The 72,089-nt window shown below is 37.4% G+C and overlaps 2 protein-coding genes across 2 annotated transcripts in view; both read right to left on the bottom strand.

The window, feature by feature from the left end:
• Positions 1-397, bottom strand: part of LOC120631087 — a 4,821-nt gene extending 4,424 nt beyond the window's left edge. The window contains exon 1 of the mRNA XM_039900514.1: positions 254-397. Within this exon, the coding sequence (XP_039756448.1) occupies positions 254-383 (130 nt within the window). The 5' untranslated portion in view covers positions 384-397. The remainder of the gene's footprint in view (positions 1-253) is intronic.
• Positions 398-20,866: 20,469 nt separating this feature from the next.
• LOC120630993 (transcription factor Adf-1-like) lies at positions 20,867-24,312 on the bottom strand. The gene is made up of 3 exons (XM_039900379.1): positions 24,037-24,312; positions 22,769-22,928; positions 20,867-22,109 (listed from the first exon to the last, which is right to left on the bottom strand). Exons 1-3 carry the CDS (start codon positions 24,179-24,181, stop codon positions 21,830-21,832), a joined length of 585 nt encoding a protein of 194 aa, XP_039756313.1. The 5' UTR covers positions 24,182-24,312; the 3' UTR covers positions 20,867-21,829.
• Positions 24,313-72,089: the final 47,777 nt, after the last annotated feature.

The following is a 72,089-nucleotide window of genomic DNA, read 5'->3' on the forward strand; positions in this document are numbered from 1 at the left end:
CGTCTCGACAAACAGGCAGGAATTTTATTTGTATTTCAGACGTTCCTGTAGTTGGAATGTGGATATTACATTAATCACGTAGGTATTCAAGTTTGGATCTACAAATATGTAAGTAGGTACCTACCTAATTGATAGATTAGGCAGCCACCTACTTATCTTAATCTATTATTATCGAACGGGTAGGTATTACGAAGACAATTATTGTGATGTTAATCGCGCGGGCGCGGGGCGGGGGGCGCGGGTGGGTACGCACCTGACGAGAGGTCGGTCTCCTTCATGACCTCTGCCCAGGCGGCGTCCTTGAGCTCCTGGTCGCGGTACTCGATGGCCGTGGTGTTCCACAGGCACGGGAAGCGGCGCACGCTCTCGATGAAGTGCTCCATGGCAGCGCGCGCGGGCTCCGGGCGCGGACTGCGGCCCGGCCCGCGCGGCGCCGCCGGCCCCGCGCGGCCCCGCGCGCCGCGGGCTCGCCACGAGCCAAGCCTGCGTTCTGCCACACTCAACTGCGACGACTCTCCCGCCGCGACGGTTCACGTTGCTCATTGCGGGGTTCGATGCCCGACTCGGTTCGATTTGAAAATTTAACTCATCTAGCTACACATCAATACGAGAATCTTACCGTGTCGATTCTTTATACAATCGCATTGCAATTCGAATATCTATTATGTTTCCGAATAAGGAGGCAATAATATTGAAAAACGCTACATAGTTACGTAATATGTTAAGTTATCCGGTTCACGTTTTGTTAGCTGTCGCAGTGACAGCGTAACGAATGACAACTACCTCCGACGCGACGTGTACGTAACTCGTAACTACTACCTAACCAGTAACACCCGCCACCTCTGTACAGCTACTTACCTCTCTCAACCGAACAAACTTTTCAATGGGATTTGATTGTAGGTACGTCATTAAACTGAAAAAGAAACCTGCAAAGTTTCAGTCAGACTGAAAGGCCAAAAGAAACATTTAAACAACGACCTCATAATAGCGTGACATGAATTTGTTGCGTTTTGATAAGTCCGATTAATTTTAGCCTATCAGCGGGACGGTACAGTGGACGAGGTGCACCGAGCTAAACTCGCAGCCAACGACTCGGCGGTACAGTGGACGAGGTGCACCGATCTACACTCGCAGCCAACGACTCGGCGGTACAGTGGACGAGGTGCACTGATCTACACTCGCAGCCAACGACGCGGCGGTACAGTTTTTTTTTTATGTACTAAAAATCATATGTATTGCTCCGGCGCAATACATATGATTTGGTGCGGTAACTGCGGTAAGTCGTCTACATACAAAAGGTATGAAAAATAAACTTTTCAAAACGTTAAGTTATGGGTAGGTAGGTAGGTAATATCGTAAGTGCGTGTTGCCATGATGACTTACGGATCCGAAGCGTGGTCGCTTACTAGGGCCTCGTAAGAAGGCTCAGAGTTACTCAGCGGGCGATGGAGAGAGCAATGTTGGGAGTATGTTACGTGCTCAAATGAGAAATTAGGAGATCTATAGAAGAACCAGAGTTACCGACATAGCATAGTCAGTCGCAAAGCTAAAGTGGAAATGGGCGGGCCACAAAGCTCGAAAAACCAATGGACGTTAGGGTTCCAGGGTGCTGGAATGGCGACTCTGCACAGATAAACAAAACGTTTGTTGTCGGATCCAACCGAGGTGGACAGACGACATCAAACAAGTCGCTGGGAGCCGCTGGAAACAAGCGGCCTAGGACCGGACCGACCGACGATTTTGGAACGCCCTACAAAAAACCATGCCATGACATAATATAAGGAATCAGATAGAGCAAGTCTAACGAACTTGCAAAAATGTTTTAAAATTTTGTATACATTGCGTATCACGGGCACCGTCGTGCCCGATTTGATTCGATAATGAAGCCACCCTCTTGTTTAATATTTAACAATTAATAAATTTATGACTTTGTTAATTAAAACATATAAACAAATTGAGATGTATTATGATGAGTGTAAATGATATAATGAAATTATGACCAGTGTAAATGTTTGTGTAAAATACAAGCAGCCATAGGCAAAATAATTATACTCGTAGTTTTATCATCTGTCAGAGCTATCTATCGGTATTGTGGAGTTCTCTTGGTCACCAATAAATTCAAAAAAAAATCTTGTATATTTTTTTATTCCATTACAATTTAGCCTTAGCAAATTAAATTAACGTATCCGGAACATGGAATAGGAGAAGGTTACCCCCTATATTATTATACATATATTATTTGGATAGTATTTCAACTCGTGAGCCAGTGCTCTGAGAGCATACTGCATCATCTCCAGCCCATGCTGGCCGTGCAGATGATGCAGTCTAAGATGATAGCGGGCTAAGCTGTTAGGGAGTATGGCAGTTAAGTATATTAAATCGGTTTCGGCTACATCGTACCGGAACGCTAAATCGCTAAGCGGCTCGTCCTTGTCGGTCGGGTGGTGGGTATATATTTTTTATATAACTAACGTATACAGAATTCATGGTTTTAGGTGCAATTAAGATAATTTTCGCAGCTAACAACGTACGTCTCCAATATCTATGAACATATTTACCGAACGATATCAAAGTGTCACCCCTCGGTAGTACGAGTTGATTTTCCAATACAACTGTAACAGCGTATTTTACGACTTTCATTTTTAAACCCAAATAACCAATTGAAAGTTTCACCCTCTTAGGGATGGATTTTCGAGAAATCCTTTATTTGTGAATTATAGGTAGGAGGTACAAGGGACGCTGTCCCTTTTCGTCTTCATCTGCAGCAGCTGAGCGTCGTTTACAGTTTGTAAGTCATGGCACCGTTTTATTAACCCACTATAACACGCGGGAGATCTTTCAGAATATACCGTATCAGACATTATTCGCCTTTGAGAATATAAAAAAAAAAACTAGGCAAGCAGATTCTCACTATGTTTTAATTTATTTATTTTGTAGAAACACATTTATCATCATCATCGTCATATCGACCCATTATCGACCCACTACAGGAGACGGGTCTCCTCCCACCATGAGTAGGGGTTAAGGCCTTAGTCCACCACGCTGGACCCTTTATATAAAACTCTCAGGCATGCAGGTTTCCCCACGATGTTTTCTTAAACCGTCGGAGCAAGGGATATTTCAATTACTTAAAACGGACATAACTTAGAAAAGTAAGAGATGTTCGAACTCGAGTTTCTACCTACTGCGCTATCACCACTTCACACATAATACTTAAATAATAGGTGATACAGATTTATAACACTTAAACCTAATTGTTATTTTTTATTTTTTATAACTGTTATAGGAAGTGATATTTAATTAATTAACTCAAAGGCACATTACGTGGTAGAACTGTGAACTAGGATCCCTCGAAAGAGAGGCCGAAGATCACCAATTTTCTAAACGCATATTTTTTATAGGTATGGATAAGCGCAAAACGACCTCTACATATTACGATAAGCGATGGATTTTTGCAGTAGAAAGGTATGTAGCCGCTGCGCCTGTAACAATGTATGAGAGAAGCTTTGAAGTCGCATTCGAATGCTTTCACATTTTTCAATAGAATTGAAATTCTAAAATACTTCGTGTAAAAGGCTTTTAAGAGAGACGTGTTAAAAATTTACCGTTTGAAGAGAATATTTCAGGAGCTCAGGGGACCGCGCTGTAAGAAGCAGATTTATTATCAGCGATTGTAAAACGACGAGAAAACGTTGCGCCGAGCTTGGAAAAGTTCGTTTACCTATTTTATTTATTTTCTATTAAATTAATTTGTAAAGGTTTTTTGAATACTTTTGAATTATATAAGAGACTTATTTATTTATTTATATTAGGACTACCAATAAAATTTATGTATTATAGTTATGGATAAAGCTAGCCTTAGGTGATAACTTAATTTTCTACAAGAATTTAAATGACAGATTTAAACTAGCTCAAACACAGCACAAGTGACAATAAAATATATTTATTTATATAAAATGTATGTCTACATAACTCATACCTAGTTCGTTTTGGTGATTATGTTCAAGAAATAATTATTAATTATTTACCACAAACTATTTCAGTTGACCTTCTAAGACTGCGGTTTACAATAACTTACTTTTGAATCAAAAAGAAAACTGAAAAAGTAAACTCAAAACCTAGGTTTTCAATAAGGTTTTTAGTTCGCATGCCCTGTGAAGTTTTGCTCTGATTATAGGTGATATTTTTTCTTTTACCATTAGGTGGTGCCCTGTTCCGTGAATAATTACTATAAAATAGAGTGAGAGTATTTCTCTTTTCCAAGTAGGTGGTTGTTGGTATTACTAATAACTAGCTGACCCGTGCAACTTCGTTTCACCAAATCGGTTATTACCGGAAAACACTAATAAAATGACATGTTCTTAAAATGAATCCTAGCTAGAACGTTTTGTCGCTCCCAAAACCCCCTGTATACTAAATTTCATGAATCGTTGGAGCCTATTCCGAGATTCCAATTATATATATACAAGAATTTCGCGTTTAAAGATATAAGATATACCGCTCACTTTGATCGAAGAATTTAGGTGTAACCTTTTAAAATCATAAACTTAAGTATTTACAACACATTCGAATGTTCACAAATGTTTTTCCTGTATTTCTAATTGTATTATTTATTTGTGTGATACATTATAATCATACAATTGTTCTCGGATATTTGATGCCAGTAATCTGTTTTTCATCTTACAAGTTTAAGCTACTATGGTTTACAAACGCACTTTGGTTTCAAAAGGAGCTCTGAAACAACTCAGCTGGGCATTGTTTGGTTTTAATATCTATCAAGGCGTATTAAGAACTAGATTTGATTATTATGAAGTACGTGCTAAGTACGTCTTTTACATAATAATTTAATGAAAACTTATACGAAGTGCCCGCGCGTTAAGCGCTGTGAAATTGATGGCCGGTAATAAAGCACGTCATTAAACTGAGCAGCAATATTATAATGTGAAATGTGCAATGTGCAGGCTGGCTCCATTACGCTCATTGGTGCTGCGGGTGAGTAATAACCGCACATATTAAATACTAATAATTTTCAATTCATACTAATATCACAGAGTAAATATACTTCGACAAAACACACATCGCCATCTAGCCCCAAAGTAAGCGTAGCTTGTGTTATCGGTACTAGAGTAGATAATAGCCTAGGCCATCCAAACTAAATGCGTTCTTTGAGACGGTGTTCTATGAAAATAATATCTCTAAAGATATGTTTGACTTATTTTTACCAAACTAGCTAGTGTGATAAAATAAGTCAAACAAATTTTTTCAGAGCTCCCTCAATTTTGGTAAAAGGGCTTGTCTAGTAGAATTTTATAAACTATGACTCATTTCAAATCCAAGATGGCCGCTGCCATAAAATGGCAGATTACATTTCTTAATGTATAAAAGATAAAAATGATTGCAGTAGGTTATCCTTAGTAGATAAACATATACATATACGACTTATAATCCTTCCTCTTGAATTACTCTATCTGTTGCTGAAAAATGCATCAAAAACTGTTGCGCAGTTTAAAAGATCTAAAAGTAAAAAAGCGAGAGCAAATTTCTTTAATATTATGTATCTAATTATGAGTAGTAACTAGTCTTAAATTATAAAGCTGAAAAGTTTGTTTGAACGCGCTAATCTCAGGAAATACTGGTTGGAATTAGAAAAATATTTTTGTATATGTTGATAGTCCATTCATCGATCAAGACTGTATTATAACATCACGCTACAGCCAATATTATAACACCATGCTACAGCCAATATTATAACATCATGCTACAGCCAATATTATAACATCATGCTACAGCCAATGTCATAACATCATGCTACAGCCAATATTATAACATCATGCTACAGCCAATATTATAACATCATGCTACAGCCAATGTCATAACATCATGCTACAGCCAATGTCATAACATCATGCTACAGCCAATATTATAACATCATGCTACAGCCAATATTATAACATCATGCTACAGCCAATATTATAACATCATGCTACAGCCAATATTATAACATCATGCTACAGCCAATATTATAACATCATGCTACAGCCAATATTATAACATCATGCTACAGCCAATATTATAACATCATGCTACAGCCAATATTATAACACCATGCTACAGCCAATGTCATAACATCATGCTACAGGCAATATTATAACATCATGCTACAGCCAATATCATAACATCATGCTACAGCCAATATTATAACATCATGCTACAGCCAATATTATAACACCATGCTACAGCCAATATTATAACATCATGCTACAGCCAATGTCATAACATCATGCTACAGGCAATATTATAACATCATGCTACAGCCAATGTCATAACATCATGCTACAGCCAATATTATAACATCATGCTACAGCCAATATTATAACATCATGCTACAGCCAATATTATAACATCATGCTACAGCCAATATTATAACATCATGCTACAGCCAATATTATAACATCATGCTACAGCCAATATATTATCATCACGCTACAGCCAATAAAACCAATGAAAACTGTTGCAAAAACAAGAAAAAGGATTTGAGATACGTAAACGGTTCAAAATAAAAAAATAATAATAGGCGGTCTCTTGTGGCAGCTCTTTCGGAGAAATACTACTGCCATGCTTATTTCTGCCGCTAAGTAACATTGTTGCAATGCTGTGTTCTAATAATAGGCACATAGGCTTAAGACTTACGCTTCAAGTTTATATTTACAGGGCGGCACGTTGTTGTTCGGTTTATAGGCAGTGGTTTTCGACTTACCATCAGGTGGGCAAGATGGCGCACCTGATGTTATGTACAGAAATGTAGTAGTTACGAGTACGTATGTTATGTATAGTAATAATTGACGGTCCAAGCAGATACTTGATCCGTCAATTATTACTATAGATAACAGCTGTGCTCATTTTGTTATAAAATAATTTACTGTGTAAACAAAGGTGACCGAGTCACGTGATCTAAGATCAAGAAGCATAACAAATTGATATACTCAAACATGGTCTCATTCGGTTCGGTCAATGAATTTGTATTTGTGATATTCTTGGAACACTCAAAATGCGCATTACACTGGCTCATAAGACGAGACATCCCTCACTGTTCCGTGCGATAGTGCGTCCCATCCCTAGCGCCCCTCCGGCCGCGCCGATATCGCGCGCCGCACTACTGCGCTTCCTGAAGGGCGCCTCCCTATAAATTATATCGATAAACGCCTTACCAACTCGCTCAACACTGCTATTCTGTACATGCGGCGTTCGTTCGTAGCTTTGTGTAGCTTGAACAAAGATATAATATGAAAATGAAGCTTAATTTGCTATACTCCGCGAAAAGCAGGAGAATCTGTATGGTGTAATTTATAATTTGTTCAATCCTTATACTCCACACCAAACAGTCGGTAATGTACCCTCTACGCACGTTTCGCTCCGAAACCGGAGCATTCTCAGGAGATGTCACCTCATAGATTCTCCTGCTTTTAGCGGAGTATAGCGAATTAAGCATAATTTTCATAATATATCATGGATTTCCGCAAAGTAACGCCTGCTTCTATCCAATATTTGAAGAAAGATTTTGACTTTGATGGTGCCGAGTTTGATTTCCGGTGATTAATAATTTCTGTATATTTTCTGGTCTGGTTTGGCGGGACGCAGGTTACCATTATAAAAAGCCTATAACAGTCCACTCGCTGGTCGACAGCCCATCAGTTTACTGGACTGAAAGCCTCTCTTAACGGTAGGGTTTACTCATAATCACTAGTACCTACTTGTAGTAGCACAGAGGACGCTGCTGCCGGTTCTCCGTTATATTTCCCTCGTAAGACATCCACAGGCGGACAAGGGCTGGTGACAACTGTATTCTGATCCCATCCAGTAGTTACAAACTTACCAGCAAATACGTGTGTCTACGTGATTACCGGTTCCGATACGATGCCGCGTAGAAACCAAGTACCTAAAGGTTTGAGTTAAATGTAACGCCATGCCCGAAACCGTAGATACCCTCTAGAAAATTACTTCTCATATTATCGATCCATGCGTGATGAATACATTTACACACCCTATAACACCTATAAAAAAGCTAGCAACTACGAATCATAAATGTAAGGACACGCGATCTGACGACTCCGAAAAACCAAACGAAAGAATTTTTATATCACAGAGTTATTACATCGTTGCGCCAGCGTTAAAAGTGAGGCTAGAATAGCCCCGTCGCCCCGTGTCACTCTCTGTAGGTACAATAATTTGCAGCGGATATGTTTAATGACTTTTTAAGCGCCGCTTGAAAAATGCCCGACTCACTTCACTTCCCAGAAAGTGTACTATATTCTGTATAAAGTACCGATAAGTGTATTTTTATTCACTTTCATATTTACTAACATTTACCATTACCCAAAACGGTGTGTATTAAACTCACAATTTAATTTCGATTTATACGATTAAGATTCGACGGCCGATTGGTGCAGTGGGCAGCGACTCTGTTTTCTGAGACCAAGGCCGTGGGTTCGATTCCCACATCTGGAAAATGTTTCTGTGATGATCAGTGTATGGGTGTTTATCTGTATTTTATAAGTAACTATGTACCTACATTAGTCATTAAAATATTCATCAGTCATCTTAGTAACACAAGCTACGCTTATTGGGGCGACATGGCGATGTGTGTATTGTCGTGGAAAAAAACTTATTTTGATTGAAATAAAATAAAATATTCAATAAGAACTATACATGTAAATAGGTAGGTACATGTAGGTACATGTACATATCCGGCTCTCTCTTACTTTTCAATAACTTCTTTTAAGAATCAATTCCGTTGCTCTGTTGCTGTGGAAGGGAAAGGGGGAGGGAAGTGAGGAGTGGAAGGTAACGGTAGTTCTGTAACATCACCACCATGTGTAGTTGAAGGCAATGACTTACATCTCACCTGATGGGAAATGATGATGCAGCCTAAGATGGCAGCGGGCTAGCCTGTTAGAGGTGTGACAGCCAACAGATAAGACTAGAGATAATTCAGAAATTCTAAATATTAAAAATGACCTGCCGGCAATCGAACCTGGCACCTGCCACTTATAAGACCACAGTGCTCACCACTGCGCCAGGGAGGTTATCAAAAAGTTAGTATTACTGTCATACATGTTCCAAATATAGGCGCTACTTTGAAACATCCATGTTAAAATTCCAATTGTAGAACCCAGCCGTGGATATAAAATAAATCGCTTTATTAATCAATAGCTTAAATTAATTTTGAAAGCGCTTATCAGTAATATATGGCCGCCATAACATCACCAAACAATATCCGCCATAAAACCGTATCGCACGAACTTATAGCTTCAATGATAATAATTCACGATAGCTTTCGAATTTCGATATTATGCTAAGCGACCCCGATTACGGAAGTTTGTTGCAATCATTGTGTTAATCGCTATCCATCCTGTCGGAGCGTGCACTCAGACGCTTTTATCTTCATCTTAAGTTTACCTGATATTGTCGTATTTCTATTTCATTAAATATTATACCTCACATAATACTGTACTAAATAGTATATTACCAAGAAATCCTTTAATAAACTTTATAATCACAAATAAGTAAAAAAAGAAATAAACTTTATTGTAGGTTGAACTATATGACGGCTGACTGGCGAAGTGGCCAGCGACCCTGCTTTCAGAGTCCATGGCCGTGGGTTCAATTCCTAAAACTGGAACATGTTTGCGCGAATGTTTTTCAGTGGCTGGGTGTTTATCTGTATATTTTAAGTATTTATGTATATTATTCTAAAAATATTCATCAGTCATCTTAGTATCCATACCACATGCTACGCTTACTTTGGAGCTAGATGGCGATGTGTGCATTGTCGTAGTTTATTTAATTTATTTATTTATAGGACGTCCAATGCTGGGCACAAGTCTTTGGTAGGGATTCTCACAAGCTACGATTTTGTTGCATTCAGCGACTCGTTTATGTCGTCTTCAGCTCCTTGTGACTTAACGTTCACCGGTTCTTCGAGTTGTGTGCACTTAGAAAAAAATTATAATAATGTAAATTTTGCAGCTCTATCGCTAGCAGTCTGTTCCAGAAAACCAACGGAGTAAACAGAAAGGCTATACTAGATGCGTGGCATGATACATATTTTATGCACAAATTTACATAAAATAATTAGGAATTTTAATATAAATGCAAAAATATGTTCGCTACTATTTTATTATATTCGCTATATTCTATTTCATGCAGCAACGTAATTATATTCTACTAGGAGTAATAAGAACTGACATAGTCTTATTATTCCAGAAATACCTGTTGCGGGTAGAACCTAGTGCTATGTTATCTCATATTTTAACAATCAACTTTGCGATCTCTGCGGCGCTGTGCGTATGTATTCATAAAAATATTCATCAGTCATCTTAGTAACCATAACACAAGCTACGCTTACTTTGGGGCTAGATGGTGATGTGTGTATTGTCATAGTATATTTATTTATTTATTCCCTTGTTATTCGCGGAGTATAGCAAATTAAGCTTCATTTGCAAAACAAATAAGCGCACTCACTCGATACATTCACATTTCTACCAGGTCACATTCCTCACAATTCAAATGGTAACCAACTGACACGGCACTTTGTCAGAGGGAGTTACTCACAGCCACTCCCTACAGAGAGGAAGGTCCGCGTCGTTTCTGTTCCGAATTGATAGGATTGTGTGAATCAATTAAACGCGCCGTAGCTCATCGGCTACCAACCCGCCGGTGACAGACGCGGGCCCTCATTGCGGCCGACGGAGACAAAGGGCGCCAATTTCTTGGGACTGTCGGTCGGCGTGAGTTGAATAAGAGGTCTTAAACGGTATCAAATACAATAAACGACCATTTAATTTTGTTTGGTTCCCAAGCCCGGGCGAGTGTGTTAATTTAACAGTTTCTACTCATGTGAGATTCTAAGTAGCAAAGAGTTTTTATTCCTTAGCCTGCACATGTATAGTTCAAAGTCCATGTTAAAGCATTTCACCAAAGTATTCTATAAAAAGGCCTCGAAGATAAATAAAGGTCTAATAATAAGCCCACAACAAAATTAGACAGGCAAGACACTAAGATCTTATCTCTCATCGAAAAAGGATATTGAGCTTAAATTCACTGACCTCTATGAGCATCCAATGCTTTTAGTACTGGAGTAAAACATATAAAAATTATGAGCAAAACTTTTCCATAAGGCTACTTATCGGGAAAATGCGATAAGAAATTTAAATACATACCTACCTACTTGTGCCTAGTATTGAAGTCACGTGTCGTCCTTTCCTATTCAAATGTCCTAGGTTTTGTAATTCTAATGTGTGCCCGTGAAAATATACAACTATATCTTGTACGACAACCTTAAATCAGCCTTAATTCAATGATTTAAAGTCTGATTTCAAACGGCAGACCGTTACCGTATAAACGTAATACTGTCAAGTCATAGCAACCTGTATCAATTTGTTTTATCTCGTAAGCCTGTACTTATTTGAAAACCAAATCATGTTCAACCTTTTAAATATACATAATATTATAGACTGTAGCTGTAACAGAGTTGTTTGTTATTCAAGCTTATTGAAATCATTCAAATGATTGAGATGAGAGATGGGAACTCCATTTGGGAACATAGAAATTATTTGAACTCTATTTTAGATAATATTATATTTTCAGACATTAATATAGTCAGGGCTTTCTTTGCTACGTTTAGAAGATTATCTCATAGTAAATATCAAACATTGGATTATAAAAGTCATCATTTGTACAGTATTTATTCGATTACAAGCAGGTATGCTACCTTACCTACCTTACCGTTCCGTATCTAAGGATAGCCTCACCGGGGTATGGAAGTAATGAAATTCTTCCCCTGTCAGGTTTTCTACCGAAATCTCCTACCAAACGCTGACTGGAATTAGCATCAGTATAAATTTATTTGTTTAAAACATTACAATAACATTGATGTTAAATTATTTATTCGCCGACGGCTTGAGGTATGCAAATATTTTACTAAATATTTGCATACCAATTACAACATTACAAATTCTAAGTATCTTAAATATACCTTTTGCTTTTAAGGATTCTCTTAAACAGTGTTGAGCTTTGTCTTTAAGATATCCAGTTTCAAGCCATTTTACCACTTCAATTACTTAAAACGCACGTAACTTAGAAAAGTTAGAGGTGCGTACTGGAGTTCGAAGTGGGCACCTCAAAAGTGAAGTCGAGCTTCTACTCACTGGGCTATCACTGCTTCTACATTTTAATGTTGATTTGCCCGAAATAGGCTGCTATTAATAACATACATACTTACCAATCATCTAGTTTCGTATTGCTTCAAAAATCCATCTTTTTCAATCTTACCTGATATTTTACTAATATTTATTATATTTATATTATTTTACCTAATATTATAAACGCGAAAGTGTGTTTATTAGTTGGTTTGTCCTTCCTTTACGCCTCCACTAGGCAACCAATCATCTTTTTTTTTGGCATGGAAATGGTTGAAAGCATCTGTCCTTTCCACTTTTTATCGCAGGAAACCAAACGGTTTCCACGGGGTTTGTAAAAAAAAATTAGGTACAATTGGCTTCCGCATTCGAACCCAGAACTGCTAGCTCACAGTGCTTACAGCTGCGCCAGAGGAGCTTCAACGACACCCTTCACCTCTTGCTGATGTCAGTTATAAGAATACATTATTCAACGTTAAACAGATGGCGGTGATGCTGGTATAATGTGAAGGCCTCACGTGTGCCACATATGCCGGTACCCAGCAGCTTGGCAGGAGGTGATAGTTCAAGGTAGAACAGCGCGGCCTTGGCGACTGATGCTATGTTAATTTAGCTGATAAAATTAGTAAAAGGCGTAAGACAATACACATATCGCCGTCTAGCTCCAAATTATGCGTAGCTCGAGTACTAAGATAACTGATGCATATTTAAAGAATTGTAAACATACATACTTATAATATACAGATGCAAATTCAAAATTCAAAATTCATTTATTTCAAGTAGGCCCAATATAAGCACTTTTGAAACGTCAAGTCTGTCCGTTTGGGATTCGCGTGATTTAAGTTTATATATTGACCGTACAGCTCTTTTCTGCAATATAAATATAGTTTCGATATCAGCTGCTTTACCCCATAACAAGATTCCATAGGACATAACACTATGAAAGTACGCAAAATAAACAAGCCTAGCTATTTCAACGTCAGTAATCTGTGTAATTTTTCTGACTGCGTAGGCAGCCGAGCTTAGTTTACCCGCTAGTGAATCTATATGGGCTTATTATCCAAGGTCACGCCCAGAAAAACTGTGTTAATACACAGACACTGAAAATTCATGTTCATCACACAAAGATTTTCCAATAGTGTGAATCCAACCTACAGCTTTGGACTCAAAAAGCTAGGACACTGCCCACTGCGCCAATCGGCCGTCTATTGGGTTTCTCAATGCTTTGTATTTAAATATATCTCTAGCAATTTTAGAAAATCATGTGGATGTGGCCACCCGTAAAGAAGAAATACACTACACTTTATACCTAATATGAACCTACCTACATTCATTCTAAAAAAGTATTATTTTAATCACATAAGTAAAGAAATCGATCTTTTGACTAAAAGAGTAGAAATAGTCTAAGTGAATTTGTAACGTTTAAAACATATTAGATAAAAAAAGTTGCCAAATTCAAACTTTTTTGATTAAATAAATAGCATGAAAGTTGAAGAACAAGAGTTTATTAGTGCCACAAACACTTTTTTTTTTACATTAAAATAATGGTTGAAAATGAATATGCGATCCGCCATTTTGTGGCCGCGGCTTATAATAATACTAGATACACATAAAAGAAACCCCATATTCATATCTTGCAACATTTAATCGTTAAGTATCTAATTACAACATGGCATATTATAAACTCAAACTCAATCTATCTGAATTTATAGCACACTTTAAATTAACTACAAAGAGATAACTTCTTTCTGTACTCCTCTGTACCTCTATTTTTACCGCCATTTTATGTGATCTTGCTGTTAAATACTGGGTTCCTGTCATTTTGAATTACTACTCCAACTTATTCCAACCAAAGCTTATGCATAATTTGACCAGTCTGAACGAAAATACCTTTGTATCTTTAACCAAATGTACATACATAGGCCAATTTACTAACACGCATAATAATTGTATGTAATCAGAACCAAAAGTGTGTACCTACAGATCAATTGGTAAACAGGAAGCGATTGAAATTTTAATCAAAACATTACACAAGAGTACCAACAAGGCAAACTGAATGAAATGAAACCATTTATAAAAACAGCCTGAGCCTTCCTCGAAGTGGCTTAAGGAACTGTGATTAAAATATCCTACATTAAATAGGTACCTACTCAGCTATGTGGTGCCTTCGAAGTACTATTTCCAGCATTAAGGTATAAATAACTGTGAGGGTATTCGTGTGTCTGGCTGCGAGCTCGTATCCCGCAACCACGCAGTGACAGTCGCAATTTGTTACCCGGGCCCGCCCGCTTTGTGTTACACGAATCAATACGAATGAAACCTATTCGCACAATTCCGGGGAAGGCAAACCGGGCGGAAATCCAGTATTATATAACTGCGAGTAGGGATGAGTGTCGTGATTATCGAGCAACCAGACCGAAAGTATCGATAACAGTGTTATCCGAATTATATAGAGTTAATTATAGAATAAATATTTATTTGTGAATTATATTGTCATCAACCTAATTTTGCCCACAGCTGGGCAAAATTAGGTTTTGCTGATAATTTCTGCGTTCTTGGTTCTACTGCGGTTATCTTTATTTCTAACTCTTTGTTAGGAAAAAGTTTTTGTTTAAATAGTCATACAGCACGGCTAGCTTGGGCAGCAGATGACCATTGTCTCACCGGGGAAAGGATAATAAATTTATCTTCTCTCACAGCTGTATCAACTCTCGGAGCACTAGCGCACAAGTGGAAATTATAGAAACTTATCGCACTAACTTATCACTATCGTATCACTTACTTATCCCCCCCCACCTTTTCTCACATTTCTTCAGAAGTCTTTTATACACATTTTATAATAATATACAATATACAATGTTAAGCCTCAAGTTTGATACATCTATTCTACTAGAGGTTCTTAGGAAGTTTTTATAATCATAACTATTGTTGTTTGTTATTGTTTTATTGTTTAATGTTCTGACTTCCGAGCACCTAGTGTCAAGTTATTAAACGCGGAACGTATGTCGTATTTTCAGATCCTTATGTTAATAAAAAAGTAACTAAAACCTTGCCTTATCTTCTGACACTTCAAATGCTTGACAAAGGTCTGTGACGGATCATGGGACAGAGTTACATAGTCTTGGCCTGCTCCACCTAAAAAAATATATATATAATGATCTCAATCACTTAGGTACGTCACGTTAGCTACTAAATAAATAGGTGAAAAAAATCCGAATCCACGATCCAACTTGGAATTAGACTAGAACACAACCAACACAATATGTTTAACACTATAACCATAACTTGCGCCATCGATATCTTGATTTCCGTAACCACTATCGAGTATCGATAACGCTGCATCCCTAGCTGCAGGTACCCCTCAGTTGCAAATAGCAGCCAATTTGCAAAAGCGTGCGATTTTCAGGCCGTTCACCCCCCAGCGGCGGGTAAGTGGAAATAGCTTTGTTATGGTTTCACAATCACTAGTGCTTTGTTGCGATGCTTTATTGTTACGATTGACTAACTGATTCTTTATTCCCTTTAAAGAAATATTAGTCACGCCTTATCATTCGTTTTATAACCGGGTGTTATAAGTTTGATCGCATTTTCTGTTTGTGTCACCGCAAAACCAACTTAAACGCTTAGATTGGTACGTACATATTACTGCCTAGCTGCCGGAAGACAAAAATTATGTCCCTCGATTATACCCTCTGACAAGGGATATAACTAACGTGTCCACTTGCTAAAGAACGGGAACGTGGAATAGGAGAAGTTTTCTATAATTTCCACTTGTGCGCTAGTGCTCCGAGAGTTGATACAGCTGTGAGAGAAGATAAATTTATTATCCTTTCCCCGGTGAGACAATGGTCATCTGCTGCCCAAGCTAGCCGTGCTGTATGACTATTTAAACAAAAACTTTTTCCTAACAAAGAGTTAGAAATAAAGATAACCGCAGTAGAACCAAGAACGCAGAAATTATCAGCAAGTTGGACCGGAAGGATTATGTATGTCGTAGGTGGAATGGCGTTGAAAGGCTAGGATTTGTGACTTCAAAGAAGTACCTAAGGGTAAAAAAAAAAAAATCTAAACTTATTTCTTTCAAGTAGGCCTAATTAATAAGCACTTATGAAACGTCAAGTCTGTTTGACTCTACCACCGGTTCGGAAGGCAGATTCCACTGAGAAGAGCCGGCAAGAAAATCTGCAGATTGGTCTTTTCCAACATCATTTTAAAGTTTAACAATCTTTAGAATTTTTCTGTTTTGTGAGAGATGAGAGCGGAGTTGCCTGCTTCCAAGCAGCCTTGTCGTTTAGGAATTCATCAATGGTGTAGTAACCACGATTAATTAAATGTGTTTTTATTTATTGTTTAAACTTAGGTAAAGGTAGATCTAATATTACCTTCGGTATCATGTTATAAAAGCATATACCCATCCCCACAAAGGATTTCTGTACTTTTCTCAGACGATATGCAGATATCACTAATTTATGTCCGTTTCTAGGTAGTCTAATGTTTTTATCGAGCGTAGCCTGAGAAGCCCTACAGTATTTTCTATATATCTATAGTATTTTCTTTTACGGCTTTAGTTGCCTGGAAGAGATCGCAACATAGCGATTTGTCGCCAAATTGTACCTTCTATCTCATTGCATTTGTATTTTTGTGAATTTTCTGTATGGTGTACAATAAAAGTGTATTCATTCAAACAAAATGGACGACATGTAAAAAGTGGCGGATGGCTGAGGACATTGGCGTGCACTTCAACGGCAACGGAGTAGGATTTTGCCATTAAAGCTATTTTACTTCTTTTTGCTTACCCTGGCATAAGTTCCTGTGCACGCCACTTGCTTAGGAAGGCTTAGGACTAGATTTGGTCCGCTGAAATTAAATGATGTATGACTTCTGGGTCACTGCAACTTCATATTATTTAGCCCCCGTCGTCTCAATGGAAGTGCCGCATGATAAACTACATTCAGCCGATTTGGTATACAGTAATTAAGAAGAAAGAAAGAGGGGGGTCAAATTATTAGTCCCCATATTTTCGGGAAACTGCGAATGTGTTTTTTTCAGCTTTATATTGAAGCGATGTTCCAATTCCAAGAATGGCTTGTGTTATCCGCCGTCCGCGGAATGCAATCACTAAAATTATTAGTTCTTGAGAGCTGGCCTGCTGGAGGGATCACAGATATACACAGTAAACGTGAATTGCGTCTTCACGTATAACAAAGTTTGGTTCGGATGATAACAATGTTAAAACAAATGTGCGTAATTCCAGCGTTACATGTTTAATATTTTTCAAATCAACCCCTGAAAATTCTTTAGCTGGTAAGTATTAAAAATATTCCAAAAACAACCCGCCAATTATGAAATGTTTTCCTTAAGACTTACAACCTTCCGCGAAATATGAAAATATTTGCAGTATTTTTCCTAAACACAACCCGGTATTATCTCCACAAATAAAAGCTGTAAAAGTGTAACAAACCGGCCGAGAGAGGAAAATGGCAGAGTTTGTGACACGCACTTAATCGCCGCAGGCGTGCGCGTGACGTCACATCAACAGCCTCGCTGTCACTGCGGATAAACAAAAGAATACCTACTGTGTCTTGTTACAGCTGAAGTTATTTTATGTTATTCCCATTTTGTTTGTGCTCTGAGGCGCGAAAGCTTTAAAGGCTTGCATGGGGACATAATATGTGACGTAGTGTGCTCGGCACACTTCATTTTAATGGGTTTACGAGACCCTCCGAATTCTAAAGGTAAAACATCTCACTGCTATGACAAGCGTAGCGAGTTTTGCATGTGTGGTGTTTGAGAAAATTTTCATTTCATAAGTACGTAATGGTTGCAAAGGTGCCCAAAATAGCAATTTACTTAGCAGGCACCATTCTGTAGAAGTAAATAAACCTCGCAAATAATATTAGTCCTGTAAATATTTCAATTTGGTTCGCCGCTCGATGGAGCGCAAATTGGGTCGCGGGGGAAGGGTGTCCAGGCAAAGAGTTGTTCGTATATTCCTGAAACCAAAATGTTGAAAGATGAGATATAAAACCTGCTTATTAGTAATAGTCTTATTGGTCCGGCAATCATGATAATAATCATATTTGGTGTTAATCGTACCAATTGAATTAAAAATAAATAAATAATAAATAAATGACCATGTCAACCCATTACGTGCCCACTAAAGGGCACAGGTCTCGTCTCATTATGAGAAGGGGTTAAGTAAGGGGGAGCTGGTAAGTCCACGACGCTGGCCAAGAGCCGATTGGTGGACTCCACATACCTTTGAGAATAGCTTAAAACGCACATAAGTTATAAAAGTCAGAGGTGCGTGCTGGGTTTAAAACTCGGCTCACCGAAAGTGAAGTCAATGTTGTATCTATTGGGCTATTATCGCTTTGCACCGGTTTAGTTATAAACATGTTCAACTAGGAATCATGATGGTTTCAATTCCCGTGTCAGGCTTTGAGTATGGAATTTGTCCGAGTGATGGAGTTGGAATATGTCCAGCAGTGATATATAGACTCTTCTTTATGAAAAATGTGTTCTTCAACCTTTGATAGACTTGTTATTAACTGCTTCATGCGATACCTATGATCTCTTCATGGCTACCTTTGCCTTTGCTTTTTTAATTTTATTACTCGTAAATTGAAAATTTTAGTGATTTATATTCTCTCCAATAAAAGTTCTGCTTCTTTCTTGCACTTTTAACAAATATTTAAAACAAATAATGTTCAAGAGAAGGTTCTCTAAAAGACTATGGTGTTTTAGAGTTTTATAATTCGGGACATTCCAAGTGGCCCGCAGTAGCATAGTGTCACTACCCCAGGGCCGTCCCGCCCGCCTGACGACAATATTGAAAATGATAAAAGCTTTTGCAAGGACGAGGTTTCTTCGAGCTCACTTTTTATACTCCGCACTTTTACGAGCTTCGGGATCATATCGCAGTTTCAGGGAGCGCTTTAAGTTTTATCAGAGGTCGTATGCTGATAACAATGGCTAGAGAATAACAAGTAGACTTTGGTTAACATCGGATGCCAGGATTCCTGGCTGAGTTTGTGATCTACTTTATAGACCAGTCCCCTAACTACAATCAGTATTTATTTTAATACTATCTGTTGCCCGTCCGAGTTAATTACGGTTTTCTACACATCCCGTGTGAACCGTTTGTTTTCCCGGGATAGATGCTTAAGTAACTCGCTTTCAACTAACAATATGTCAAAATCTAGTCAATTGGTTACTTGGTTAGGGCTTTAAGTAAGGACAAAGAAATACACATAGTTTCTAATTAGTATGATGAAAATGTTGTGTCCAAATATGAAACCGCTGTCAAAATGTTGGCTGTAACATATTTACACACACTTTCGCGTTTATAATATTAAGTAGGTATGGATTGTTGACGTTTTGTTTCATAATTTGAATCGTTATTTTTAGGTCGTCAGGGCAGAACAAATAAACAATCATTTTAAAACAATACTGCTTGGGGATGCTAGTTCGCTATGCGCGTGTTAGGAAATAGGGAATTACAGCACTTTATCTATGATAAACACGATGATTATATTAAATATATCAACAAATCATAGTTTGTATACTCATTGATAATGTATTGAAAATAGAATAATGGACTTTTAGTAGACTGTCAAATAAAAGTATAGGATCTATGGCGGGAGACGCGAGTTTGACAAGTTAGATTGGCGGCAAAGAAAAAAGTTAGGACGGATTTAAAGTAATGAATTGAAAAAAGGAGATTAAGTAAAGTATTGTGGATAGAACGTTACAAATAGGGTTGAGATGATTTATAATGGAAACGATACACTTAACGAAATATTGTTGTGGCGAAACAAGTCGTATGTACTGGTGATGGAGTCGTTAAAAGTTGTTGGTACTATGGTTGTACCTGATGTTACATCAGATAAGTATATCTCATCCCTTGGTTTATTTAGGTATCATATATGGAGCCCTAGCATAACTTTATACCGACAGTTTATGTAGCAGAGGTTGCTCTATACAAACAACTTGTTCCAAAAGTCCTGATGTTATAAGTGATAATAGTAGTTATGTTTGACCTGTCTTAAAATATGTCTTGTATCAAAGGGCCTAGCGTTATTACATATGACGTTGTAATGATGATGTTGTAATTGTGTTTATAAGTTGTTTTAATTGATTGAATAAAAGAGCAACGGTAGAGTTTCTTGCCAGTGGTCTTCTCTGCCGAAGACAGCATTCCGAACTGGTAGTAGAGTCATTTGAAGGTAACAAGTAATATGAATTATAGAGAAGCTTAATATACAGTATTAGAGTCAGTCCAGTTGTTTTATTTCACTCCTTGGGAAGTCAGGTTTATAGAGTACAGACCCACAACACTGCTCTAAAGCAGGTTGGTGGGCTTTAATGATGTCTTTTATAAAATGAATACTTTAATATAAGAAACTAGGTATTTAGCTTCAATAATACTGTTAATTAATGAAAGATCTAAGTGCCATCCTGAACATTGTGGGTATTGAAGTGAATATCTGAATACCTTGGCCTTCCATTCTTTATATTTTTTTAGCACGCGCATAGGCAAGAGAAAAACGAAAATGTGAAAAAATTAAATAGATATAAAAACAAAATGAGATAATTTATTATTTAAATTCTTACAACATTAATTAGAATAATTTTGTTGGAAGCTACCTAGTTATAATTAAGTAATATACAGTTGGTCTAGTAGTTAATATTAGTACGACTATGGATCACACGATTCCCAGGTCGGGTCAGATTAAGGTAGTGTTATTCTGTTGAGAATCTTTAGTAGCATGATGGTAAGCAACTTGAGAGGCTAAATCTCTTAAAATTCGAGTGCTATTCAAATATAAAGATCTTGATAACAAATATTTCTTACAATGACTCTGATTTGTGTTAGACTTGAACTCCTATTAAACTCATCACTGTACGCATTTGTGACTTCAGTTCTTGTATGAAAAGATGTCAAAAGTGATGTCACGGGCTTGACTTATAGAATTACAAGCTGAGGATCTAACTGAGGATAGCGCTTATAGAAAGTTAGCAATCTATCTATGGGCAATGGATGGCTTTAAGAGATGTTTTTCCTGTCCTGGCAATTATCGGAATAATGGTGTTTGATTTCCCTCAAAGCTCCAATAATTGGAATAAAAAAGAATAACCAGGTTCATTCTGATATATTTGTTACTTGTTATATATATAGTGCTCATGCTTAAACGTTTACTGTGCAATGAGAAGGAGTGTATAACTAATGCCTTTTGAGGAATCTCGTCCGCTATATCTATAAATCTTCGTCATATCTGAATTCAATTGAAATGTTTCATATTATAAAGGAAGTATGTGAAACGTAACTCCGTCACGAACATGAGCAAGTAGTAAGTCAGAACAATAGTGATTAAGCAATCTTAACACTATCGTACACTGGGACTAACTAGTAGTCAAGAGTAAGGATGCGGATATCAATTAATTTTTTTAACCTATTTTTCTTACGCACTATTTAAGTATCTCTTCTAACCAGTCAATTGTTTGTCGGCATGACCACATCAAACATTTTGTAGAAAAAATTGGCACATTGAGAAGAAGTTGGTCATTCTCGGATTACTGAAGTCAAACTATAGTCTTTAGAATATCATAAACACTAAATGCCACACGAATTAAAACATTTTGGCAACGGCTATCTTGGTCTCCCTCGCGTCGGTCTCATGTTGTTCTTCTATCCTCAGCAAGGTGTCCAACACCTCCCTCTTAATCTGGCTCTGGTACTTCTTGGGCAGGCGCTTGGTGCTCTGGCAGACGCTCGCGAAGAATAGATCTAAGGCATCGTTGTCGCTGTTGCCGGGATCCCACTCCGCCAGGGCTTCTGAGTCTTGTTCCTGCTCTGACTGGACCTCGGTTTCGTCTACTTTGATGTCGTCTCGCAGTTGGCGCGGATTCCTGAAAATATGAGTTTTTTTGACGAGGTTTCAGACGAAGCTGGAACCTCAATTCCCAATATAAAAGTGAGTGCAGTGGATGGTGGTAGAAGCACAAAGCAAGCTGCTGCCCGTTGTCGGTTATATTCCCTTAGTCGCCTCGTATGATACCTACTCGCGAGAAGAGGAGCGGTGGTGACAACTGTATTCTGACCTGCCGTAGCAACACGGCGGTCAGAATACCATGTTGGTAATTCTTATGGAAAAATAAGTTATAGAAACAAAATGGTGCGTGGTACATGTAGACGGTGATATTATAAACGAACTACAAGCAATACAAACTTTGAAGTTATATTCTGGTTAATCCTGCGGGTCTCTTTGGAACACAACCCATCTGATTCAAATGTATGTTTATATTACAAGCGAAGTGCTGATAATGATAGACATTCGACCTGCCTTCCGGGGCCTACTTCGATCCCCGGCACGCATCTTTAACTTTCGGACTTTAATGTTACTACTGGCTTTATCGGTAAAGGAAAGTATCGTGAGGAATCTTCAAGCCTGACAGTTCTCCATAATGTTCCCAAAGGCGTATCTAGGCCACTTGGCCAGCGCGCAGCGTGCTGAACGACGGCCTAAGCCCTTCTGATTGGATCCCGATAGTGATGATTAGAAACGTACCGTCGCTTGGTCATGTAGGGCAGCACGAAGGCCATGCGGTTCTGGAAGCGCCACTTCTTGCAGGGCACGCCGGCCTTGGTGGTGGCTCCTTTGTTGCACTTCTTGAGCGACTGCCGCAGCGAGTCGCGCAGGATCTTCCACTCGCGCTTTAGGATTTCACCTGCAAATGATGTACCTGGTCAAAATCTAAGAGTAAAGCGATAGGCGCCACTACGTACTGACGTATTTTGAAAAAATGTTGCCGATGTAACTTATAAAAGTTTAATTTTATTAGAACACTAGCCTTCCCCCTTTTCATCAAACATAGGCGTCGCCTAATGATTTAGGCGATGTCGTAACAAACGTATCACCAACTCTTAGGTGATAACTATTGGTGAGAGGTTGATGTTTGCCTTGGAATATTAGTCGTAGCGTGATGTTATATAGCCTACATTCCTCAATAAATGTACGACACCTGCGGGAAGAGGAGGAGGTGGTGACAACTGTATTCTGATCTGCCGTCACTACAAGTTTATTTCTGTGACGTCCGTGGACGTTATATCGGTCTCCTATCTATAACCCGACACGGTACATTACATGGCTTCACACTCAACAGCTAAATACCTAGTGGTGCCCACAGAGATAAAACATGGAGTATGATTGTATTCTTACTCTACGACTTGACATCGACATCACAGGTGTCAAACTCCTTCATCAAATCCACCCTTATTCCGCTTCATCCCAACCTGAACTAGCCATAAGTGTGTATGAAAAAGAAATATAGAAGAAAGAAGTTTTACTTTTCCCGAGTCTATAGACGTTCCTACTTACGGACATCTACTCTGAAATATGCATGTTTACTATACCTAGCTATGTTTAAGCTGTTAATCCCTACGACTTTTGCGTCGATTTTCACTTGAGACCGACCTCTCTGTCTCTAATATCGTCCCCATACCTATTCTAAAACCTTCATCAGGAACCAGTCCAAAATAAGTTATCTAAAACCCGTACCTAATTTTACACATTTACTCGTATAAAAATAGCAGCAATACTATATGAATGATGCCTATATCAGAATTGCGATCTTATTGTAGGTGAGTAAATAACTTCTTATCAACTGGTAGGTAGGCAGTTAAAATTTTAAAAACACTGTCAGCTATATTTTAGTATTCATTCAGTAAACCTGAGTACATCTATTCGATAAGATTCTCACAGTCTAAAATAGCAGATAATATTTTGAAACTGAGATTCGAATTTGAACTCTGTTTTCTAAAAGATAAGGTACATACAATTAGCGCCCAGCCGCTCGGAGATTTCCAACCAGCAGCGGTCTCTCACGTCGATATCGCGATGGTTTTCATGCCGCGTGTCGTACAGCACGGGGTACTTCTTCACTTCATCTATCAACTTCTCCCGATACTCGCGCGTATTCATGTTTACACTAACACAAGGCTACTTAAGTAAGTTGAAATAGTTAGTAAATAACCATATTTAAAAACAAGTCAGATCGTTTACAATATAAAGAACCTATTCAAAAGTTAGTCGTGAAAGCGAAGCGTCCTCCCCATGCGAGACGCAAGCTATACTGCGCTAAGGAAAGCTATGCGCGACGTTGCCGCTTCGCTATTGGTGTAGACAGCCGTATCGCTCATCGCACTTGGTGTACGGCGTGGTTTAACATAGAGTAAACGTTTGTAGACGGTACAAGGTCTTGATTAAGTATTGATGCCTACGTGGATTTAAGGGAGAAATGCATATTTTCTACGATTCTTCTAACAAGGCTAGTGTTTGAGAATCATAATAGTCCAAGAAAAACAATGACTAGGACTACAAAAGGGATGCATTGGCTAATTCAGAAATTGTTATCTGAATCTGTGTGGGCAAACAAACAGACTTGACCATTTTAAAATGCGTTTATAGTAGTTTTTTTGTTTACTTACAATATCTTGATAGTTTTATCTATAACGTATTGTAAACAAGAGAAGAGAGTATTTGTAGAGAATAACTGTGGTGTCTAGTGTATTTATGTGGATTGGACAAACAAGCCTCTGGGCTAAAATATAGCTAAGGTAAATATATATCATAATATAGGTAACATTAACTAACTTTAGGACATTATCAATGAATTATAGGTAATTCGATCGATTCAGCGATTTACAATGATGCAGCTTTGCATGGCTACCATAGACAAAAAATGTATCCCCGACTTTATCCCCTGACTAGCGATGAAATTTACATGCACCAATGCTCGGAGAATTGATAAAACTTTGGGAGAAGATAAAATTATGTCCTTTCCCGGGCAGACAAAATGTCTCCTGCTCGCGCAGAGCTAAAAGATAGCTAAACTAATTATACAATTAATTACTAGATAAAGAAGAAGCTAAAAATACTTTTAGGTAATAATCAATAAATTATAGGTAACTTAATGCAGCATTTTACACTCTGGACGTTAGTTTTATCGTTGTCATCATCTGCATTGCACGTTGTTTCTTATTCTATGACAGCCGCGCGGCGAGTTTTGGAGTGTGGACGGGTGCGTCCGGCGTCGCTGCCAGCTCGCCGAGCTGGCTGGACGTGTTGACAAGGCCCCGCTGCCACAAGTCAGTAGTGCTTATGTTGACGGTTCCCGCACGTTCAAATTTTTGACAAGATTCTGCATATTGTCAATAATATTGACTGTTGGCCAGATGTATAGAAGAATAGAAGTACTTTCAAATATTATTAAATATTTGGTAAAGCGAATACTTCAACATAATCTAAGTTTGAGGCTTTAACGCTCGCAACTCATACGAATTTCTCAAGACAATCTATATTGACTGATATTTGAGAATAGTATAAATAATAAACCTTGTTTTAGAGGATACTTTTTTAAGTTCACTTCACACATTCCTATAGCTAATGCTTACAACACTTAGAAATAGTTGATGACGATTTAAAAACGAGGAATATTAGTTCACAGTTAACTGTTAATATGTTGGTTTCCCCATAACTGTACACGACAAAAATCAGTAAAATCAAAATGTAGATGAGGATTTCTTGGAGTCATACAAAAAGCACAAAACTTACGGTTTCAAAATTAAAATAAATGTAGGGAAAACTCTTTTATAAATGATACGGTTTATTTGTTTATGTTAAATCAGATATACTCTATTTACTTCTAAAAAGGTGGCAACCCTACTTACAGTTTCAAAGGAACCCGTGCTTTAATGCCAATTTTTAAATTAAAAAAATATTTATGAGCAAAAAGAGGAAATAAACATAAAATAAGAGTTCTTAAGCAACCATTACATGGCTTTTGTCCCCAGGGGAGGAAATTAAGGGATGACCGAAACCCCCTCACAGCGACCGCAGCGCGCAGTTATTAAAACGGTCATTACTTCATTGAGCTACATTAAATATTAAAATACCGCGACTACTCACACCTGTGCCCATTCCGATGAAGTCTCACACTGAGGTGTGGAGACGAAGGGAATATAACGGAGAACAGCTGCAGTAACAGCGTCTTTTGTGCTACTACTACCATAACTATAGACTAGAGGTTGAAGATTATCATTATGTTGTCTTACTATACTAGTTATATTATTGAAGAAGTTTGCATATTTACAAATGGAGTTTTTTGTAAGGCACGTTTATGGTAGAAGTCACCTCTTCGGCTTAGGCGTACCCGAAATCTCTCGATGTGTTTCTCTGCTTTGCATCTTATCAATCTTCTACCTCATTTGTATAGTGTTTCACATATTATATTACAAACGATGTCTTGAAATTAGCTTCCAAGTCGAATGTTTTCGAGATTGTAGGTTTCAAATATTGGCTTACAGATATGTTATTTGCACACAGTTCCGTATTTTTTTTTAAAATGCTAAAAATAGTTGCATCGCTATTTTTACAAGATGTACTACTGTATCTGTTGAAAAATATTACGTCAGGTAAGTATCGAAGTATGCTGCGGTCCGTTTTTTGTGCGGTCTAAGCCGCAGGGCACAGCTAGTATAATAATATTCCCAATAGTAGTGCTAATTTTAGAACCAATATCTTAGATTTTAGTGCAAAAAATATGTTGCTTCCACATTTAAGTGATACGAATCAAGAGATGCTATCTATATTAGATTGAATATGTTATTTAGATAACGTGTTGTCAGAGTGCTAAAAGCCTATGGAATTAAAAGTGGAGGCCTTGACTAACTATTAGTCGTAACGAATGAAATATATAATACTTTAGATGGGTATAGAAATGATAATGTAACTGAGAATAAACTAATAACTGCAAAGGTGTACGTAGATTTGGATAAGTAAAATTAGTTAAGTTTTTATCAAAACCCCGACATTAAAGATAATTAGCATATTTATTTAGTTATTATAAAAATTAGTTAAATTATAAAAATTTAACAAATTATGTGTCAAAAACGAAATGCTTTAGAATGCATTTTACCAACTTCTGGCTTTTAGCTGTATCCATCGAATCAAAATTGATTGATTTTTATTATTAAAAATGGTTTACCTTTTTAAAAAGAACCTGATGAAGACACATCAATTGCGTTACCATTTTCGGTAGGTGGAACTTCTGAACAGACATGATATCCAAAAATAGGCGACTTGTGCCGCAGATTTGAGACGCAGACTAGCAATATATGACCTTCTTCCTTACCGTCTTTTAAAAATTTGTGGGGAGTGACCCGACAGAAGAGAAGCACTTTTGTTTATTTTATTTATGTGAAAAGTGGCAAATTTGATGAAGTGGTGGAAACGTTTATTTCTTTGACACTCCACACCAAGGATCATTTCATTGTTGCCAGGTACGAGATTAATTAATTAGTGTGTTCTGGCGCTCCCCCACTCATTGTACCGCTCGCTTGTTTATTTTTCCCAAATCAAGAAATTCCAAACTTACGATAAAAAGATACATAAAAAAATCTAAGACATCACCAGCTTCTCGACTTTTGACACTTCTTTCTACCTTCATCTTAGTAAGATACGCTCAAATTTGCATGAACGAAATAGCGAAAATGTTTCCGCGAAATAATGGTAAGTCCAAGTTAAGTCCTCATCCATATTTTTTTTTTTAAATGTATGAATAGTTATGAGTTTTTTTTCAAAAGTATAAAACATACATTGGCAGCAAAAAATGCGAAATAGGTAAGTAGGTAGGTATATTTATAAAAACAAAATACAAGGTCATATTATGGTGCTTTTTGCCTGAATCGCCAATGATGAATAGGCCGCCATGAAAAATCGTCGAGAAAAAATAAGCACTTTGTTTCTTTATATCGAGATTTGTGAAGGCGAGAAATCAATATGGTGTCCGCAAAAAATACACGAATCACACTTCACGATCGCTTGTTCGGTTTCCTACATAAAAAGTCTTGGTAGGTAGTTCATAACTAAATATAAAAATTTGAAATCGAGCTCCAATTCCTGGCTGCTAAGGTTTGAAATCGCATACTCATAAAAATATTCCCAAAATCACCAAGGGATGCCACTGACAGATAGATCTTTAATTTATAAGAACGGGTGAGTACATTTGTATTATTTTTATGAGGGATTTTTTTTTTTATATTTACCGAGTTCTACTGAGAAGTACATATGAAAATTTCAAATAATATGATATAACATGTCATACTAGGGATACATACAAAAAATAGTACAGCAGCTATTGCGGCTGATTCATAAGAATATTGTAGATTGGATTAGGATATCAAACGGCTGTAATATAACTAAGTTAGTTATATCTCAAATCTAAAATAGAGAACCAGTACACCGTAAGTGACATTTCATACATTGTCAATTTTGAATGTGCATACCTCTGTATGAATAAGATCAAGGTCACTATTTGTTTTTTAATTTTCAGTATAATACGATACTGTAATTTATACTATAAATTCAAAACTTATTTACTGTAATAATTATGAACTTCGTGACATCTTCTCGTCCAAAATCCCTCAGCGACTAGATAATTTACGGATCTGAGTCGTGGTCGCTAACTATGGGCCTCAAAAGAAGGCTCAGAGTCACTCAGCGGGCGATGGAGAGAGCTATCCTTGGAGTATCTCTACGTGATCAAATCAGAAATGAGGAGATCCATAGAAGAACTAGATTTACCGACATTACCGTCGTGAAGCTGAAGTGGCAATGGGCAGGGCACACAGCTCTGAGAACAGGGCACATAGCTCGGAATGGAACTTGGGATCTTAAGGTGCTGGAATGGCGACCCCGCACCGGTAAACGCAGCGTAGGTCGGCCTCCAACGAGGTGTACAAATGCCATCAGGCGAGTCGCTGGAAGCCGCTGGAGGCAAGCGGCCCAGGACCATGGATTGTGAAACACCCTCCAGTCTACTGTCCAGCAGTGGACGTCAATTGGTTGAAATGATGATGATGATAATGATTGTGAACTAGTCATCACATCATCTCAGCCTCTGTGTTTTATTTACAGATTACTATATTTGGTAGTCTTGATGTTTATAGTAAAAGTGTCTATGTCTCTTAGATTTCAATTTACGAAAGAAAGAGATTTACTTTAATATGCCATAATAAAGTCCTCAAAGCATACAATTTGGTCGTTTGAGGTTCTCATAAAGGCCACTGTATCTATTTACTAGATAGTATATATACTAATGCCAGCAGTATGAGCACATGAGAAAATTAAGTTTAAATTGCTTCGAATGTTCTTAAAGCAGAGGTGACAGCCCTAGCTAAAAAGGTACCTGCGTAGGTGGTGCGGTGGCGTATTTTTTCATAACTGCGTATAGTAAAGGCACAGTTAAAGGGATTATTGGCGGAGGACGGGAACAGGTGGGCATTGCTGTTTTTATACAAATAACGTATTTCTATTGTGTTGCCACGAAATAAATAATAATATAACTTGTCGCATTGAATTCTTGAGGGATGAAAACACAGCATCACGTCTGATCCAAGTTTAATAAAAAAAATTACCAGTAGAACTCGTCAAATGATGATTCTCGCTACTCGAAGCTATTTGACGTGGTACGGGACATAACAGGAGTTAAAAATCTAACCAATGAATTCGATAGAAGGACAAGAATAGTCTATGGTTAATAACGATCATATCATCTTTACATCAACCGATTGACGTTCTTTTAGATAAAATAAATAAATATACAACGACAATACACACATCGCCAACTAGCCCCAAAGTAAGCGTAGCTTGTGTTATGGATACTAAGTTGACTGATGAATATTTTTATGAATAATATACATAAATAAATAGTAATATACATATATACACCCAGACACTGAAAAACATTAATGCTCATCACACAAAAAATTGACAGTAGTGGGAATCGAACCCACGGCCTTGGACTCGAAAAGCAGGGTCGCTGCAAACTGCGCCAATAGGCCGTCAAGGACAGGCCGTTAGAACAGGGCGCGTTTGGAACCTTCGTAGCTTAAGTTAACGAATTTAGTTATCGCCATCAACTCACTTCTATGTCATATTTTACATGTAATGTACGCATAAAAGTGTGCCTATTTGAATAAAGATATATTTGACTTTTAATTTCTGCTGGGCATAGTTCTTCTGTAGGCAGTTCTCAAATCCACGGTCCGGCTGCTTGTTTCATACGGCTCCTGGTGACATATTTGGCATCGTCTGTACACATCGTTACACTTTTTATAAGGCTCACAGTAAGCGACGACGTCACAAATCCGTAAGTTATAATAGATTAAAAAAAATAGTTTCTAAGGATGGCGTACTGCCACAATATTTACGTATGCCAAAATATTATGGCGAACATGCTTATTTCTGCCGCTAACCAGCATTGTTGCAATGCCAATAGGTCTGAAGGATGTGAGTGTCGGTGTTATCGTCTTGGCTTGGGAGGTCTTAGTAATTATTGTTTCAGCCATCAGGTAGGATTTTTAACTTCACTTCAAGTACCTTGATTGCAATCTCACTTGGTGATAACTAATGTACTACAATCTTATGTAGCAGCGGGCTTACCTGTTTTGGGAAAGAGAGAATATATATTAAAACACATACTCGTATCTACCTTAACTGTTGGGATCTCAAATAGTGAGCTTTAAAAAACTAGTCATATTCCTAATGCGAAAGTGAGTTTGATTGTTGATCTTCTTACACGCCCTAACTAAGCAACGAATCAGCTTGATTTTTAACATAGAGTTAGTTGAAAGGATGGAGAGTAACATTGGCTACTATTTATCCCGGGAAAACAAACGGTTTTCACGGGATTTGGTAAAAACCGTTAATAACGCGGACGAAGAGCGAGGGCTCGTGTTAAATAAATGATCTTAATATATTCCTCAGTGTTATTCAATAGACCAATATCTATAATTCAAGGTTCACATAATTTTCGTTTTTTATTTTAATTAGACATTAATAATTAATTTTAAAGTTTTGATAAGTTATTTTTTGGTAATAAAATTGTGTTATAATTTTGTGTTATTATAGTTTGCATGCCATAGGTTGGCAGATTTCAGCATGGAACATGTTATTTTATATTACAAGATCAAATTTGTTAACCTGCAATCATTCCCCTACTCGGTTTGTCACCTGCAATCAAGCAAATTGAATTTAACTAGTGAGCAATAACAAAAAAAAAATGAAGTAAAGTAAATTCATTAAAAGTAGTGTTGCCCAAATGCAAGAACAAGACGAGACTTAGCCAGTCTTGGTCTTGGTCTTGCGCCAATACACCTGGTCTTGGTCTTGGTCTTGGTCTTGCGCTCCCAGTCTTGGTCTTGGTCTTGGTCTTGCAGCAAGAGTCTTGCAAGTCTTGCAATTACCTATTAGTCTATTACTATTTATTAAAGTTTACTTTAAATCTTAGAAAAACGTATTAGAATTGGAACATTGTGAGCTTGAATTAACATAGCCATAGTAAAGATCAAGCAGATTAATAAATAACTGAAGATTTGATAAGAAATTCGAAAAATCAACTGACCTATATGTCGTTTTCCATGGAAGTAACTGTTTCTTAATAAACATTTATGATTTATAAGCTTACATTTGCTAAAACATGTAAAAAAACAAATTAATTACAATAACTTGACTGTATTTTAAAGAACAATACTTATCTGTCTAGAAAGAGATTGAACCCTCAACTTATAAGAAATTTAATAAAAGAGTTTTACGATTTATCATTTATTTGAATAAAAAATAAAATACAACACAAATCAACAGCTTTATCATTAGGTTATGATACTTTATATCAATTCTTTTGACCAAGAATTAATACAAAGTAACCATCTGGCTGACTCATCACTTAACCTATTTCTATGTTTTCTAATTACTAATGATGCTTTAGAAAATAACCTCTCAGCAGGTACTGAAGTTGCAGGTATTGAGAGAAAATCACGGGCCATTTTCGATAAAATCGGATACTCTGTCTCATGCGTCCTCCACCAATCTAAAATCACCAATCTGAAACTTATTTATTCTTTGGAACACCTGTAGGTACTCTTAAAATTCGAAATTATTTTGCATGAATAGTGTCAAATGTTATGATTTCGGCGCGGCGGCAACGATTGTTTTAGATTTCAAAAGAAGCCGCCGGCGCGTGTATCATAACCATGTACTTCCGAAAAGCGGCAAATTTCTTTGAGAAGTAAGTACAAAACCTTTGATGCCGCATTATCAAAGTGCCGATGGTTAAAACATAACTATGCATGCACTCAGTTTGATTTTAATAGATATTTTTTTATTCGCTATGTTTATGGTATTAGTCGTAATGCGCATAGGTCCAGTTTTTCATATTCTTTGATATAGTTTTTTGCGTCTCATAGAATTCCTAAGCGTACCTACCTACCTATACACCGAACTGTTACACCTAACTACTCCGTGAAATAGCGCTAAGTCCTAGCTGCAAGACGCAAGAGTCTTGCAGGCTATGTCTTGTTCTTGCTCAAGTCTTGCACGGTCAGTCTTGGTCTTGGTCTTGCTAAAAATACGCGGTCTTGTTCTTGGTCTTGGTCTTGCAAAAACGCAAGAACAAGACCAAGACTGCAAGACCAAGACTGAATTTGGGCAACACTAATTAAAAGGAAGTTTGGGTTATCTTGCGATAGATGTAATACTTAGTATCTCTCTCTAACTATACTGGTAGAGAGGCTAAAAAATTATGAAAGAAGGCACCTAGCCACCTACCTACAAAATTATAGTTAAGACTAGTTACTATTGACTCTTTGTGATAAGCCCATTTCTTCCAATTTCCACACACCAAGCATCCATCGTTTACGCCAGAACAAATTGTATTAATAGTAGCCGAAGTATCTCGATAGATACGCTTTTGTTACGGCATACCTACCTGAATATTCATAACAACAATTTCCACAGTAATCAACAAGTTATTGTTTTAGTAACTTTGAAATGGCTCTACAATCATTCGAAGGACAACGTGACCTAGAAATCTTGCGTCCTTCACTACCCAGGCACTTTAGAGCAGGATGATTGCAGCGATGGATGTTACGCCGTTCTTCGTCCATGCTGGTACGTCTGTCTTTTTCTATCGTGTAGTGCAGTGTAGGTTGTCTCGCTCGCACAGCGGTGTTGCTAGACAGTCGGTCGCCGCGGCGCGCTTCGATGCGTGACGTTGATAAAGGCACATTCTGACAATTGCAAATTTATTGCATTTTTTTCCACGGTTTTTGTTATAATTTTTACTTTTTCATCGGATTGGTTTCGGGTTTTTAGTTGCGGAGTAATGTTAGTTGAAGCGAGTGACTCCTTTCGTGTATAATACGATTATTGGATCGAAGCCTTTATAGGGAAGGACTTGAAACCTTTAGGATTTAGGTACTTACCTTATTTAGGAAAAAATATAATAAAAATAAAACTTAAAGGGCAATTGGGGTTAATCGATTAGTTTGGATAGTTGAGATCATCATAACAGGTGTCTCTTATCGTCCCACATAAGGGTAGTGGTCGATTCTCGTGAGAGGAAAATAGAGCTTAGACTCGCCACAACACACCCTCAGAGGGTACAGAGATTATTATCTGCTTACTTATTGCCAAGCAATCACAATGCGCCTGCAACCCTGTGCGCTTCCGCGCTTTCCGATTGCGAGGCACGGAGGAAAGTTAAAAGTCAATCTAGAAGTTCCATAGCGGAGAGCATCACCGCACGACCTTCCTAGAAACCCTGTTAGGAAGTAATTGAGTAAACAAGCACATTATTATAGTAGAGAAAAGCAAAGAAATTCAAAGATTTGTAATGCGTTGTCGTAACTAACATATTTCTGTGCGAACCTTACAAGATAGATTGTAAGAATGTATGTACAACTGTACTGCCCCACATTAGTATTTAAGTGCGTGCGAAGCCAGGGCGAGTCGCTAGTGTTTTTTTGTAAATTCAAGCGAGCAACATAGCAGGTGGGTCATTTGATGTCAACTGTTCATCTCCATCTATGAAAATGACAATGTGTAATTTTGTGACTTTCTCCGATTTGAAAACTAATCTGCTAAATTGCGATCTTTCCGGTTGGTTGACTGATTGTTTCTCAACTATCTAACGTCTAATTTTAACGAAAAAAAAAGAAAGTACAATATTTGCAATGAGTGTACAACAGCGTCTATAAAATCATGCTTTTTTGCGTTTTGGCAACTTGTCAGAAAATAACTGAACACGGGGGCAAGCGCTGTTAGTATTCCGCAGTTTCCTTTTTAAAATTCTTGCTATTTAAACTCAAAATAGAATTGCTATTTTCTTTCTTGTCGTCATTTCTTAGCAGACTATATAATTCTCACGTTATATGTGCTGGAGAGACACAAATACTACTTTATATCCCCAAACATGCAAGGATCCTTGAAGATATATAACATTGATTAAGTAAGAATACTCACTTCAATATGTAAAGATGCAATACTCAATAAAAGGGTGAAATCGCAATCAATCGCCAATATGCCATCAAATAATCAATCTCTATTCGATACCCATGTTTGCTGAGTGATAACTGATACCACATGACCAATCGTAATTTGATCCGCCAACATCCCAAACATGTTGATCTCATCCGGGCACTTATGTGTGCCATCAGTTGAATATATTTGGATCCGGATCATAAACAGACATGGGAAAATCTTCCATCAGTAAGCCATGGGCAATCAATCTAGCGTTAGTTTTAACCATGACTAGATACCTACTACGTAAAATTAGTAGATACAAATGAACGTAATAGAGGCGGCCGATTTTTTATAGTAATCAGTGATAGAACAACAGATGGACAATACTTTGACACAGAGAGCAGTACTTTGCAAGGAATGCAAGAAACACGTCCCAGACAAAGTGCCGCCCTGTGTCCGATGCCTGAAATACTATGAAACCTGATGGATCTGTAATAACGTGACCTTCGGACCGGAACACAGCAATTGAAAGCAAAAATAATGTTTAATATTTATTGGTCGAATGATATAAAAATCAAAACCGGAGCTCCCTTATAACCACTACAGGCCTAAATAAGACATGGTGTCATTAGGCCAGAAAAAAGTGTCTGGTTTTTTTTTCTGATAGTTGTTATCTGTTGAATATTTCAACATATTATATTCAATGTAACGAATAATATGTTGTCTTTACTTAAAATAATAATTTCTTTAGCTTTTGTTGCTTTTTCACCGCTGGAATAACGAAGAGACTAATCTTACTACGTATTATATTATAATTAATCGAATTCTAAGAGAAGGACATAATCCAATCAAAACAATTATTTTTGGTGATGTTATTCCATCTATCTAAATTTTTATTTTTAATTAAAACCTGGGACCTCCATTGAAGTCTTGAAGATCAGATGAAGATTTTAAGGATATACGATAGAACTCTTTAATAGGGCATTATCATTCGCATTCAGAGAAAGAGTTAATTGAACAGTTTACTTTACATATGTAAGTCAGTTTATTATTTAAACTATTGCCTACTTGCCCGTAATTTTATCAGCGTCTTCTTCGGCTTTTTAAGCATCCATCTTACCCGGGATGAAATGCTATGTTCATCTGGTGGACGCAAGCGATGCAAAATCATCACCAATTCATTTAAGCTTTGAAGCCCGTGATTAATCTTTGTTAGGTTATATTTTAAATCCCCCGGGAACGTTACCATACTTACTGCTTCTTAATAACTATATCATACGTCTATCTTCAAGATATAAAGCTGTGTATGTACCAAATTCGGAATTTGTGTATGCATCGAAATCGGTGGAGAGATTGAGCCTAACAACTACACTTGCATTTATAATATAAGTACATATGGTTGTTATGAATACCTCTGTAAACAATTGGCAATTGTATAATATGTTTATCTTTCCGGACGACCTTGCGCATAAACGGTGGAATAATAAAGTTATCAAAGACAACGCTGATAATTGTTGTTGACGCAGCAACTGTTCCGCCTTCGATAACAACGACATTCTCTATTTGGTTAGTAACCCAAATAAAGCTGCAGAACACCGTGGCACTTGCGGGGCCTCCCAATCGCAGCGGTGGCTTTTGGCCCCAGCCGAAGACTTCATCCACCAATATGCATCGTCAGCTGACGTCACTGTTAAATGCATGTTTTAGCTCAGCGTAGCCCAATCTGCACTACCACAACCAAAATTTAAAGTTCAAGTTGGCCTTCTTACCAAGCTCTTTTGAAACGTCTAGTTTATCTGTTATTAGTGACTCTACCATCGGTTCAGATAGCAAATTCTAAAAATAACAATATATACGTACTATAGTGATATTCTATAGTATTTACTATAACCTTAATACAATATTATAAGTAGAACAACAAACCACATGTGAAAACGAACAAACAAGACATAGGCTATTTATGTGCAATTTTTTATAAGGTGTGATTGAATTCAGTTCACATTTCTATATACTTTTATAAACTTTTGCTTTCCTGAGAATCGTGTAATACGGTTAGGAATAGATATTTTTTTTTAACAAAAAAAACGTCTCAAAAGACATTCTAATACCTCAGCTTGTAATAACACAGACAACCGACAACTAAAGTCTGAAATGAAGCAAATCCCCCGCCAGAGGAATTAATCACATTCTGTGACAAGATATAACATGGTTGAAATGTGGGATTACAAGATTTTTGAGATATTTTTATTTAAGACCGAGACGTTTTTCATCTTACTCAAGATCTGCCAAACTAAAAAATAAAGTCGAGATATCGTGAGACATCCTTCAGAAGCGTTTTATGCATGGTCAGTTTTTTTATTACAAACACAATCCGCAATCTACTCGTAGCTCAAATTGTTCAGCAATCGTCTTAAACGTCTTGAGAAGGCTTGGGTAAGGTTTTAGGTATTTGACGTTAAAAATAGTTGATTTTACGTGTATTTACGTTAAGAAGTACGATAAGAAGTATCTTTCTGCCAGTTCTCTTACTGGTTATCCCGCTACCATCTTATACTGCATCAACACAGTTAAACAGGTGCGATTGGAGTCAAGGGTTAACTTGTAGGGGAATAAATAAAATCCGCTGAATAAACTTCGCTAACAGTCGTTTATGATCCGAAACCTACACAATGTCCAGCAAAGCTTCGTAGCTTGTGTAGGTTTCCGTTCCGTTTTAGATTAGGGCCATCCCTAATCTAAAACTAGACTAGTAAATGTTTGCTACCTCTTCACCATTAAAGAGGAGTAATCCGATTTTATACGTCACCCAGGTTTCATGCAAGACCTCGGAAACATTCAGATGAATGTCATCCTAACCATCCCATTATTCGTACTCATCTGGCTTTCCTACAGACAGCGTTCTTTGCAAAGAGTTTTTCGGATGCTCGCTTTCGGAACCCACCATGCGCATAACTAGTCTGCTGGCCATATTTACAGAGAAAAATAATGAATGTTTTTCCGCTAAATCTATCATTTTTACGCTTCAAATTACATCGCTTTGTCCTTTGCAAATATTACGCCAGTCTAGCTCAATGTGGTGCCTTTATGACCTAGGCTTTACGTTAGCTATAAAAACAGCAATGATTGCAGTCGGTAGGTAATGCCTGTCTGTCACCGCTCCCACATAACGAGGCGATTACAAAAAACACGATCTACATCAAAGTTTTTGTGAGGCCGTATTTTATGTCCACTTGTAATTAAATAGCTCATTTGTTTCGGGACGGAATTAATTATGTTGTGCACAGATGACAGGACTAAATTTAATTGACAGGAGCGTAAAGATAAATATATGATGAAATGCGTGGCAGAACACACAGAAAGAAGGGTTAAGACTGTAAAGAGAACTGCTAACCGTAAGCCAATCACAATGACATTCTTAGCAGGTGGTATAACGAACAAATTTTATTATTCGCACAAAGCAAAAGTGTATAGGACCTTTGTTCTATTTACTCCAACTTAGACTTAATCAATCTATCTAATCAAACACCTCTTCGATCAGACATAATTGTGAAGCGAAAGCACGTCTAGTGCATGTATAATATAAAACGTACCATTTCAAAAAAAACCAAGTTCTAACAAGCATAAAAAAACACAACCGAACCGGATCCCCTTTTTTTGAAGTCGGTTAAATATGTATCTCATCACTGATTGAGCTTCTGTTTACAAAACTTTAAAAGTCTGTGTTTGTAAGTTTATTTATCATGTATGCGAAATCGTCCTAAACTTGCCCGTTTTTGGTACACATTATCCCACTGGAATTAAATATCTTTCCAAGAAACCTGTTATTATTTTTCGCTAGTGGTAGTTGCGGCGACAAGTATAAAAATTAGTTTATCAACAGCCCACAAGGGTCTACTGCTGAACGTAGGCCTTTCCAAGGGCGCGCCACCACACACAGTCTTCTGCCTTTTTCATCCATCCGCTTCCAGCCACCTTTCTAAGGTCATCTGTCCAGCGGGCTGGAGGTCGTCCCACACTGCGCTTACCGACTCGCGGTCTCCACTCCAGAACACTGCCACTTCAACTTGCTTATCCTTTAAATTTGTTACAATAGAAAAATATAATAAAATAAGTCTACCTGATGGCCCTAAATTCGTTCTGTACCATTGTTTGACTTACTTTCTTTGGAACTTCATTTCATACTTTTCACCCCGTCAGTGATGGATTTTGGAAAACCTTGCTTAGTAGGTAGCCCAGTTTCTGTATCGAGCGGCTTAGGACGGTGCGCAGTCTTTATGTGTCAATTACGAAGTCGCAGTGTTGCTTATCACGTATACTATTAAAGGAGGTTTAAATCTTCTAAACCAATTTAGCTTAAACCCTTCACGCTTCTCCGATGCAGATTGGCGGGCGGTACGATAATATGCCGTGGACTTAATAGCAGACATCAATCTATCCATGAACAAATGTACCACTATAAAAATATTCCTCGCATACCTAGAAACATCGCCGACTGAAAATAAAACTTCCATGACATATTGTTTTCATCGAATTATAAGTAGACTATTACATTGTAGTCGAGCCCGGTCATATTATGCCATCGGGCACTGAGGTCACCTTGGTTAAACCAACAACCGAAAAACCACGTATGGGGCTACGTCCTTAGTAACATTGTAAGAAAGGTTATAATCCAATACATTGCAAGTACAAATCACTTGATATGAGTTGCTAGGTATACAGTTTGCAGCAGTAAATTTAGCAACAGTTTTATGACAATCAAACAAGATCTTTAGAACCATACATTATAGTTCATTTTTGGTTGTATCATTAGCGTTGTTGTCAAGCACTTTTGTATTGTTGCACTGAGATGTTCTTATAAATGTAGACGCGTTGCCAGAGCTCCCAACCCACCAAATATCAAATATCAACGAATTTAATGACTATATTTTAGCAAAAATACTTCCTTGATGATTAATTCCGTTCTGTGTTTAGCGATTCCGACATCGTTGAAGATTAGATGACCTTCCTGGCGCAGTGGTGGTGTGGCCTCATTCTGTGAGAAGTGGTTCTCTCGAGTCTGTTTAATGAGAGGCTTCGGTCGACAACCTTACTGAAAAAGGCGAGTCACCAAGCGATTAAGCGTTCCGGTACGATGTCGCGTAGAAACAGTCTAGGAGAATGGGTTAATTTACCCAGGTAAGCAACCACGGTTAACACCTTAGGCTATTACCAGCAGGCGAGAGTGCAGTCAAGGGTTAACAGTGAAATAAATTGTAGTAAAATGAAAACTAACAAAACCAACTTACCGTGCAGCGGATCGAAATACAGTTGTCAAAACTTCTCTTTCCGCAGATATCGTAAGAGGCGAACCCTTGGCGCCTCTTACGATATCGCTATAGCTTCGCTTGAATGTAACGAAGAACGGACAGAAGTGTCATCTGTAGGTACTACTACTACCATGGGGTTTGCCCATAGTCGTTATACTTTGCTTGAATAGGCATTTAGTCCATCAGGGAGCTGTTATAGGCTATTTGATGAGTAAGATACTGGTATCAACATGTTTTTTCGTATGTTTCGTCTATTTACAGATCGTCATTGCTTTTAACTGCATTTGCCGGGTTTCCGATTCCATTTCGATTACAGCGATTGTAATGCAAGTCACTGCTGAGTTGCATAAACAGTGTTTTTTGTTGCCATCTCGTGACTCATTCCGTCAGCGGCCTTTTTTGATTGATTGAAATTTGTCGTGCATTCAATCTGTGTTTAATAATAATAAACACTTCTTTAATGGAGGTGTACCTACTTCATGGCAGACAATTAAAATTATGGGTGTCATACTAAACTATTCAGGCCTAGAACCAAGTTTTCTACATACGTCAACAGAATAGCATAACAACTGTATATTCTCGAATACAAGGTTAAGATGCAGTGGGCAGCGACCCTGCTTTCTGAGTCCAAGGTTGTGGGTTCGATTCTCACAACTGGAAAAGTTTTTCAGTGCCTGGGTGTTTATTTGTATATTATAACTCTATAAGTAAGTATCTATGTATATTATTAAAAAAATATATCCATCAGTTATTTTAAACAACACAGTGTACAGTTACACAGTACAGTACAGTTTTATTAGTACTCATAGAACGAGTGACGCTTACTTTAGGGCTAGATGGCGATGTATATTTATTTATTATTTATTTATTTCTTCCTCGATTCACTAAGTCGCATTGGCCGCTAAAGCTTCGTTTGATCGGCTCCTGAGGAACCTTTCCTAAGAGTTGGGCTATCAAATGTAAACAATGCTTTTAAAATGCGGCAGGTAATTCCATCGGTCAGGTTAGGTTTGGGACATCCATCGTGGGCGTACCGTACACCTAGTGACCACGCTTTATATCACATCCATTGCCACTTTAGCTTTATAGCTCGTTGAGCAATATCTGTAACTCTGGTTCTACAATTCCCCTACCTTGTGATTAGATTACGCAGGCAGATGAGGGCAGCGTGGCTTAGTCTTCATCTTTGGCTTATACTCCATTCCTAAAGGTTGTGTCCGGATTTCAGTGCTATTGTAGCGGTGCTGATTATAACATTCCATGCCCTGCCCAAAATCAGTGACTGGTGCTGGTAAAGAAACGAAGTGGGATTTAAACCGGTAGGAGATTGAATGTTTGTCATTCGGTTGTAAAACATGTTTTTTTTGTTTGGTAATAATTGACGGACCAAGCAGACTGTCCACCTGATGATAAGTGGAATTTATCGCCTTGAAACAATGCTACACTTTGCAGGTCATGCAAGGAATACGTCCTAAAAACTGCCCTCCATCAACCTTCAGCGTCATGTGCATGAAATAACACCGGCAATCTCGCCCTTGCATTGCAACAATGGCGGCAGAAATAAGCTTCGTGGTAGACTGGTAGTACTTCCCCGGAGAGCTCTGTCTTAAGAAACTCGACTATATACTGCTTATGAAATAGCAGTGCACACTTTAATGTACACTAAAGAGCAAAATAAGTTCAGCATAAATACAATGGAGCAATTTATAAGCACGACAGGCCTCCGGTTCTTCATTAACACTATCTTTTGATAGTCATCGTTAACTGAATTGGAGAAGCGTAGGTTCTATGAGATAGACAGTCGGCCTGTGCACTGGGACTTCATTAGGCTGATGACGACAATAAGTCATTTTTCATTAAACACAATAGGTCCCCGAGCCACATTGTGGTATCTACAATCCCAACTGCTGACCTTTGTACAGAACGTGCCTCTCATTGTCCGCTAACTAACCAGTTATCTTCGGATACGATCTCGTTATGTAACGTTATAGGCCCGGAGCGGTCACGTGGCCTGTAACTGCGTGGTAACGACTCACTTTTTGCTTTTGGTGGTAGGCTACGGCCGTGCCTAGTTACCACCATTCAGACAGCACCGCTGGTAGAGTCACGACAAACAGACATGCTTACTAATCATTACATGAGGGTTTAAAAAACCAGACGCCTGTGTCATCATGAGTCTATAACAGTCAACTGCTGGTCTTAATGCCTCTCCCGAATGGAGGGTTTACCCATAATCGCCAAGCTGGGCAGATGGGTTGATAGCAGAAAATGGTAGTAGTAGCACAAAGGATGATTCTGTGCGTGCCCGAAAGACAGATTTAGAGCAGTTAGAGAGAGATGTTATTAGGCTTTAATAATAATGATAAATGATAATAGATCTGAACGAAGCAAACTTATTGCAATTGCTACATAAGCATGTAAAAAAGACCTTCTGTTTCTTTTATGTAATCTATCAATTTGGGAATTGTAGAAGATCCATTCTGTTCAGAGTGCGGTGAGGTGGAAACCATCTTTCACTTCATAGCTGAGTGCCATGGACGCGCTGGTAAGATGGGAACTACAAGGCGAGGATAGAATAAGTGACCTAGCAAACCTCTCTATATGGGATACTGTTATTTTCGCCAAAGAGACTAATAGGTTTCAGGAGGAGATGCTGCCGGGACACCAGTCAAACCTGTGTCTCAAACATGGGGAATACCTAGGGGGGAATGGTCCTTACACACTGACTGATCACCCATCTGGCAATGGCAAGCGTCACCTCATTAAATATATATCTATTTTGATATCAGATAACTCTATCGGTTGACAAAGGGCTTGTTAATTCGATCAGGGCTCGTACCGGAACGCGTTGGGTTGGACGCGGGTCGGCAAACGACTGCTTTGAAGCTTGAACTAAAGTTATTTTTAAACGGTATCCCTTATTGTACGCCGTTTACTGCGCGATAAAACCAATTAGGCGGTGGGGTTTGATCCGTTGATAATTCTGTTTTTTGTGGTCCGCTTTAACCCAAATCTGTGGCTACTGTTATCGAAGAAATCTGATAAAAACACCAATTAAAACTATCCACAATGCTGCGCGTGATTTTTACTTTAACTTTTTTTCGGTTTCAACTGTTGCCCGTGACTTCGTCCGCAGAATATAATTATAATGTTTACCGATATTTTCACGCGGTAGCTTATATTATTTTTATGAAACTTTATTCATAAATTAAAATAAAACTGTTTCGAACATGATTAACAAAGAGAAATTTAATGAATGAATGCTTACACTTTATCTTACAGAACAGAGAAAATTCACAGAGATACAAATACTATAGAGTATTAAGATAGAAGGTACAACATGTATATATAACTATGATATTATGATATATTTACATAAACATAATATAAACAAATGACATGGTACATATTATATATACAAAAATATAATATATATCCCATACATATATAAATAATATAAACATACAACTACATTACTACAAAAGCATAATAGGAAAATAATAAAAAAATAAAAATTAATTTAACAATAAGTACTGAGAGCATTGATCAAAGAGTCAATTATTTAGAAATCGCAAGACACTTCATATATGTAATATTATTAAGTTTAGGATAGAAAGAAAAATCATCTTTGTTGTCACATATTTGTGTTAAATTAAAACATTCATATTAAATTAAATAAAAATGTGTAACACAGTAGCTGGCTCAGAATGGCTCAGTGTACTAAACGCTAGGGCACTTTCACTAGGACGTTTAAGCCAACCCCCTTACATCGTCATCGCCGAATCCTCTCGACTTACAATAAAGGTTTGTAAGCATGTTAAAGGCTCTATAGGGATAGGAATGGAGGTCCTAGATACATATGCCTATTAGTGTAGTTTCTGCTAGACTAAGCTTTAAACTTTGAGGGGATAGGGGAATATTAGTCTTTGTGTGAAAACAAAGTTGCAAACATATAGTTTATAATAAAGGACACGCGTCTCCTTCCACAGTGAGGTTTGGGGGTTAGGCTGTAGTCTAACTCGCTGGCCCAGTGCGGATTAGTGGACTCAACACGCCTTTGAGAACATTATGAAGAACTTTCAGGTATGCAAGTGGCCTCAGGATGTTTTCGGACAGCGTTGAAGCTTGAGGAATTTTGATTGCTTCAAACGCCCATAACTTAGAAAAATTAGAGCTGGGATTCGAACTCGGCCCCCCGAAAGTGAAGCTGAAGTCCTAACCACGGGGCTATCACCGATTACAAATAACTGCAAAAAATAAATGTTGACTTAATTTTCGTTAGTTATGAATTATAAAAAAAATATGAACGTGATTAACTGACATATTTGAATGGACCACTGTAACAGAACTGTATATTACACTGTTATATTATTTAACATTTTGGCCGGCTACCCAGTAAAATTAATACAATAGGTTACTAAATTTTTTTCTTAAACTGACTGTACCGCCGCCATCGTACGACTCAACCAAGAAGTAGATAATTTCCCAAAAACTTTCAGTGTACAAATTAGTTTTTTCGCCCGTTGCTAAAGAAGATTCACGTAAAAACAATCTTTTATAGAGCAATTATTATAAACTTTCCGAAACTCAACGATGAATCAAATCGTCAGCGGTCATTTCTCGTCGGTTCTGCGTCAAGAAACAAACAACTTCAAAGATTTATCTTGATGCCACTGGCCATGGTTACGTCATTTAAAATAATCTATTTAAAGATCACTCATTCCGAAATATCTAGAAATGTAGAAAAACCAGTGCTACCAAACAAAAAACGAGGGAACACTTATTTTCGGACTAAACGTATAATGAATCTTTATAGCGTTATGGGTTGGCTCTGGATCTACATAAATAGTTAGTCCGGCACTGCTTTTCATCTGAAGAAAAGGAATCGTTCCTGGATTCCAGTATATGCTTTAATAACATAATTGTTGGAGAACATGGGGATTGGCTGAGTTTACAAATACTTGTTACCAAAAGACCGTTTGACAATGGATTGCATCTACTTTTATAATGGTCAGATACCGTTTACAATATTGACAACAAAATAGACGACTCAAATGTTAACCAATCAATTAATAAACATATTTTAATACATTGACGTTACTAGGTATTCGAGAAATCTCTTAATAACAAGTTTGCTTGGAAGAAGACCTCTCCACTTTTGTCTCAAGATACAGAGAAGAAGGAAAAAAAATTGTGAAATTGTAAAATGATTTTAGAATAGCAACTAATAAGTATCAGGGCTGCTTTTTCTCCGTGAAATGTGACAGTCGAACCGGTGGTAGAGTCACAACTAGCAGAATCACTTGACGATTCTGGAGTGCTCATAAAGTCGGCGTTCTTGAAATATATGAAGTTTAAATAGGGCTTCATTAAGCGAAAAGTGGACTTTAAGGTAAGAATAGCTCTTGATTACTGAGTGACCTCTTTATGCAAATGGCGGCATGAAGACGGTGTGCCTAGTTTGTAGTTAGGTAGGTATTAATCCCTATGTCCTGAATGTTGTTGTGAAACAAGCTTCTGTCTGCGATGATGTCATTCAGTTTCAATAAGCCTGCAACACATGTTCTCCTAGTACTTTTAATGATCACGGTTGAGGTAATAATTGGAAATCAAGTGGCCCGTCTGCTTTATTGCTCGCTATCTCCTATAATACAGATAGGTTGCCAACTGTGCACGATTCCAAAATTAAAAGAAAATTTTATAGCACCGGTTGAAAACTCGTCACTTTTGTATGCAGACAGGTTGCAACTGTCAGTAAAGTTACACAATATGGTCAATTATAAACCCTCTATCTATGAAGTACCTATGTAGTGTCTATGTATATAAAACGGATTATACCGTTTTATATACATAGACACAAAGGCGCTGCCTACTTTATTATATCTTATTACGTGTTTAATTTTCTTATATTTAAAAGCTCATTTGAAAATTAAGTAGTAAATTAGATTATTGAACAAAATTACCAAATCATCTTCCGCGTGAAAATACAATTTTCCAGTTATATTGTTTCTAGCCCTAATATAGATTTTGTCTATTGAAAACATTTTAATTATTTTCCTGATTATTTTGCCGGCTGACATAGAAAATGCGGCAACAAAATTAACAGCGGGGTTGGCGTACTCAAGTCAGTATTTATGTTTAGAAACTATTAATACTGTTTTCCTATTGATCGTTTAAGGGCCTAGAAGTTGAAAAGCAGCTTTGTTGACACAAAATTCCAAGTTGCCGTATTCAAGAAGCTATTGTTTTAAGTAACAATGGTAGGTATCTAATAGTAACGTAGCGAAGACTATAATCATTAATCTGGGATGGATAGTTTGGTTTGTCCGCGTGGCAACGAAGCCGATATTTTGATGAATACTTCTGACCTTGACGTCAGAGGTCTCCTTCTCGCCGACACCTATCGCCCGCTCGTTGCCATGGTTACAGCTGACAGTTTTTGCAGCCCACGATTCGCCAAGCACTCGACTGCCAAGTTTTTTGCCGCATTATGTCAGAAATTCAACACAGATGATTATTAATAAACGCACGAAACATTGTTGCAGTATAATGAACTCTATTTTCTTGTACGTAGAGCCCATCGCGTTGTCTAATTATGTACGCGAGTACCTATCTTAAGGTACAATATGTTACAAAGTTGAAAGAGTTCCGCTTAAAATTTCAAACGATAATGAGACTTATTACTATGAACTTTGAAGCTAAATTTGATTGCACACGTTGCGTATATGTAATGGGATTGTTATGTGTGTACTGACAGCGGTGTATGTTTAATGAGCTCACAGTTTTTTGCGCTGACAAAGTTTCTTGGAGCGAGTTTCGCCTAACAACAAGATCTTGCTTCGCGTCGTTTAAAAACTAATTTTGCTGAAAAACATATTATTATCGCTCCGACGCTCTTTTTGCGAAGCGGTTAGAACTCTTGCCTTATAAGTGCAATGTCCCGGATTCGATTTGAGACTTTATAATTTCTAGTTTGGTATAAGGCTGAGAAGCATAAACAGACATTACTGGCAATTCCAAATAGGCAACAAGCTGAATTGATCTTAAGGCACTTAACCCTTTTGGCTGGTGGGTGGGTCGGCTTCGGTCGTGGCTAGTTACCACCCTACCAACAAAGCATGCCACCAAGCGATTTAGAGATCTGATACGATGTCTCTTATAGAAACCGATTAGGGTATGGACTTAATATAATTTCTATACCCCTAACAGGTTAGCCTGCTATAATCATTGCTGACATTGCAGTCAAGGCCTTTCTTCTCATCATCATCATCATACCAACGTATTACCGGCCCACTACAGGGCACGAGTCTCCTCCCACAATGAGAAGGGGTACAGGCCGTAGTCCACCATGCTGGCCTAGTGCGGATCGGTGGACTACACACAACTTTCAGAACATTATGGAGAACTCTCAGGTATGCAGGTTTCCTCACGATGTTTTCCTTTCCGTTCCGTTGAAGCAAGTGATATTTTAATTGCTTGGAACGCTCATAACTTCGAAAAGTTAGAGGTGCGTGCCGGGATTCAAACTGGCTCCCTCGAAATTGAAGTCGAAGGCCTACCCACTGGGCTCTCACCGCTTCACTTACTTGTAATGGAATAAAAATAAGGAACAAAATTATTTTGTAATATACATCAGTACAGTTTACTTCAAATAGGCCTTCTTGATAAGTCAAGTCTTGTGATTTTAGGTAACACTACCTACGTTGAAAAAGCTGGCAAGAATAGGTAACAGCTCTAATTTAGCTATGCAAATTTCGGCTCATATAAGCGTAATAGCAGTAGATTATACAAAAAGATACTTGTATGTAAACACATAACGCACCGGCTGCGGCGAATGACGGACCCAAACAAAGCAATTAACAAGTTAACGTTTGACGAACACAAAGAAACGGCCAGCTCTATTATTTTGAACCTTATTACACAAGTCATAGAACTTGGTTATGCTAATGGTGAATTCCTACATATACCTAGATAGGTCAGCTGTAATTTTTTGCCCTACGACTGATAATTATATTAAAACCTTAATGAAAGGAAAGTAGGCAGTTAAGGAGTTCATTAATTATTATTTAGGGTCATTTCGCCTGTTTGCGTCCACTTAGTGGAGTTGTTAGGTTTGAACGTGAAAAAAAAAATGTCCGTGCGGTAGTTTTTAATCAAATATGGTTGTAATGTAGTCCCTATATAGTCTTGTCAAGTTTAATGCACAGTTTTGGACAACGCATCTGATGTTTTATTCTACACAGATACAAATAGCTGAAACAGGCGATTTTCCCATTTTGCGTCCACAAAATCCAGATTGCGTCCGCCTGTGGACCAATTGGCGTCCACCTGTTTAGAAATAATTAGGAAGGGAAATAGGAAATAAAAAGGGAAGCTTGTGATTTTAACCCAAACATTTATTAATTAATTGCTGATATCATAAAAGTAAACATAAATTGCACTTCAGGATATTTTTTTTCTCCTCCAACTAACTCCATTAATAGATTCACTATTATTTCGAATATCATGTCGATGGCTTTATAGGATTCTATTTTACCATTTCGGTACAAAGCCTTTAAAATTGGCCAAGTGCGAATCGGACTCGCGCGTTCCGTGTTTTATTCTATTTTTTAATATTTATTGTTATAGCGGCAATAGAAATACATCATCCATGAAAATTTCAACTGTCTTACTATCACGATTAATGAGCTACAGCCTGGTGACAGACGAACAGCGAAGTCTCAGTACTAGGTTCCTGTTTTTACCCTTTGGGTAAGGAACCCTAAAAATGGAACAAAATTCAAATATTAGCAAATACATAAAATAATTTTCGTATAATAAGTGTATATTTTTAGGTTAGGTAGGTTATAAAGAGTATATTTAAATAAAATTATATCAATTTTACTCTATTATTTTCGTGTGATAAAAAGATGGGAGTAAAATGTTATAGGGTTTCTAATGTAGGAAAACAGTGCGTCCAAGTCTGATTTTTGACATTCATTATCTTTTTTTATATTTCTAATAATATGGACGCAAATCGGCCATCATATTATGCATGTTAATGTTGTTAAAATTGATAGAAAGTTTATATGTTTTTCCCATGTTATCGTATTTAATTAAACATCTGACTGAGAAATAGTTAGAGTAATCTGCGTCCACAGCGGACGCAAAGTGATTTTTTTATAAATTGTATGTACCAGTTCGCGTCCACCTTATATAAAGCTGTCAGTAGAAAAATATAAGCAAAAACATCGTTATTCCTATAGTGTGGTTTATAATTAAGGTCTAGGGATTACAAAGTATTCTAAATTTCACATAAACACCTTAAATACTTACCGTGAAAAGTACAGCTGCTCACTATTTTTTTTACAACACATTCGCGCGTCAGCACTTGTTGGTTGCACACGCAAGATTAGTTTATTTTTCATTAAATTTGGGTTGCACGCACAGATCTTTTGTTTGTGTGTGAGTACCTGTCATAGGTCCGAACATCAATAGAAGCGCTCTTGTTTAGATTGGTGTGTCGGTATTGTTATTTTTCACTGTTGTAAAACAGTGTACCGTCGTTTGGACGCGAATTGGGCGTCGGACGCGAAAAGGCGAAAATACCCTATAGGTAGAACAAAGAGAGTGTAGTATGTAGGTACCTAACTAGGAACTTGAAAGTAGGGCGGATTATAAAATAATGTAACGTAGACAAAGAAGGAAAAGACAGTAAGACGGTATATTTGATTGTACACCCTACATTGAAATATAAATAAGTTGTACAAATCGATATTTTCAATAAGTAGGTAGTTAGTTTTGCCTTCGAAGCATTTTTTTTAGCTTTTGTCTAATGCATTCACTCAAGCGAAACACAGTCAAAAACACTTATTCGAAGCTTGAACTAAAATCTTCATATTAGGTATTAAAAACATTTCGCGTATTGTCTAAATACTGGAAGCATTTATTAAATAGAAATTTATTTGTAAGTAATTATCATTTTTATATATTATATATATATATACCTAATTATAGTTACCTATTTATTATTAGTCTTAATTACAAGTATTGTTTTTTATATATTATGCGTATATATCTAAGTAATGAAATATTTATTTTAAGGGTATATGTAATATATGCACCACCTAACAATTTTCTGTACGAACCTGTTTTTTATCTTCGCCATTGGTTGCCTGGAAGAAATCGCTATGAAGCGATAAGGCCGCCAAATTGTATACGTTGTTTTGTTATACTTTTCTCGTGTTTCTATGTACTTTTAGTGGTGTGCAATAAAATTCATTCAAATTTAATAAAATAACGGAAAGTAAGAGGGATTTAACACAAGTCAAACCGCAGGGCAATGCATATTCCCCAACCGTGCTGGCTGTGAAGTTTAATGTGAGCAGTTTGAGCAAGATTTGTGTCATGAGATCAATTTTATTTTGCAAATATTAAATTGATCATATAGCACGAATCTGATCTACTATAAATGTTGCAGTCGTTAAAGTTTCCACCGACAATGTAAAAGCAATACCCGATGCAGTAGCAGAGCTTTGGAACGAAAGCTTTAAAATTTTATCGTTCTATTCCATACTCGTACATATAGACGCGTTGCGCGTGCTTTGGCAATAATAATACCAGGTAATTGCCTTCATTGCAATTTGTGGAACAAAACAAAAATTTCATTAAAAATTAGCTCCATTATTGTTATTGGCTATGGTTGTTTGTTACATGGCTGTGTTAGAAGTTTAAAAAAACTTGTTGCTTGGTGGACGATTCGACTTTGAAGCAAGAAGGCAAGCCAGTCTATCAGGTCAGTCATCAGATGACTTTTTGACTGAAATCAAAGTGACTTACTATGTATCGCTTGGCAAGTAAGCTTAGATTCCCACACAGTGGCAGATGGAGAGGGCTTTGTTCTGATTATCGTGAACCCAATCATATCAGAAATAAAGAGATGTATAGAAGAACTATATTTGCCAACTGTGTCGAATGAGTTAAATATATAAAGTTGCAATGGGTTGAACACATAGCTTTTAGGACTAATGAAAGTAGGGAAAATAAATCAAAGCTTTATCGGTAAACACATAAAGTCATTGAGGATACTCAAATAAAAAGCTGGTGGACATCCAGTAGATTAACATGGCTCAGTGATTGATTGATTGATGGCTCTTCTGTTTATCATCAATAGTCTATATTAGTCTAATGCTGCACTAGAGATCTCTTCTAACGGGAGGGTTTTCCTATAGTTACCACTTTGGGCAGACGCGACGGGTTGGTGATCGCAGTAGATGGTAGTATAGTGGTACAGAGTATGGTGTTCCCATTCTCCGTTATATTCTCTGTATAGTTATCTGCAGTCCTGACCCAGTCTGTTATACATCAATACGTCAATTGTACTCAACTACTATTAATACAACGTCATATTTCTCCTCTAGTTCACCAACAATGTGACCTCAGTAAGGTAGCATTGTGTCCGTTAAACTTAAGCCTCAGTTCTAAACTGCTCATCCATCAGCCAGCGGACGTGTGCCCACTAAACTAGACCGTAACAATGACAAAGTTTCTTACTAGCAACTTAGTAGCACTAAGTTACGCCGTGATTATAATGGCTGGTATACATCGTTCCCATAATTATATCTAGTCAGTACTGGACTGGCACGGATATCTTGGTTTTTGGGTCATTACTAGTTAGCCTTGGATTGTAATTTCACCTTATTGAAAGTCAAGATAATAAACCCATACTCCTATGGTTGCTGGGCACGTCTATGTCGGTAGGGTAGTTACTAGCCATAGCCTAAGCCGCCCACCAGACCAGACCAGAGAAAATTTAAAAATTATATATTTCTAAATTGTTAGTTTTGTTTGCAATTTCTCCTGATGCGACGATTGACGATGCAATCTTAGAAAGAAGCACGCCTGGATATAATAATAGGCTTTTTATCTTAAGATCGTTACGTTAGCATGATGGTAAATTGCCACGGCCAAAGCTATTAAAGTGTAGAGAGTTGAATTCAGATATGTGGATATCTGTAGGGACTAACACAAATTATCACGCGTTCTTCGTTCTTGAACCAGTTTTGGTAGAACTCCCTAAAGAAGGACAGATAATAGCAGGAGAGTTGTAGGTAGCCGCATGATATATATAGTACAAGAACGTGAAGCCTGGAAAAGACCTTTTAATCCTATCAACAAAAGACCATGTAGAAATGCAACTGGAATCATGTGGTATAGACATATACACCATTCAGGGAAGCGACTCTTTAGCGCTCCATAAAACTAAATCATAAGACAAATTTAGAAAGTAGCACCTCTCTGTCTGAATGTATGAAATGGACAAGGATAGAGAAAGTGTAGTGTAGCTTCTATTCATTTGTTTTGTACACGACAACGTTGCACTACAAAACAAGAATGATGTTATTGAATATTGAACTGTATTTCGTGGAATACATGAATGAGTTTCACGTGGAGCGGTAGTCGCCTTAGTTTGGCTGTTGATTGCAGCAACAAAACATGCGAGCAATAAAACATAACTGCCTCACTTGACGTTGTAGCAAAGGAGCTGGTTCCAAATTTAGTGTATGATAAGTTCCTTGATGGAAGTGATAGTATTAAAGCTTACGAATAGGGTGCAAGGCCAAGTCTGTATGTTACTGTAGCTGATGTTAAATTTCATTGTTTTATCATAACATTTATAAAGGGAGATATAACGATAAAGTTAAGTTTAGATTTGTGTATCACCCGACTAGCCACTACTTTAAAATACGTGCACAAACAGATTCTGGCTTTTACTGAGAGAGATTTAGAAGATTATGAAGAATTAGTTTAATGAAAAATATAACCGATAACGACAACCGCTTCACGATATACACGTGAAGGTCGTCAATAAATGGGTCAACGGTATTATGGACGTTGGGGTCCCAAGGTGCTGGAATGGACTGGTGAGCGCAGCGTTGGTCGACCACCAACGAGGTGGTCAGATGACATCAAGCGCGTCGCAGGAAGCCGCTGGACATAAGCGGCCTATGTCCTAGTAATATTGCAGTTTCTTCCACCAGCTCGTTAGCTATTACATCGGTGTGCCTACGGCAAACAGACACATCGCAGCTCTGTTTGAGATCAAAACGCGGTAACTCCAGATATCTGCCGCGCGACAAAGTATTCTGTAGCCATAGGTCCAGAAGTCAAAATAGTAGGGGATGACGACGATACTTAAAATGGAATAGATGACGTCAAGGCAACGAGATGTTAGATTAAGCGTAAACAAGTTTCGGATATAGACACGTGTACACGAACGAGCCGAGTTGTTGTGTAAAAATAGAGTTGGAGAAGCTTGAGCTGGTGGTATTCGAAACGGCTCCTCGTTGCAATTTATCTATACTAAATATCATCTTGCCTACTATGCCGATGGTTAAAAGGCCTCCTTTTCTGGGGACATCGAACATTTCGGAGTTATGTTAGTTAATAAATTAACTTAACGATGAAGCTAGCTTAGCGGTGAAGGAAAACATCGCGAAGAAACTCGCATGCTTAAGATTTTCAGAGCGTTTCAAAGGCGTGTGAAGTCTACCAATCCAGACTTACGAGTCGGCGTAAACCCTTCTCCGTTTGACAGTAGACCCGTGACCTGTAGTATGCTAGTAAAGGTGATAATGGTGATGATGATGATGATGATGCAGATGGTGCAGTCATCACAATAATGAACTTGCCTGTCTTTTACACGATTCTATGACTGAATACGCTGTGACAACCATGACATCAGCTGTGTTTACATTTAACGTAAAATGTTATTTATGACAATAGGATAAAGATGAAGTTCCCAGAAGTCCTATAAATAAATAAAATTAATTTATTTCGACCGACTTGGATCATTCATGGTTAGGAAAATACAAAGTTAAATGGTAGTAAACTTAGCCTATGGAAATAGTTTATATAAAACCCTTCTTGCATGCCCGATTGACATAATAGAAAGAATTATAAATCTAAGAAGATCACACAAACGGATCGTGTATATGTGACGGCAAGAACTATGATTAGTTATGGTTGTCAATATTTACACTGAGTGCAGAACTATTGGAACATAGCTTTTAAACGTACGTGTGGTATGGGGACCTGATTCTTGACCTACCAATGCATAAGTTTAAACAATATGTTTAAAAACATTTATTACAGCGAGGTTACTATACAATCGATGAATTTTCTTAATGATTAGGTTGCTTAGTAGCATCCGGCGCCGCTTTCATCTCTCACAAGAAAGAAAAATGAATTTTTAAATGTAAAATGTAAATTGTTGATGTTGGAAAAGAGCAACTGCTGAGTTTCTTGCCGGCTTCTTCTCTGTAGTATCTGCCTTCCGAACCGGTGGTAGAGTCACTACACACACACAGACTTGACGTTTCAGAAGTGCTTATATTATGTTTACTTGAAATAAATTAATGTTGAAACTTGCTGCCCATAGCATGATGTTTATGGGGATATTCATTAATTTTTGGTCTGGCGGGAGGCTGCCGCTAAGCGATTTAGCGTTTCGCAATGATGTCGCGTAGGAACCGATTAGATGGGGGTACGGGCGCCATACTCCCTAACAGGATAGCCCGCTACCATCTTGGACTGCATTATCACTTACCACCATGTGATTGCAGTCAAGGCTAACTTATAGTGCAATACAAAAAAAGTTGACATGTATAAAAATTAGGTTTAAAAATGGAACTAGCTTCGTATGAGTCTTTGAAAGCAAGCAAGTAATTGTTTGAATAACTACCTACTTAAACTTATGCTAGTGTATTTTGTGTGTATGTGTGTAGCGTAATTAATTATAATGGCCGCGAGTGCAGAGGATGTGACCATTTTGAAATGCTTGAAGCGCTTCCTTCGCCCGAATTATCTTAATTGCGGTAATCTTGTTAATGCTGTGCCCGAGCTTGGATTCCGTGCTCTTATGATACTGATCCCCAGTTTCTGAAAGGGTGATCAAATAGCGCTCCGACAAAATTATTGTCTAAGTTGACAGGCATTTGGTTCTGGCTGCAAAAACGCCACCTGTCGTTATTAAGTATATTGTAAAACCCAAAATGAACATAATCATAGTGTTCATAGGGGCAGCTATGAAGAGCTTACACTTTGAACCAATACTGATCAGGATTTCGCTGTTGAACTAAAAAATTACAGCGACCGACCGACTTAAATTGCTCCACAGGGCTTGGCGAAAGTAAGCCCAAATTCCAACCTCTGTCTTATATTTCAAAACAGTTAATGATTTTTAAAACAATTCTGCCCGTACATGTTGGACAATCAAATATATCGTAACTAGCCACACCAACTTAAACTGTGATGTAATTGTCATATGTTGTTTTTCAATTTTTAATTTTTATATCATTACATTACTTAAATCAAATAGAAAACCCGATGACTTACGAATTCTTTCGCTCGCTTGATCACTGTATACTGAACAGCGTTTCAGAAACTGGAGTCTAGCCATTAAATCGCTGATTAAGCACTTGTACCTATTTATCGCGTCGCGAAATTTAAAGCTACGCAGAAGTCGCCTTAAAAGGTAACTCATTATGTTGTGTCGCTAGGTCATTTAAAGCGAAGCTGCGTTTACAAAATTAGCGCAGCTATGAATGGTCACTAATCGATGGTAATTTACCTGCCTTTTATGCCTTTTAACGTTCCTATTATTATTATGTTTTGCTCAGTTGTCCCCCCTAGGGGGGCGATAGTAATCTTAAAAAGTACCTAATCGCCGCCTCGTTGGTCACCTCGGAGAGCACGTTAAGCTGTCGGTCAGCGCCTGAGTCCTTTCCCGACGTATCGGAACTGTCGTCTTATCGGACTGTGATAGTGCACTTGTACTTGAGCCCACTTTTTATTTTTTAATATACTACACACATCGCCATCTAGCCCCAAAGTAAGCGTAGCTTGTGTTATGAGTACTAAGATGACTTATGAATATTTTTATGAATAATATACATAAATACTTAGAATATACATATAAACACCCAGACACTGAAAAACATTCATACTCATCACACAAACATTAACCAGTAGCTGGAATCGAACCCACGGCCTTGGACTCAGAAAGCAGCGCACTATTAGACGTTAGCGCGCTATAATACCTCACGAGTAGTTGGAAAATCTCTGTGAAGATTTACCACTACAGCTGAAATCGTTACAAAAAACTTGTTTTTTTTTTAAATAAAATACAGGGGGGAATTTTGTAATGCCACCGGTAGAGAAAGTACTTTTAATACTGTAGATAGAAATTTTTCGAAAATTCGCTTGCAACGCCCGGGAATCGAACCGACTAAAATCTGTAAAAATTACAACCTGTACTTTTATTGCATCGATCGATCGATAATTTTTCCTAACGAACGCAATCGTTAAGATTAATTATAAGGATGAAATCTCTCTTATAAACTAGATTAATTTAATGGAAGTAAAAACATGATATCTGAAACTATTTTAATTATGTACAAAAAATGGTAAACTAACTAACAACATCAAAAAGTAGGTACGACCTGCCCTTGTGTGCGTGTGTGTTTGTGAGTGTGTCTGTGTATATGTGTGCGTGCGTAAGTGCGTGCGTTATACCATAGCGGAGATCCTGTGGCTACTTTTTGACTCCATCCTGACACCAGTATATTTGCAGAAAAATGAGAAACAAGTAAAATAAAGCTAATAACACGTCCTTTTCACATATTTCTGCCAAATTCACTGTCCAAATCGAGTCAGATTTCTGTTTTGCGACGTCTTGACTGACTTGACTTGGGTGAGCGGACAGGTCAATTAAATTGGTGGTCCCGGACTCGATACCCGGCAGGGAAAATATGGTAATTATTGATGAAGTCAAGCCAAGTGATTTAGCATTCAGGTACGATATGGTATGGTTCCGAAATAAATGCATTACAGGTTAGTCTACTAACATTTTAGACTGCATCATCATCAGACGAACGCTACACTCACATAGAATTATTGATCCTATCTTAAGCGTATATAGCTTTTCCTACTGTTGGAAGTCAGCTGAAAAAGCGACGATATGGTAGTAACCAAGAACAGTTCAATTGCAAAACAGTTGAGTTCAGTATTAGAGGCAATTGCCACTCTATTACCGTAACGACGCAGCTGGCCTAGCTCTGCCTAGATACCCACCACCCTGCCTCTGCGCGCCCCCATTGTGACTCTTACACGCGGGAGATAGAGCTCAAAGTTAAATAGCACCACAGCAGCATATCACTGTATACCATAATACACTATGGGCAAGCGAACAACTTTATAAGTGCGTTTGTTTTTTATCGTAATACAATGGAGTAGAGTCTACATTTGAATGTTCTAGTTCGGTGGTAACGTGGTAGGTATCTATCAGATGTAGCCTCAATGACATTGGCAATTACTGATGCCGATTGGCCTTGGCATCGCGCGTGGCTTTGCTCGGGTTTCAATTACTGTTTTTGTATGTAACCGATCCTACACGTGATTTGTATTGCTTTGGTGCAGCACCCATGGTTATGTAGGTACATATCATTTACACAAAAAAAAAAATCTTGAATATGAACTGCTATATCTTCATAGCTAGTTATTAAAATATTAATTATATTTGTGATGGTAATAGCACAAAAAAATCCGGGCCAGGGCGCCTTTGGAACCCTCTTAGATTTAGTTTGTAATGTATTTATCACCTCACACAATAAAACATTTTTTAATACTAAAATATAAGTTTAGCCGCGTTAGTAAATAGTTTTCGGTACCTCGATACATACGTCCCTCTAACGATTTAGCATTCACGATACGATGGAATGCAGAAATCGATTAGGGATAGGCAGATATTCAATGTCTTAACGTGTAAAAGAATAAAAGTTTTTTTTTATAATGCAGGAGACCTGCGCCTTTTGCAATTAAAACTATAAGACAAATATTTGTAAGAAGTGTGAAACCATTTCCTATTTACATAGGATATCTGCTTTAATTTTATCCCGCGAAAATAAACGCAAACGGAGTCACATGCAACTAGTCGTAAACAGACATACCTTAGTTGAATGCATTGCAAATTCCAACAACTCGAATTAGTAACAACATGTACAGCAGCCATTGTTTTGAAATTCCAGATTACTACATTTGATTTCATATGGGTATATAACAGATTGGCTCTGCATGCCAATTAAAATAATCACGCTAAATTCCAAACGGACATGTCGCTGCGATTTATTACATGTAGGTACCTACAATGTACATGGACGTATATGTCAATAATTGCATGCGGATGATTAATTTTTATAATTATGTCACCTTCGTCCTTTCAGATCATTTACACAGAGCAAGAGATCGTCATGTTTTGCATAGTGTTAGTTAATTGGCCAGAGAATAACACAAGTATATATATTAGAATTTCCACGCGAACGAAGTCGCGGAGAGCAACTAGTTTATAAAAATATTCAAATGTATACAGTGTGTAAATGAAAATCGAAATAATACTTCACACGCTTCAGAGGTACATTATGTATTGTATCTGAGACTTATATGTGAAACTGAAAACCTAATAGTTTTTACTGAAAAAAAACAGATACAGCCCTAACGTCACATGCAAAATTTAAATCATGTGACTCGTATCACTTACTCCTCTTTACCTGAAAGAGAGGTTTCAATTTGTAGGACTCCCAGACGAACTTCGTTCTACGAGGAAGTTAGTCTTGAAGGTGCCTGATCACAAATCCTCCTTCTTCAAAATATATATGTATATTTATATATACATATATATTTTATTTATATTTATATATTTGTATAATTTTTAAATCTTATTTATTGCACCACCTACCTCTTTTCTACGTTTTTTCCTTTTACGCCATTGGTTGCCTGGAAGAAATCGCTATGTAGCGATAAGGCCACCAAATTGTACTCTCTTGATTTGTATTTATATCTTTGTAACTACTTTTTGGTGTACAATAAAAGTGTATTCATTCATTCATTCACTTAATTAGGTACGCGTCGCGTAGCGTTGGTACTATGCGCGTGTCGGTCTTTTATCTTCAATGTCATAAGTAAAACTCAGAATTTTTTGAATTCGTTTGTATAGAAAAATAAATATGTTTCTTTTGATTTGATATTTTTACAGAGTGATTCTTTATGAAATATACGTATGCATCCTTCAACATTATTTCGTAATTCGGTTTTATAATAACGCCCGCCACCACTTTCGCGTTTTAGTCAATAAAAATCAAGCTAGAACCGTTACCTTTGCCGAAATTTAAAAACCCTATGCTACAATCGTTTCTCGGTTTTCAATTTCGCCAAGTTCCGTTTAGCTGTGTATTGGTGACAAAGGCAGATTCGGATTCGGATTGTATACTTACAAAATTGCTACGTAGCATACTGAAATCGAATCCAGGCATGTTCCGCGCTTAATGCAGCAACGGAGCAGCTTAGCGCCATATCTATTTGGCATGCTAGCTGCGTGTTACCCACGTTCTTTGTCCGCATTTATTATAGCTTTTTGCAAATCCTATTTCCTGGGATAAAAGTACCTTATGTTACCCTCCGTCCTTTCAAATAATCCTATCCCAAAAATCAAGTTCATTGGTATATTATTTAGGGCGTAGAGTGAGGACAGACCAAGAAAATTATATGTACCTAATATTATTAAGACATTAGAGACTCTAAATCTAGGCCGCTTTATATTTCTGAAAAACGTTTTTACGCTGACGAAGTCGTCGGTAAAACAATGTCTATAGCGAAATAAGGTATAAGTATTTTAATTGTAGTGCTTGTTTTCTCACTTGCAGTTTTTCTTTTCCTCGCCAACGACAAGTGCGAAGTTTTCTTATTGCCTCACTGACCGCTCGTAAAATAGCACTCTGTTTATTGTAAAAACACAGTAAACAAACTGTTCACCGTCTCTCAGTCTAAACGCCCAAGCCTTCTCACAAGACAGGCTCAGTTTAAACAATAGATGCATACGGATTTCTACCTTAACTTATAACAAAACAGAGTTGACAGTCCCGTGTTCGGTGTAATAGTTTGTTTGCATGACTTGTTAGAAGGTGCAGAGCCTTGAGACGTGAACAAACAGACTGTGCGACGCCTGTGGGTCGGTTGCTATGCGCTAACTAGCTACCTGACTTGCTGTAGGTATCTAGAATGAACGCTAGTTTCATATGCACTGCTCTGCACTTTACCTTAGGAAGCTGTATATTTGGATTGCGCTCGATAGTTTCACCTAACATCAGTTTTTTTTTATTGTAACAACTAGCTGTTTCCATTGTTCTTCGTCCGCGTTTATTAAGGCTTATAACAAAGCCCGTGGATTAAAAGTACACTCTAAAAAAAAATTGGTTATTCCTAACAAGATAGTGATTGTTGTGATCAAGCATCTTGATTCCATACGAGCCTAACAAGAACATAGATACATCAAATAAGATGATAATGATTGTTTATCATAATTCAATGGACTGGGCAACTGTATCGCTCCTATTATTGTTACTTAACTAAGGCATATTCTTAACTGATTCAATTTACGTACTTGTTTAAGCTAAATAATTAAAAATGATCTAATCATACAAAGAAGTAAATAATAATAGAAACAACGTATTTATTTGTTAGAATCAATGAACATACCTACATTGTTAGCTCAATCTATAATGAACTTGCTGCTATAACTAATCAGCTTTTGTTGTTATGTTTATTATCATAATTGTTATAATTTATATAACGTCAACTAAGAGAAAATCTCTCTTAGTTGGCTTTCTTTTTTTAGAGTGTAGCCTTTGTTTCTTTCCGTACTTTCAACTAACTCTATGCCAAAAAGCCAAGTTGACTGGTTCCTGAGTTAGGACGTGAAGGAAAGACAAACATACAAACGCAATTGCGCATTTAAAATATTAGTAAGGATTGACTGACCAAGGGGATAGCTCACCAGATTTGTTTTTTTTTATTGTAGGAGGAAATCCTCATGAATGTCAACAGGTAAGTTAATACCTCTTAACATGCCCGACTTCGCTGAGAGTACAACACTCCGCGACCTTCGGGCTGAAACCTCCTACATACTCCGACCGTCCTTTCGGGAACCGCAATACGCATGACTTCAGAAAGGGGGCTGTCTGATAAGGCTTCGTCTGCCTTTGGCACCTTATGGTAAGTGCAAACCATTGCCTATTAACAGAGCCACACTTGCAGGGCATGCTAGTAAAACTTTCATATCTTGTTTCATTTGAACAGTAAGTACACCCTCTACTTGGTCCCAATGGAGTAAGTTCTGATGATTTTATTTAATTCATGACGTCAGAAGTCCTCAAGACAAAAGCGAATCTCGCATCAATGCAATTGTAAAGACTATATCAGTATAACATAACAAATTAACAACGATTTCGTTCTTTGTTTAAGATGTCCCATTTTTCTATTATTTCATCGATTAATTTTTATACCACCACCGCGCACAACTTGTAGATTGAGGTGAAACTAGCTCAGTTTGAACAAATGTATGAATGTTGAATATCTAGTTGAACGTCAAGTCTTTCTCAATCTCCAGTAATTAACTCCTCTTGCCACTCCTCCTCCATTTGCTCTTATACATCGACAACGTTTTATAATTTGTGTGTGCCTGTAACACAGAAAACACAACATTTTTGCGCAGCAGCGGAAATAAGTATAAATAGCTCTGTCACTTAAAGCTCTACTGTCGGTTTTCACTAACGACGAGAGAGATAAGTAACGCCTGATCTAAGGATACTCCTTGGCATACAGCATTAAACCATTAGTTATAACCAAAGAGTTGCTTAAACTTTTCTTTCTTTAGACGTCGAGTCGCCTAAAAAATAAGGCAGTCGATTTAGGTGACTCCCAGGTTTAGTGAAAACGGGCATAGTACTACAATCTTGACAGATATTTAAACCTCTTTACTCGCTTGAGTCTGTCATTAAAGACTAGTGTACACGTTGACATATTCGCACCGAAAACCCCTCAAAACAAACTCTCCTAAATATCTATCGCTGAACATATTCAGTTTCAGTCAGTATTCAGCGGTAAGAAAATAATAATTAATTTAATGTCATATTTTTACTTTTTTGTTTCTGTAATCTGATCGTATTGGTTGGTCTGTCAAGTTAGACAGATAGTTTAGTAGATCGTTGATTTGATCTCCCTTTCAGGAACTGGGGATATACGTTTTTTAATCTCGAGCAATCCCAAGCATGCCTAGGCGGTTAAAGTGGACCAAGTTTAATATAAACAAAATTAAATATATATATTATATTAGAATATTTCGATTATTATGAAAAATATTAGTTTAGTTTTGTACTTTGTGTATGTAATTACGAAATAAAGTGATATTCGTAATTTTATTTTTACATACTCGTATATATTTTTATTACTACCCGTTTAATACAATTTAACAGATACTTATATTACTTCCGCAATATTGTTTCTCAAGCCACTTACTCGTAAGTTCTCCGCAATACAGGCTACCCAGCGAGGATGTCAATATTATTTTTCTGTATTATTTATTTCTCGAAAAGTTGTGGAGAAAATTTACATTACTATGAATACTAAAATCTCGGTTCAAACTGTAACTACTCGAATTTTAACAAGTGTGATGTTATTCAGTCAAACCGGTCCGTTTAAGCACCACAGACAGACTCATCTTTTCTTTCGGGTCGAGGGTCAATAAACTGCATCGAGCGGGAATTGAACCCGGAACCTTTCGCTCACAAGGCATCGCGTACCTCTACGCCAAAGATATCAAAGTTCAATATTATAAGTCACGTTTTATTCTAGTTTCAAGTCGTAACAGTTAACTTTTTTGCCCTTTAACAAAGCGCGGGACCACGTTTGGAATTGTTAAATATTGCAAAAAACTCAAGGTTAAATGTAAGTTAACCTTGCCACTACTTACTGGCGCCAAGTTTTTGCGATAATCATGTTAACTGTCGGTTTTAAAACCTAGCTGCTAGTTTGATAACTGTAGCAGTCCAAACGTTGTTTTATACGTAATTGCTCTAGCTAGCTTTTGTCCTCGGTTTCAGTCTATTAAAAAGTCTTCAGTCTCTTGCCCACGTTCTTTGTCAGCCTGTATTACAATTTTTGTAAAAACCCCGTGGGAACCGTCGTTTTTCGAGGGATAAAACTATTCTCCATCTTTTAACTAACTCTATGCCACAAATCAATCGAATCAAAATGTCGATTGGTTGCTTAGTTAGGGCATAAAGTAAGGACAAACACACTTAAGAGGATTGTACGGTTCGGAATATATTTTGGACTTACCAACGCATACGTTTAAACAATGTGTTAACTTCAAATTTATTAAATCGAAGTTACTGTACAGGTGATTAATTTAATAGAAAGAAGGTTTCAAAGTACGAAATCTTTGTCAATTTGTTATCTTATACTAATATAGTCTTTACAATTGCATTGATTGATTGCGAGATGCGCTGTTGTCTTGAGGACTTTTGTATTCAAATTAAATAACATCATCAGATGTTACTCCAATGGGACCGAGTAGGGGGTGTAGTTACTCTTCAAATGAAACATGATATGAACGTTTTCATTCATTCAAGATACAAATTCAAATCACAAAAAAATGATCTATGCTCTAAAACCTAATCTAAAACCGTACGTTGGATATTAAAGAAGCGACGATATGATAGATAGATAGAATATTCTTTCATAAGAATTTTCTAGTAATCAGTATGTTTAGAACGCCATAAGACATTAAAATTGAGGCGAATAATAGCCTAAGTTGAGAAGAAATGATGCGTGCAAACTTACAGCTATCTCTGAGACTATTTCTCAACAGGCATGTTTTTGCCCATTGTGATATAATATATCTTTAGGTATACACCACATCGCCCCGGCCGTGCTCGCCATGATGTCATTGCGGCAACAAAAAGTAGATAGCGAAAGATAAAAACCAAGATAAAAAGTGGCCAACAGACGGTGATGAATTGCTTTATCTTAATACGTTCCTATAAATTATGAATTCAAGTCACAAATTATTTCGATGGCTTCAAAAGTAGCATCGAAAAAGGATATCAATTTGTGAATAGTTTTTTTTGCATCAATTTTTTAATTTAATAGGTATTTAAGCGGGGCGTGTTCCCAGTGGGCTTTTTATAGTGTATAAGGGTATTTTGTAATTCACGTGGTTGACGTCGGTACGCGGGCTGAGCTGGGATGAGGTGGTGGTCTTTGACGGCGCAGTGGGCAGCGACCCTGCCTTCTGAGTCCATGGCCGTGGGTTCGAATCCCACAACTGGAAAATGTGTGTGCGATGAACATAAATGTTTTTCAGTGTGTGTTTATATGTATATTATAAATATTTATGTATATTATTATTTAAAAAATATTCATCAGTCATCTTAGTAAACATAACACAAGCTACGCTTACTTTGGGGCTAGATGGCGATGTGTGCATTGTTGTAGTATATTTATTTCTTTATTTTGGATGCATCTACGATAACATCACCCGATTCTTGTGCAAAGTCAAAATCAAATATTTCTTTAATAAAATAGGCACATAGATGGCACTTTTGATGCTTACATTAAATACAAAATATGACATAGAATTGAGTTGATGGTGATAATTAATTTAATTATCGTCAATTCAAAACTAAAGCTACGAGTGTTCGAAACGCGCCCTGGTCTAAGAAAAAGCCCACAGCAAACTTAGCCGGTGGTTTTTTTTGTTATCACCATCTCATATTGTCGTTGAAAGCTATTTTAAACTTTTTATATAAAACGTAAGCTTATAGAAATATCCTATTATAATATTAAGGATTGATTAAAAAAGCTGGGGTATGAATTGCTCTTCATATTTCAACATTAACTAAATTGTGAGATGGTGATAACAAAAGAAACCTGGCTAAGTTTGTTTTGGGCTCTTTATAGACCAGGGCGCGTTTAGAGCCCTCCTAGCTTTAGTTTTAAGTTAACGAATGCAGTCATCACCATCACTAACATTATTTTTACATGTTTAATGTATGAACGCTTCATAAGTGCCTGTGATAAAGTCTACATGAATAGAACATTTTTGAATTTCAATTCGAATTTGATTTAAGAAGCAACCTGGTTAGGGCAATAATTTACCCCCAAGCATTTTAACGTAGACGTAGTCCTTAATACTATATGTAATAGGAATTTTGTGCTCGTTTATCGTTGTACGTCGTATACTTATGGTATATATCTCCTAAGTTCTCTGTAATCGTATTATAAGGTTACCCGCGTTTTCGACCGCGCGCGGAAAATTTCTCTGGAGTTTAATTTTCCAAACGAACTTTAAATCTCTTTGATATGTTAAATGGCTTAAATCATTGATATAATATGTTACCATAGTAACAATCTCACTGTCTTAAGTTCGAAAAACATGCGATAAAGAAACAAAGACATCTGTAAAAATAATGTAAAATGTGTGTTTGTGAATTTTGTCTGTTTTTTCACACCCCGTTTACTAAATCCCATCTCGGAAAACAAGCTTCTATTATATGTATATGTCAAAATACAACGAGTTATCCAAAAAGACACCAGAGTCACCTACAGCTTTTAGGAAAAAACTCACCGAACTCTTATCGGTGAGTTGAATATTTTGTCAAATTAATTTTACATGACGCTTTGTCAATGCTATGTGCACTTGTAATTGACGTGCATATCAGTCCATGTTTTTGTGTGTGTGCTGTATTTTAAGACGTGTTATATGCATGTTGTTAGTGCTCCTAATAAATAAATAAATTAGGCAGTTATTTCGAAATCACTAAAATTAAATTTTATTCAGTTATTTGTACAGATAGGTACTAAAAATGGTGATAGAATTTTCAATGTTCACGAATGTATATTGCTTACACGTGATTATGATTTATTGTCCGTACCCACCGTGTCGTTACATTCATGACAGTCATTAGTGGCTAATGATTACTCGGCAACATCGCGACGCTGTGTTCAGGCTGTCTTCCACTCGGGAACAATAGCCGAATTGACATAATGGTTTCAATTTCCACAGTTCATTAGCCCGCGGGATGCCTACGGGTAATCAAAAAATAGCTCGCGAAGACACTCCCTTACCTATTGTCGGCTTCAATTAGACTGCTTGTCAGTCGCAATGAGGGATTGACGTCACACGCTGGCCTTGAGAGCATGTCAAGTTCGCTTACTCCGAGAGACAGTCGCAACTCCACGCTGACATTACACGCTAACGAACTAATATAACTAATACTTAATATAATGAGAAGCGATGATAGCCCAGCGCGTAGGGCTTCGACTTCCAGACTTTCCAACGAATCCCAGCGCGCTCTACATTTCTAAGTTATGTGCGTTTTAATAATAATAATATTAAATCTTTTATTTAAGGGGAAAAAACAATATTTATGAATCAACTTATGTAAAAGTACACTCTACACAAAAACATAACAGAGAGAACATAAACAATAAAATAAAGAGAAAAGATCTTAAAAATAGGTAACTAAATAAAATTAAATAAATTAAAAACAAACAAATATAATTCTATGTTGGCAGTGGCATATTATGTAACGTTAACATATCTGTAGTGTTATTTCTCCCGAACAGAATATCGCCTCAGCGTTTTAAGCAATTAAATTATAACAACGGTGAAGGAAACCATCGTGAGGAAACCTACATGCCTGTGAGCTGTGCATTATGTTCTCACGACACTACGGCGACTACTTTAACCCCTTCTCATTGTGGGAGGAGACCCGTGCCCTGCAGTGGGCCGGTAATGGGTTGATATGATGATGATAATTAATGACCCAAATGGTAGTATCTCGAAAGAGTTTGAATGCTAAAGTATTAATAGTGGTTCTAAAACTTTTCTGACAGTGGCTAAACTATGGCGATCTGCCATCTTTAATTATATGCATTTGCATTAATTATATAACTGTTATACTGGATAGTGAAAAAGAGATATAGATTGGCGCTTTTTGCTGTGATATATACAGTACGAAGTGCAAATTTGCCTAGTTTTCGCGAATTTAAACTTGAGGTTTTATATAAAATTAACTGGCTTCACAATTAACGTATTTTAGCATAAATATAGTGGATAGTCACCTTAGAAAAGGGTATACAATATTTTTTATCATAAAAACCATCATGAATATAGTGACGTCAGTAGCCTCAGTAGCCTCCTGAACTGTCCGTCTCTCGGACTAGTTGGTTCAACGCACCGCGGGCCAGCAAGCATACGCTGAGCCGCCAGGACGGCTCGCTGGCGCGCAGCAGGTGTTGCCAGGGCGGGTTTTACATTTTCAGCGGCTCAAGGCTCACTGGACGGATTCTACGGTCATGGTAGATTTATTCGATGCCAATTAGTCGTTCTATGAAATGATTGCGTTACGTCACATCGTCGTACCGTTGTCGTACCGTGGATTTGGTAACTTTCCACAGTCGCCAAGCCGCATTTGGGCAGCCTGCCTGCCTATGGTACAACAGTGCTCTTTACACCACTCTAGTAATAAAGAAGAGGCTCAAGTTTTACAAGACTGATTGCTTGATTACTCTGAGATTCCTCCATGTTTAGCACACATGTGTTGGCCTCCTCTGAGTGCTGCTGCTCTTAGTAAATAAAAACTTGTAGTATACAACTATTTAATGAAAACCGAAATAATACTTTACATGCTTCAGAGGTACATTATGTATTGTCTTTTACTGCAAACCGAAAATTTAATAGTTTTTGAGTAAGCCACTGCCATAGTTTAGATACAACCCTAACATCACATGCAATTTTAAAATCAAATGACTCCTGCCACTTTAATAGGTACGCGTCGCTTAGCGTAGGTACTATGCTCGTGTCGGTAGTTTATCTTCAATAGGGTTGTCATATGTAAACACTTAGAATGTTTTGAATTAGTTTGTATGGAAAAATAAATATGCTTCTTTTGATTTATATTTTTACAGCTTGATTCCTTATGACTTATACTTATGCATCCTTCAACATTATTGTGTAATTTGTTTACACATTGTATAATAATATTGGCAATCAGAAGTGAAAACACTAAAAACACCGCTATTTCATGAAGTCGTTATTTCGTCCGCATATTATTCTTATTCTTCAAGCCCAACGATGCCTTCAAACTATCGCTAATACAAGTTCATGAGCAGTAACGTTTTCAATGTCACAGAATCAGGGCCCAAAGCACAAAGCGTCTCAACAGCGCCGAAAATAAAACACAAAAACGAAAATGCACTTAAACGTTCTCTCGAGACGCACTCCGCCCGCATGCTGCATGCACACTACACACACAGGACGCCGAGTCCTTCACAATCTCCAAAGGTTAAATTCGAGCTCTTCAGGCGAGCTGAGAAATGCAGTTGTCGACACAAAGAGCCCTTCGCTCGAGGGCTGGCTGCGCTGCGAGATACGGGCTCTCAAAGGGTCTAGCCTGCCGTGTTGTCTGCAGGGCGTGGCCGTGCATTGTGCACGGTAGGGATTATCCTTCTACACAAACACTCTTTTCACCGCACGCCCAATAATAGGATAAAAAATCAAGGATAAGAAAGTTCGTCGAAATAAAGTTGCTTACGGCGATACACTGTCATTGTTTGTTGTGACTACGACTATGAGTTCGAGATGGTACAATGGTGAAATATAGCACTGGACACTGGACGATACTGATTAATGCGACAAAGCGATTAAAAGCCATAAAAAAAATCAAAAAATTCAAAATTCATAATTCATTTATTCCAAGTAGGCCTAATATAAGCACTTTTGAAACGTCAAGTCTGTCTGTGTGTAGTGACTCTACCACCGGTTCGGAAGACAGCTTCTACCGAGAAGAAGCCGGCAAGAAACTCAGCAGTTGCTCTTTCCAACATCAAAAATTTACATTTTACATTTTAACATTCATTTTTCTATCTTGTGAGAAATTAAAGCGCAGCCGGATGTTTCAAAGCAACCTTGTCATTAAGAAACTCATCAATTGTATAATAACCTCGCTGTAATAAATGTGTTTTAACACATTCTTTAAACTTATGCATTTGTAGGTCCAAAATTACCTTAGGAATCACATTATAAAAGCGTATACTCAATCCCACAAATGACTTCTGCATCTTTCGCAGACGATATGCAGAGGTCACTAATTTATAATTCGACTGTTTATATCCACTTTTTGTTTATAAATACTTACATGTTGTCTTACAAATACTATATTGTTATAAATTTATTGTGAGGCTACCGTAAGTATACCAATTTCTTTAAATTTTTCACGGTTTTTTTAAGTTTATATATTGACCGTACAGCTCTTTTCTGCAATATGAATATAGTTTCAATATCAGCAGCTTTGCCCCATAATAAGATCCCGTAATTGAATAATACTTTAGAACAATGCTATTCCTATTTTTTTAAGAATTGATTCGCTGGGCAAATATAATTCTCTGTAATGTTACATCTCCATTCAACTATCGTACCATTAGCAATAGCAGTAAGACTGCCATCGAAAGGTATATAATTTTCAGATTTTCACAGCATTATGTCCTAAGGCATTTTATTCCCAATCAATAACAACAATTTCCTTGCTATCATTGAATGTGCGTGGGCTAGCCCAATTAGACAGAGAGCTCAGAATATTATCACTTGACGCGATATTTATAACTCTTTATACCCAGCTAAAAATGACATCAAGTGTCAAAAATCATAAAAAAAACTTTTGTAAAAAGAAAATGTAAGAAAATAAATTTTCTTACATAATTTTTTATTGTCTTACATTCGTTTAAGTTTTGGTAATTGATTTATCACCGAAGATGTGCTTGACTTCCTTAGTCGAACTTTCCGGCCACTTCCGGAACTCTGTGAATCAGAAAGGCAGCACTACTACTACCATGAAAAAGAAATTGCTGCCAAGCTGGATTAATACATGCCTAGATCTGTGTACATTTTAAAGGGAACCAATTTCTTCTGAAGAAGTTGGCTGTGACATAGGTACATACTTACACACGGACGGGCATGCATAGATGCACATCGCAAGTCACAACAACACTTAAAGGGCTCGCTGTTTGACTACGGAACTTTAAGAACTATTTATGACTAAGCAGCATTGAACTAAATATGACAATGCACCACCCGCTGAGTCATAGTCACAATGTCTATACTTGCAGACCTAATAACCTAATAAGCGTGTATTATAATACTTATGTCTTTGTGTTGATATACTAAAATTTTCCTTAGCAGTTTAATAGCATAACTAACTATTGTGTTGGCATTTTTTGTTCTAAAAATAAACATACCTACAGGTAATACTTAACTACCCGGTACTACCTATGTACTAGTTTTTATTTATTTATTAGTTTTTCAACTTTATCAATTTTTGACGACCTCCCTGGCGCAACGGTGAACGCTGGGAATTTAAGTAGGGGGTCCCGGGTTCGAGGCTTTGGACGTTGGACGGCAAGTTACCACCAACCGACAAAGACGTGCCGCTAAGCGATTTAGTGTTCCGGTGCGATGTCAAAAATTCAAATTCAAAATTCATTTATTTCAAGTAGGCCTAATATAAGCACTTTTGAAACGTCACGTCTGTCTGTTTGTAGTGATTCTACCACCGGTTCGGAAGGCAGATTCTACCGAGAAGAAGCCGGCAAGAAACTCAGCAGTTGCTCTTTTCCAACATCAACAATTTACATTTTGCATTTTAACATTCATTTTTCTATCTTGTGAGAGCTGAAAGCGGAGCCGGATGCTTCCAAGCAACCTTGTCATTAAAAAATTCATCAATTGTATGCTCCTACCTCTACCTATACCTACCTATACCTCGCTGTAATGTGTTTTAACAAATTCTTTAAACTTGTGCATTGGCAGGTCCAAAATCACCTTAGGAATCATATTATAAAAGCGTCGCGTAGAAACATACTCCCTAACAGGTTAGTCCGCTACGATCTTAGACTGCATAACCACCAGGTGAGATTGCAGTCAAGGGCTAACTTGTAGTGGAATAATAAAAAATAAAAAAAACATTTTTACTTTATTTTTGGGTTTATTCAAATAATAATAATAAAAAATGCAAAATAATAATAATAATATTTGGTCTTTAGTCGTATGAGAATATAGAAAACGTATCAGAATAAGAACCAAAGTGTGTGTAAAGTGACCTCTGTTGTCGATAAAAAAACCCGTCAAAATCGATCTAATTGTTCAGGCAATTAACGTTTTACACGGAAAGGAACAAGCAAAATCATACACGGATTGCTTGGGTTAGTATATAAAATAAAACATCGCATCGACTTTAAACCCTTTGCCTTTATGGAAGGCGGATAAAAAAAATACTGTTATTCGCATCTCAGTGATGGGGATTGCTCTCGACCCAACACCCTCCCATGAGCTAATTAGGGGAATTATCGCGGAGATTAACGCTCGGCAATGGGAAAAATGGGAAAATCCTCTTTTCCTCGCATCCTTTATAATTCGAGTGCTGTTAAATTAATCCTTTTGCAGCGAAGGGGAAGATTATTGAGTTTACGATATAATATAAACGTTATTTTAAGACCTGTCTAGCGTAAAGTAGCGATGTTTTAATCTTTTAAATGGAAGATTTTAATACGTAATTGATAGACATAGTTTACGGTTTATACTTTATTATTATAAACGATAGTAGGCCTTATTTTGACCGACTGACAAACAACCTAGGCCTAGCATACCAAGCTGCTAAACTTCTAAATTCGTTAAGAAATGTTTTTTAATAGTGTAAACCTGATGGTATACAGGTGATGAACAACTATTTTTTTTTTATAATACAATAATAACAATTTAATTTTTGCTTAAATGAGTCTGTCTGTTTTTCAAGTTTAACCCTCGGAACTTGGTATTTGGATAGTTGTTAAAAAAATAAGAACACTTAAAATCTCAGGGGGTGACACCTAAATTTTTCAAGGTTACAGATACAAAAATTGGTATTATGGCTTTTGGTTACAGCTAAAGAAGCGCGTGTTTCACAGATTTCATGAATTTCGTCATGTCGGGTTAAATTTTGGTATTCTAAAAAACTTAAATCTGCCCTTAACTGCTCTGCTCTGCTGCCTTCTGCTTAAGGATACGGTATTAAAACCCTACCATGGCGCGTACTTTTTCTTTTAAGGTAAAGAAAAGGTTTAAGAGAACAGGAGTTGCATTTGCAACTTGGCGGACTTTAACGATTACTTTACTTATTGATAATAACTGAGACGGACAGCTATACGTGCTTTCAGAGTCGTTCCTCTAACCTAAGAATTTATGGCTCGACCCGGTAATCTAGTCCAGGACCTGGCGATCAGTAACCTGTTCAACACTCCAATATAATATCTATATA

Source organism: Pararge aegeria, chromosome 17 (assembly GCF_905163445.1).
Source record: "Pararge aegeria chromosome 17, ilParAegt1.1, whole genome shotgun sequence".
NCBI classification, from domain to species: Eukaryota; Metazoa; Arthropoda; class Insecta; order Lepidoptera; family Nymphalidae; genus Pararge; species Pararge aegeria.

Excerpts from the sequence above, each read along its gene's own strand:
- LOC120630993 (XM_039900379.1), bottom strand. The coding sequence starts at position 24,181 with ATGAATACGCGCGAGTATCGGGAGAAGTTGATAGATGAAGTGAAGAAG. Across the intron at positions 22,929-24,036 it reads CGAGCGGCTGGGCGCTAATT|GTGAAATCCTAAAGCGCGAG; the intron begins GTATGTACCTTA and ends CATCATTTGCAG. Across the intron at positions 22,110-22,768 it reads CCCTACATGACCAAGCGACG|GAATCCGCGCCAACTGCGAG; the intron begins GTACGTTTCTAA and ends TCATATTTTCAG.